The sequence below is a fragment of the Cariama cristata genome, unplaced genomic scaffold (assembly GCF_000690535.1).
Source record: "Cariama cristata isolate BGI_N322 unplaced genomic scaffold, ASM69053v1 scaffold12325, whole genome shotgun sequence".
In the NCBI taxonomy this organism is placed as follows: Eukaryota; Metazoa; Chordata; class Aves; order Cariamiformes; family Cariamidae; genus Cariama; species Cariama cristata.
In genome coordinates, this window is record NW_009615800.1 from 1 (window position 1) to 57356 (window position 57356).

Below are 57356 nucleotides of genomic sequence, written 5' to 3' on the forward strand. Positions count from 1 at the left end.
TATATAATACATAATACTTTATATACTATATACACTATATAGTATATTATGTATACTTAATACTTTAATACTATTTAATACTTAAATACTATATAATAGTTAAATACTATAGCGTGTTTTTGTAGGATCAGTGTAATCACCTTAAAATGCTCTTGAAACTCTAGGAGGGACCCTTAGGTACACAGCAGCTAAATTAAATAATAACTTGCAGGTTTGTGAGAATATGCAAAAATCTGTTTAATTTAGTGGGATTGTGCTGATATATGGCAGAGAAAGTTCAAAAATTCATGATTTGCATAGATTTGTTTATCTGCTCTATTTTCCTAATCGGTCTTAATATTTGCACTTTAATTTGTTTGGTTAGTATGCCATAAAGTCTTCAGACTTACAAAAATTTTCTGTCTTAAACTTTAGACTATTGTTCCACACTCCCCCAATATGCAATATAAACAAAATAGAAGTGATGGTGATGTTGATGCCCCGCTGTATACTGTGTATAATATAATTTCCCATGCTCGGTACAGTTTCATCTGCTACATTTGTTTCATGCTTGTACAGGAGGTCAGCTAAAGAAAACAGACACTAAAACTTTTCAATATCTGATACTTTCTTCTATAGATATTCAATATCTAATACTTTTCTAGTATTTTAAAGCAAATTTTTTGCCATGTAGGCTTAAAATAGGACATAATTCTCATTACAAAAGTAGAAGTGGGCTTTAAGTGTTTATTCTTTGACATATAAATTGTTCTGAAAAACACTTGAAGTTAGAGGCACTGTGATTGTATGTCACTAGCACTTGTGAAAGTGAAAAATTATTAGTTTCTTCCCCTTCTTGCTGTTCCTTTATTATTTCTTGTATACTTTCCTACATTTAAACGTCAATTTTTAACATCTCTCAGAAAAGCTGTCAGACATATGAGTATAGTGTTGTGCTTAGCTTTTTATTTTAAGCTTATGAAACTACAAACTTAGAATTTTCTGTCCAGTGTTTTGTATGGTACTTCAGCAACATCTTCCTATACTGCATGATCACTTACACTTTGTCTAGTTAACTCTGCATTGAGCCAGTAGCTTCTTTGACTAAAACACACTTTCTCTGCTTCTTTGTCTGCCTTTCCATAGCCTGCGGCTTGCGTTAGAAGTATATTCCAGTAGTTGATGTTGCATGTAAAAATAAATAAATAGCTGTCCCTTATCTGCAACTGGAAGGTGTTTGGCTTTGTATTTTCATGTGCATTATTCTGATAAAGGCCTTAAAGACCATATACAAGTAAAACTGGTGGGGGAGGAGGGATTTATTCCCAGGAACAGGTATGTATGCCTGGGCCATGAGTAAATTCTTCTAAATTCAGACCATCTAATACATTTGCTCAAGTGTTCAGACCATTTTTGTAACTACTGCTGTATTTCTCCAATATTTCAACATGCTTATAAATGCTGCAGTTTACATGTAAAGTGTTTTGGTATTCCTCTCAAGTGTTGTGGATAAAGGTAACATCTTGATATCAGCTTGCTTTAGTTTAATTCTTTTTCTCTTGTATGACTGTGTTGGAGTTCACATGAGTGAGTTGTTCCCTGGAATTAAGAAAATAATTAAGAAAATTTTTTTCTGCTGCTTTCCCAAGTTGTCACTTTTTCTGTGGTTATTGCCTCAGTCCCTTTTTCCTGGATAGTGCAGCCTGTTCTGTATTGATTTGATTAATTCAGCTAGCACCAAGCTGAGTTCTTGTCCCTCATCAATACCCACACCTATAGGACAGTGCTTGGGTAACTCAGATTCTAAATGGACTTGGCTTTGAAACAATAGAAATGCAAGGAATAAACTCTTTAACAGTCTTGTTCTTTCTTTCAGTTGTGTGTGACAAAGTACAGCCCTGTAAGTTACAACTTCCCCAAGGTCTGCTTAGAAAATGTGCAGCTGTAAGAAAATACAACTAAGTGGAAACAGAAAAGATTAGGGTGGTTTGTTTGTTTTTAAATCCTGGTAATCTGTGGAAGCAAATAAAAATTGCATTTGGTTATCCTTGTAAGAAGCCAGTGTGTTTCTCCCCAGCAAGTTTTTTTTTTTTTGTGATGTTTACTTCTGTGTCAGTTCTGAGACTGCCATGTAGTGCTTTGGGTTGATTGCTGCAGAACCCAAATGGAACTGACTTCTTGGTAGCAGTCCTCAGAAATTTAGGATTACTTTAGGGTCTATTTAAAGCGTTTACAGTTGTTTATTGTAAGTTAACTGACATGTTATTGCACTAGTTATCTCTTTGCTGGTATAATAAAGTGATTCTAGACTAGTGGATTTGCCCTATAATTCCTGTTTTTATCAAAAATTACTACTAATGAGCTGGAGGTCTTGACTTGTAGACACTAATATTTTGGAGTCTTAAGTTATCTGAATACGCGGATTTCAGAAATAACTGTTCTTGAAACAAGTTAAACAATGAATCTGTAGACTAGAAAGATCTTCAAGAATATGCCTGGTTTTTATATTGGACAAAATGAGTGCTGATGTCTGCCTCTTCATTGTGAAGATGGTGAAATTGAGACTTTGTTCTTAGTAGACTTAAACTTCTGGGCTCCAATTCATGGTACCCATAAATTTTTTTCTTGATGTCTTTAGCTTTCCTTATCAGTTCTTTCCTTGTACTCTGTAATTTCTGACATATATTTGCTTGCTTTCTCTCAGTTCATGGTGGTCTTTAAGTGCTTTCCTCTGTTAACTCCTGAGGCAAGAGACCATTATTCCAGATTATTCCCTTCCACAGATGTAGTTCGGTTTTTTGATTGTCCGAAATGCTACTTCAGAAGTTACTCTATTCAAACCTGACTGCATTTTTCTGCCCAGCCATTTTCATTCATTCCTCTCCACTTTAGGAAGTCTTCTCTTGAAAGAGTTAGCTAATTTATTCCAATTTGTAACTGTTACTATAACAACTCCTTTTATTTAAGAAAATGCTTTTTCTGCAGAACAATGGTTCTTCAGCTGCATAGCTATCTCATTTAATTCACTTGTTTGCGGTAGTAATCATGACAATCTTATTCTGTGCTCACCCTCTTGTATTCACAAGTGCTTTTCCTCTAATTCCAGACAGCCAGACGTGCCGCAGACACAGCCAAAACCTGCTGTTCCTGCTCCTCCAGAAGCAGCTCCTGTTGCCAAATCGTGGGCCAACACCAAACCAGGTGGACAGGATGGTAAGTGATGTTCAAGGTGGAGGGGTTCTTGACTGGCCTAGCAGACTGTGAATGCTGCTGTGAGAGACCCCCAGATTCAGCAACTGTTTGAGTCTTGATCAGACCAGTTGGAACTGAACTACAAATGCTGTGGAAGCAGCTTTCTTGGCTGGAAGGTGAGCTGGTCTCCTGTCACTCAAGTGGGCTCCAGCCTGATGTAGCAGCAGGTCTGACTGTCTTTTAAAGGACTGGTATAGTCACCTCTTTTGGATTGAGAGGGAGATGATGGTGGTCTTGAACATGGCTGTGGACAGGAGGGAAAATCTTGGTTAGTAGTTATAATGCATACAGTTTTGGCATGGAAAGGAGAACCATAAACAGCAGTCGTTCTAATCATAATTTTGGATCATTTTGTGCAAATTGTTTGTAGTCTTGCTTCTATGTAAATGTCTGGTACAGCAATAGTTTTCCCTTTATTTTATAGATTCTTTGGTTATTTTGGTTTCAAAGTGATAGTGTTCAAGTAGGGGTTTTTCTGGGAAAATCGTTAAAGGTTTGTTGGGCTTTTTTTAGAGTAATTGTATGAAAGAGTGGAGAACTATTTCCATCAATGTGAATGTTAGCTTGAGTGTTTTCATTACAGGATGTAAGGTCAGAGCTGAATCTTCAGCAGATTTTTTAAATTGCTTGTAGAGTGAGGAGTTACTTAGAATTCCTGTGTGTCCATTATGAAAAATAACCCATGACATGTTTTAGTGCTTAAATGTGAGACTTGCAAGCTTTCTTTGGCTATAATATAGAGTTTTGGCTTCCAAGTTAGAGATCTTAGAAAAGTAAAACCTGAATTGCATGGAGGTAACTTCTAAGCCGTTATATGGAGTTTAACATCACATGTCCAAAGATTTTGCCTTTTTCTGCAGTAAGTATTAGAAGCAACAGTTCTAAATTCTCCACTTCTTGTTGTCCTTTGTAATGTTTGGTGTTTCCTTTGTAGTCAAATATAGGTTCCTATATTTATATAATATCCTGTATTATTCTCCTCCTTTAAGCTTTTACAGGATTTTTGTAGAATAAAAAAAAGAATTAACACTGCAAAGTGATCTGCATACCAGCCTTTCTACATAAGCTGGTAAGATCGTCTCTATGACACAGGAAATAGTGATTTGGCTCAGTGGCTTCAGAATGCATTTAGCTAATTATTTTGTAGTTACCATGGCAGCTTGTGTGCCAAGCCCAGATGGAGCCCTCATTTCATTCAATTAATGCAGTAGTGAGTTTGCTGTTTCAAGAAGAAATACAGAATGTGAATTGGCATCAGCTGCTTGCTGTCTTCCTCAGTTAGAAACTTGGGATACACCTGTTGTGCTCATCCTTTCCTGATCTGCAGTTGGCTGGTGGAACTTGTTGTTTTTCCTTGTACACGTTCCAGCAGTCGTTCAGCTGTCTGCCTCATGCACTTGTAATTATGACTTCAGTTGAGTGAGGCAAGACTAAATCCTTTTCTGATGCTGTTGGTGGCCATGTAGAAAGGAAAGACTTCTAAAATGTAATGGCAGCATGTATTTTTCAGCTCATGCATTGGCTAAAAGTTGGGGTTAATTGCTGCCATAACATCTCTGTATTCTTTAAGTTCCTTCTGAACTGTTGGCTGACAATCTGGCTGTTTCAGGTTGATAGCTTAAGCGCAGTCAAGCGGATCACTGAAGACGCTATTACTTTGCAACTAAGTATTGTTGCTGGTACTGTGTAGACTTGAGCGGAAGACATTTTTGAAGATTTGTAGAACTCATGAATGTTGCATGCCACAGGACCTCTGGAGAGGCTCCCTTGCCTGGCAGGCCATCTGGTTAGTGTGACTGCGGTTTTCAGTCCCATTAAGCAAGTCGTTGGACATAGCTGCTTGCAAAGGTCAAAAGAGTCCAATGCCCATTAACAAAAACCAAGGTAATGTGATCTGTAGTACATGAAGTTAGAATGAAGATTGAAAGATTGAGGCAATTTGTAGGCACAGGGATAAACAGTGGTAAAGAGTGAGGCGTTTATCCTGTGCTTGACTCTGAATCTTAAAAAAATCGGGATCCCTGCATTTTGTTGTTACAGAGGATTCTTTCATGAATCAGAGACAACAGAAGCTTTTCTAGCTGTTAGCTAAAAAAAAGAGCCTATCATAGAGTTTGGAGGGTTTTGGACAGCATATGTTCAGATCCTTTTTTGTGAGTTTACCTTATAGCCTTATAGCCTAATACGATGTCCCTTATAGTAGCTAGTAGTAAAGACAGATATAGGAAAACAGTGTTATTCAGGCTATTGGAATAGAAATCTTCCCTTGGTAAGATTATCAGTGATTTGGTACTAGAATGCTATTGACCTAATAGGTCAATATCCATGATGTGTATGGAGGGGGAGAAATTGATTCAAAGTAGATGCTAACAAAACCTTCTGAAGAGGAAGACAGTCTATATATTTGAGTTCCCTACCATGTGCACAGAAGTCTTAAATTCCAATCCTGAGTTATGATGTCAAGGGTTTTAGAAATCGAAGAATACTACAGTTCTGATACTTTTATCATAATGTAAAAGCTGTGGCCTTTTAAAGTCCTGAAGAATTATTTGTTATTAGAACAGTAATTAACCTAAGGGCTTTTTGCAATAACATAGATGCCCATTTTTGAATTGACTATAGTTGTAGAATAAAATGAGGGAAGTTTTTGGATGGAGGAGGGAAAAAAAAAATATTAACAGAGCTGAGGAACTTCAGGTACTCCCCAAGTTAAGTTTTGTTCCATTGTCTGTTATTGCTCTCTGGTGCTTCTGGATTTTTCTCAGCCCCAATAGGAGTGATAGTAGGCCTAGTAAATTTAACAACTTTGGTAGTAAATGTGAATCTTTTACAAGGATTGCTCTTCACTTGTGTGAATTATGTTACCAGTAAATTAATGTGACTTTAACGTTCACTTTTTAAGGATGATCAGGCTTTTATCACTTTCTGAACTGTTTTGACTACAGAAAGTTGTGACTTTGTGAATATCTTACTGTGTAGGTCCACCTATTCAAGTAAATAGTTATTTCCAGCAAGAGTTTCCCAGTCTGCCGGCAGCTGGGGATCAAGAAAAGTCAGGCAAAGAGAAAGATGCACCTGAAGAGCTCCATGGATCAGGACCCAACTTGCGACCACAAAGTAAGTATATACTACAAATATTTGTGAAATTGCATGGGTTTGTGTGGACTTTTTTACTAAAAGATTACTCGTGGGCTGTACAAAATAAATTGATGAATTGTTTTAATCAACACACTCCTACACTGAAGAAACATATTTTGGGGGGCTTTCTTCTGCTTTAGTGTGTTCCTGGTGTGTGGAAAATACGGTATTTAATCCTCTCCTGGCAGTTCACTTTCCATTTTCCCAACCTAGTCAGTACTCCACTTGTGCTCTGAGGAACACTTGTTGCTTGCACAATACTGTCATTTTCTTACTTCCGGCTGCTAGATGTCACAAGAGCTAAAATATGTATTTAAAGAACTGTCCTAATATTAAATAAGTATATAAATCATCATTGGTATTGTCCCCAAATGGTTAGTACTCATAAGACAGTAGTCTGAAAAAATCCTGAATTGGAAGTTTACTAATCTACAGGATACCAAAAGAGTGGAGTGTGATTTGAAAGGCATTGTCATCTTTAGCTCATGGCTGAGGTGCTCTGACTAGCTAGATCTGTTTCAGCTGTGAGGGATTAGAGCTAGTGAAAACAACCATAACAGTGCTGTTTTTACATGTCTCAGTGAAGAAATGTGTACTTCTTCCCCAAATCCTTTTAATGAGGAAACATTTGGGATTGTTCTTGTTTCCAGTGAGAAGCAGGATTCCTTTTTTCCTCAAAAGTTTGTTTTCTGTGAGGTTGGATGGACTAGGGTTCCTTTCCTGCACTGTAGGTGGCACTGTCTTGTGTCAGTGATAGTCAAGATGTTCACTGCTTTTAGAGGGCTTGGGGTTTTGGGAAATCCTTAACTCCTTTCTGTGCTACAGGCCTCAGTTTTCCTTCATTTGTTTCTCAGGTCCCTGCAGACTTGAGGCCATGTGATTTTTCAGATCCTCAGTTGATTTTTGATGTAAAGAATAAGTTGTCAAGAAATTCGAGAGGTGTCCAACACTAAATTAGAAAAATAGCTACGCATGTCTGTTGCAGCCACCTGCAGGCAGTTACAGTTTTGGTCAGCAGTGTGCATGCTATATTAAGCCCTTTTTTCAGGTCTGACAGCAGAAAGCTAAATGAGCTTGGCAAGTACTGCCCCTTTAGCAGCTGTGCTCCCCAGCAAAGATAAGTGGAAGAACTGTAATGGATACTTGGGAGCATAGTTTAACACTGCTTAAAGGGCTTGTGCCCCTAAAGGAACATATTTACAGTGTGTCTCTGAATTTTTGTTGGTACCCATGGATCTGAGCACTGCTGCTAAGTTTACTTTTTTTTTTGTCCTAACCAGTGCTCTGTAGGCAGAAACTCCTAAAAGAATAGACTACCTGGCACAAGTGATAGGTCATTAAAATCCCTTACTTTTCCTGGACTTTTTGCTAGACGTTCACACACATAAGTACAGCCCTCATCACTTCTGTTCCATCCTTATCAGACAGATACAAGCCAGACTCTGGATACCTGTCTTCACTTAGAAAGATAATGCACAGGTATAGGTCATTTTGAGCTGCTTGAGAGTTTCATGGTAGGCTTTTGCTGCTTAAGAAACTTGATCTTTCCCTCGTCAGCATCTTCACACTGAGTCAACGGTGGCCCACTTACCACAGCTAAATCTGTTTTTCTCTCCTGTGCTATTATCAGTATCCTTCCTAAATTACATTGTGTTTTGGAAGGTAGAGCAGGAGAACTAGAGCAGTCTATAAATTTAACTCTAACCCTTCAGGAACACAGTTGGATGTAGGGCTGAAGAGGATTAGAAAACAACCTCTGTTTTTTCAAGTGACCATTGCTTGTTTCAGTACCAAATATGAATGTGCGTCTGCACAGACCGCTGTGTCAGTGAAAACTGGGTAGGAAGCATGTGTTTTTCATCATGCCTGTCTGTAAATCTGTAATATAAAGTCTGTTCCTGTTTTTTCTCCTACTGATTCTGTTCACGCAGATGCTACTAGTTGGAGAGAAGGTGGTAATAAGAGCAACTCGCCCGGTTCTCCAACTGATCAAGAAGCTAAGGCTCTTGGACAAGAAGATGGTAATGGTACACCAGCAGAACAAAATGATGGCCAGAAGGCAACAGAGAAGAGGGATGTGCGGTTACCACAGGTCCCTCAGCCCAAGCTGAATGGCCAGCAGCAACCACCTATCTCATCTCAGTACAGAGCAATGATGCCACCTTATGTAAGTGATGGTTACATGAAAAGTGTTTAAACAGGAGGGATTGATTGCTGGCTAGTGTGATTTCCTTATGCCCTTTTCTCTTCTATCCATGGGACAAACACTTAGCAGTTCTGCTAGAATGGTGGGATTGCAACCAACTCCTCCAAGGCTGTGGCTACCTGTTGCCACTCCTGCTACACTGAGTTTGAACTTGTCAGGAGTTGGTTAACACTTGTAATCACTTCACTGTGGTGACTTGACACCGCACCCTTGTGATACTAAGCAAACTGTCTTGAATGAAGTGTCTTGCCTTACTTCCATTGTGATTCCTTTGATGATCTCAGTATGCTTAATGCAATAACATCTTTTAACGAATGGCTCCTGTCTTTAAACCTTTTCTTAGATGTTTAATCAGTATCCTAGAATGGCATATCCTCCTTCCATGCAAGGTCCAACAAGGTTTCCCAATTCTGAGCCTAACAGGTAAGAAATCTTACAAGTGTTACTGTTGTGTGGGTATGAGCTCTGTTTGTGACTGAATTAAAAAGAAAAAAGGGGGAGAAATTTGCACCAAGTATCTTGAATATGATTATACATTGCATAAGAGCTGCCACTGGTTGGCCTCACAAGTTTGACTTGTGTGGAGCGGTACCATGGAGTGATTTGTGTTTGACAACTCGCCTGCAAAACTTCAGGGAATTCTGCACATTACAGAGTTTTTGGTTGGGAAGAGCAAGAGTCACTTGGGGACACCTTTGAAACTTCAAACAGTATTTTACCTGTAAAAGGACTCTTCCATTGTTGTAATGAAAGTAGTTAATTCCTGATTCTCAACTCTACTGCTGTCCAATTGAAGTAGAACTATAATGCATTATAAATTTAGTTTTCTTCCTTTCTGTGTATTTCTCCGTAGTTGAGGATGGCTGTGGACATGCATGGGGAAATAGGGGATGCTGCAGGTGGTAGGGTACAAACTTTAACAAGTGGTCTGTGGTTGGGATCAGGAAGAGGACAGAAAAGCTGAGAGGGACTGGGAGAACTTGTACAGAAGGTGCAGAATCTGTGACAGTGGCAAAGCATGAGAAGTGTAAAGAAATATCTCTGAGGTGGATAAGTTGGTGTTAAGAAGGATGCCAGATCTATGCAGTGTGTTGTTTGAAAGCTACAAGGCATGTGGTTTTGTACTGTCACCTGATGTTTGGCTTGTTTGTAAAGTGTGCAAGCAAGGCAATAGCATCTAATCTTTCTCTTCCATAAAGAACCATCCAGTGGTGTAGCAGTAATTATTTGAACTACAATAGTCACACATGTGGTTGATAGTTCACACATATACTGTATTTGAAAAAACAGGGCTGTGTACTTCAGATAATTGTCATACAAGTTGACCTTTTATGTAGTTGTTTTGTGGCTAAATAGTGACAATGACCTTTGTTCCTCTCTCTTTTTTTAGAGGGCCAAGGGGAAGAGGACCACCTTCATGGTGTTCAGAACCTATTGAGCGCCCATCCATTCTAAGTGCTAGTGAACTTAAAGAACTTGATAAATTTGATAATCTAGATGCTGAGGCCGATGAAGGCTGGGCAGGTAAGAACATCAGATTAAAAGTTTCTGTTATTTGTACATTGAATCTTTCTGAAAGATTAATTGAATATTTGCTTATGCATCAGGTGCTCAGAGTGAAGTGGATTACACTGAGCAGCTGAACTTCAGTGATGATGATGAGCAAGGAAGTAGTCAAAAAGAGAAGGAAAGTGGGTGAGTTGGTGTTGCCATTTGGGTGTGAATGCTGCTTAACTAGCTTTTTGGGAAGGTTGAATGAAATGAGTGCAAGTACTCATTCCAATAATATTATTCCAGTAATTTAATACTGTATTAAACGGTATAACTGCCTGCAGACTCCAGTTAGCTGGGTGTGTAGTAGAAATTATCCTTGCTGTGAGGAACTTTATCGCTTGCCAAGAAACACTGAGGATAGAATATATATCACAAAATACCTGTGGAGTACACCTTCCATTTTTCTTATTTCTTTGCGCATAGTGATGAACAAACACCATCAAAAGATTCCCAGAGTCCTGATGGCCAGAAGGAAGCAGAAGAACAGACGAGTGCTAAGTCAACCACCCAGGTTTCCACAGCAGCAACCAAAGGGTCTTACGGCAAAAGCTCTCAGCTTGATCAGGTTTGTACGTTCTTATCCAGCTCTTCTGGCAACAGCCTTGTCAGGAGAGGGCCGACTTGGGTGTCTTTTCAAACCGTCAGGTCAGTTAAGAATGTGAACATGAGTGAAAGCATTAGCTACTGAAAGCATTGTCTGAGCTGTGGTAACTGATAGCGTACTGCTTAGTCAACTTAGCTGCTTCTGGTTGCAAAATAAAAATAGCATGTCTTTATCTAGTGTGTTCTAATTCGCAGTTGTGAGGGAGTGAGAACTCGTGTCGGTTACTGTGACTCCACTGACAGGCTTTAACTAGATACTCTTGTCTGTCCATCCCTGCAATGGTGAATGATGCTGTTCTGGTGTCCATCATGTTTTATAGTGGCACAGAATAAATGGTGCTTGGTTGGCCCACATGTTTTTCTTGGGTGTGGGGTGTTTTTCAGTATCATGACCCACTTTCTTCAGTGCAACTTAGCAGTAATGTGTCAGCTCACTTCTGACATCTCAGGCAGATAGATTTTATACAGAATGTGCAGAATTCATCAGCTCAGCCATTTTGGGGTTTTAGTGTAGCCTCTAGATTGGCAACCACCTCAGCTTATGCCTGCTTCAGCCCTGTTTGAATTTTGATCTTGAATTGCCTTTACTTGCACTTTCTGTATATGTAAGATCACGTTGTGTTTCAGGGTTTGATGCTACATTGAATCTGAGGAAAAACAATGCAGTAACATAAACTCTGAAATTTGAATGTGTGAATTTTTAAATTGTTTAGATTTCAGTACATAAAGTGGAAATGTTCTTGCCGTTGTTTTGCATGGAAATTTGTGTTGTATGCAGATAGTTCACCAGGCGTAGTATCTTAATGCAGTTGAAAACTCCAAATCTAAAATCTGTCAGACTTGACTGTTGTTATGAGCTTACTTAACCCTGGTACTGTGTTTGATCCAATAGGATCGGGGTCCAGCACAGCCTTCTATACATGAAAGAGGTGGTCCTGCTCTTCATCCGAAATCTATTCTGCCACCGGTAAGAAAGATAAGAATTGTTCTTATTTCGTTGAGTTAAAATTCTTTAACACTCTGGTGGAGGGATTTAGACTAAGAAAAGTAAAAATATGCTTCATGTAGGGTTAAGCCTTTTCTCTCTAACAAGTAAAATGATTGTAGTGCCTGGGGCCAGTAAGAATGGGACCCCAGCACCGCTGTGCTGCCAATTGTGTAAAGCAGCCCCATCTCGTAAGCAGCATATGAAATGCATGAGTACTTCGAGAGCTTTCAGTTACCCAGCCTCATTTGGCAAGTAGAAAGGACAGGGGCATGGGAACAGTGCTGGAGAGCTGGCTGCTGAGGCAGATGGGGAGATGAAGTCCCAAATGAAATGTGTACGTAGTAGCTTCTTAGCAATTTTCAAGAGCCTTTATTAAAATCTCTGTTGTCCTGAGCTACCTTGAATTTCTTGGACTCCTTGGGGGACTTTTGTCTGAGATCTTCCCCGAGTCTCTGTGATTTAGAGCAGCCTGTAACTAAATCTAAAAGATGTGACAGCAAAGATGACAAACTTTACCTTGATGATGGGGAGGAGGAGTGACATGAGCCAAACTGAATCTTTATCTCTCCTTTCTGAGCTCAGGTTGCTGAGTCTGAACTGGAACAGGAAGATGCGGGCTTGCTTTTTCTTCCAAATGTTGCTTTTTAAAGATGCCATGCAAATACATGTGTTGACAAATAGTTAAAATGTAGTATTTCAGCTGGCTGTTTATATAATACATGTTCAACTTGACTTAACTGATTTTAATATTGCAGCACCCTCCTCCCCCTGATCGCCAGGTAGGACCTGGAAGGCAGGGACCCTTTCCCCCTAAACCAGTACCAGATGAAGATGAAATTTGGAAACAGAGGAGAAGACAGCAGTCAGAGATATCCGCTGCAGTTGAGCGAGCCCGTAAGCGACGAGAAGAGGAAGAAAGAAGAATGGAAGAACAGCGAAAAGCAGCTTGTGCTGAAAAGCTAAAACGGTTAAATGAGAAATTTGGCATTGTGACAAAACCCTCCCGGGAAGACCCTCTGAAAGAGAGAGAACGGGAGAGGGAAAGGGAGAGAGAGAGGGAGCGAGAAAGAGAAAGGGAGCGGGAGAGGGAGAGAGAAAGGGAGAAGGAGAAGGAAAAGGAAAAAGAAAGGGAAAGGGAGAAGGAAAAAGAAAAGGAAGAAAAAGAAAAACTGGAGACAGGAAAAGAACAAGAAGGAGAGAAAGAGAAAGAAAAGGAGATGGAGAAAGAAGATAAGGAAGATGAGAAAGAGAAAGAAGAGGAGAAACCAGCCCATGAGGTTCCTGAGCCTGTAGAACCTGTGGCAACACGTGTAGTAGTAGAAAAACAAGAAAGTGAAACCAGGAATAACAAGGAAGAAAAAGGTATGTTTGCATGCAAGTAGAAGTTGTCTGTCTTAAAGCAGAGCCACAGAGCATCGTTGTAATCTACGAGTCTAATTTGCATACCTAATTAACCTAGTGCATCTAGACCATTTATTTTCCTGGCACATTACAGCTGCTAACTGTCCTTTGTGCTAGACCTGTTTGTCCATCTCATCAAAACATTAAAGGAAAAATTGGGTTCTGTGATTTAGGCTGGACTTTGAAGAATACAGAAATAAAAGGAGGCTTTCTTTTCTTGCTAGAGGATCAGCAATTCATGTTGCTAAAAAGCAATGTAAATTATTTCCATTCTGTTCTTTCAGCAAGTCTAGAGAAATAGACACGAAGGGCACATATTTAAACTTGGTGCATTTGTTTTGTGGTGGAACTTGAATGCCACAAGAGAACTGTTAGACTATGCTTAATAAGGTTGTGTTATATTTTAAATGGATAAAAGTGATTGTAAAACCAAACCTTGGTTCATAAAAAAGTTGATTCCAATGTAATATAGTAGCATAGATACAGCACTTCTTAAATCACGTAATAGCTACAACCTAAATGCCAGTGGTTGATTACCCAGTGTATTTGAGTTTAAAAGGGACACTGAGATGTATTAACAACAATTGTTCTGTTTTGAGGGGTCGTTCTTAACTTTTTTTGCCTTTATTGGTTTTTGGAAACTAAAGAGAAGGCAGACTTTTCTTTTTAGAACAACGTCCTTTATCTGATGTTATGGTGAAATTGTCATAGTTTTAGGATTCACTCTTGTCTCCTACATGCGGGTTTGTTGGTTTTTTTTTCAGAAGATCAGACAATCTTTACCCGACAAGATAGTGGTCGGAATGAGAAAGAGATTTCACAGGTCACTCATGAGAGTGAGCCAGAATCGGGAGCTCAGCCTCGTCCTGCTGTTTCCTCGGGCTATTCTAAACAGTTCCAGAAATCGTTACCACCAAGATTTCAGAGGCAGCAGGTAAGTAACCAGTCCATTAAAAGAAGGAAGCTCATTAAAAGAATGGCATCTTCTGCCTCATTCTGCGTGAGAATGTGACCGTAGGAGTTTTAAAAAGCCTAAGTTGTTAGTTTCTAGCTTCTATAATGTCTGTGGTATTGGCAGGAATTGCTTTGGATGAACCACTTCTTGTCCCTTGCAAAGTATGTAAGTGAGCAGAAAGCAAGAGAGGCTTTTAAAACTGGCCGGTTTTTGCATTAGTTGCTGGAAGTAGAGCATTGCCCTGTGGTTGCCTGTGGAACCTGGGCCTGATTATCATTGTTTCTGCATCTTTTCCTGTAAAGGCTGTCACACTCCCAAGTGTAATTTAGACTTGGGTCCTATGGTCTGAAGAGCACTTTGCATTAATGACATGCGCGAAGTATAGGTTGTTCTGTGTCTCAGCTGAACACCAGCAAAACTGTAGCTGTTCTAAATTGTCCAGTCTGGTTTTCTCCCTTTTCTCCTAGTTCATCCTGATGCATGTTTGCGATTAACTTTCAGAATACTTAGTGTCCTGGAGATAACTGTACTACTTGTTTCCAAGGGTTATTTGGATTCTGCTCAAGTCTTCATCTTAACAAGAAGTCTTGTAATACTGTTTCCTGTTATGCAGGAGCAAATGAAACAGCAGCAGTGGCAGCAACAACAGCAAGGTGTCCTTCCACAGTCTGCTCCCTCACAGCCTTCTAGTGGCCCTGTCCCACCTCCCCAGCACAGACCTCTTTACCAGCCCATGCAGCCACATCCTCAGCATTTAGCTTCAATGGGCTTCGATCCACGGTGGCTTATGATGCAGTCCTACATGGACCCACGAATAATGTCAGGAAGACCTGCAATGGATATGCCTCCTATTCATCCGGGTAAAATCTGGCAGCATGTTTTGACTGTTGAACTTTCTTGGTTTTGAAATAGAAGTCCTTCCCTAACCACGCTATGTATAGTAACAGCAAATGGGTGGGTTTTTTAAAAAGAAAACTAAATTATTGCATTGTTTGACACAAAATAGATTTTTAGTAATACGGGAAAAATGATAGTCTTGTGTCAGCATATATCTTCGACTATAAAGTAAAACCACAGCTTTCATATTGCAGGCATGTTAGTGACAGCTAAGGATGTATTCAGACCGTCAGCATAAGCCTTACTTTGAGAAAAACCAGTGTATTTACCATTTGTGTTTCATTACATGTTAGCGCTCGATGCTGCATTACTTACGAAAAAAACCCATGAAATTTTGTTATTTTCAAATTATGTATTAGCATCTCTAGAGTCTTACTAAATTTGTGTTTTCAGTTTCTTGGCACTAAAAAAATCCTTTTTTATTTGTGGAATGGCCATCTGACTTGGAGTTTGGAGAGCTATTGTCCATAAATAATACAACTCTGGCATGTAATGTAACTGAGATACTTATCCAGCTAATTAGCAAGGGAATGGGTATACTGAATGAGTGCAAGGAATGAACAGAGGAAATGGCAGGCTAAGCAAAGACAGTGAAAACTGTAGAATTTCTTTCAAATGTTACAGAAAAAAAGGGACTCTACTTAATAGAATACAAAAAACCCACCTGTGTGTACACTCATCTTGCTTTTTGCCATTCAAGTCTTACGGCAGAAATTTCATCCACAGGTTTACAGGTCTACAGACCTGGTTCTTCCCATTGTAGTGGAAGCAGACAGCTTTTCCTTTTGTTGGTACATAGGGTACTAGTGGTGAATGTGATTTAGTCATTCTGAGGTCAACTGGCAGTGAATAGACATTTGGTTTCAACAATGGAAGGGACAGAGGAAAGGAGATCGGAGGAGAGAGAATAGTGTTCTTCAGTACCTCCTGATATGGTTTGTCTTGAGGTAGGTTTCTTTGCTAATGTTAAACTTATTTCGATTGTTGAACTTAAATCTGTCACAGGAATTATGCCTCCCAAACCGCTGATGAGAAGAGACCAGATAGAGGGATCAGCAACTAGTTCAGACTCATTTGAACATATAGCTCGCTCAGCAAGAGAGCATGCTGTTCCTTTGTCAGAGCCCCGCATGATGTGGGGGTCAGACCCGTACCCCCATGCAGAACCTCAGCAATCTAGTTCTCCTCCAAAAGTGTTAGAAGAGCCTGATGATTTGAGGTAAGACTGAGTTATGTACTCCTGCGTGTCACTTCCCCAAACCATACGTACTTACGCCCTTGGCTTAGGTTGCAAAACACAGTTTACAGTGACCGAGTTATAGCTGCTCTTCACACAGAACTTTAAAAGGAGTTGTGACTGGAGGATGCAGCGTACTTGGCACTGTGCCTGCTCTGTAGTAGGGTGTAGAAAGACAATTTAGCCCTTGTTTAGGATCCTTAACCTGATTTGATGAATGGTGATTGCCGTAATATCTTGAATTTTCAGTTTTGTAGAACACTCCTACAGTGTTGTCCTGTTCTCCATCTGCTCTGCATCCTCCCCATATCAGAGAACTTCTGTCTAATGTATATTAGTTTCAAAAATGGTGTGTTAAGTACAAGTGGTATAAAGCAAGACAGTCACTTTTGACCTTTGCTGCATGATGAATGGTCAGGAAGGCTTCCTCTACATCTTAAAAGTACCCCAAAATTCTTTTTTTTCTGTGCTGCTGTCTGGGTAATACTTGTGATAGTAGCCTGCTAACTTGGGGGCTCCGTTTAAAATTGCATGTATAGCCATTAACAATAATGGATTCCTATAGCTAATTGTACATTTGACACTGAACTCTTAATCAGGATAGAATAAAATTGACCTCTACAACTAGCAGCCACTATGAAAATTAATACCTGTTTTTTCCCTGGAGGTGACACTAGTCCTTCATAGAACTAGAAAGTGACTTAAGTAAAATATTTATGAGTAAGATTTTTTTTTTTCTCCCACCCTAACATTCTTAATTGCTTGCTGCTTAGGTCTGAGGCACACTTGGAGCAAGAGCGAGTTGCTGTCCCTGCCACTGCTTATCCTGTAGAACACAACCAGCTGGACTCTCATCCAAAACCAGACTTTTTCAGAGAATCAGGAGAGGTGGAGGTACAAAAGTTCCCAAGCAGGCCTTTGGAAGATGTACAGCCTCTCCAAACTGACACGTCTAATGCGGCAGTTAATTTTGAAGGAGTGAATGAGAAAGTTACACATAGCTCTCCAGAAGAATTGATGCCTGTGGGAGAAAGTCACTCTTCACTAAAGAGAAGCATTTCCCATGGTTCAAGTCACTCTCTAAAATCAGAAGACCAGAGGAACGAGGCAGCAACAAATATCCCTAAATTAAATAACAGACCTATTGAGACAAAGGAGACAATTGAGAGACTTGAGATTAAGCCAAAAAAAGAGATTTTGATTAATAATAGAACATCAGAAGGACCAAAACCTGAAAAAACTTTCAAACCTAAGTCTGAAACAAGATGGGGTCCTAGGCCAGGTTATGGCAGGAGAGACGAAGGCGGCGATAGACCAGTGAGAAGATCGGGTCCTATTAAAAAACCTGTGCTTAGAGATATGAAGGAAGAACGTGAACAGAGAGAAGAGCGTGAGCAGAGGAAGGAGAAAGAAGAAAAGACAACTAGTGAAAAACCTAGCAAGTCTGAAAAAAGTGACAAGAAGGAAGCACCTCAAGTGCCACCACCTCAGGCTGAGCCAGAGACATCGACCTCCGGCAGCACTCCTCTGGCTAAGAAGGTAACCCAGGATGCTGCTCTGACACCAGCAAGCCAGGAAGGCAGCCAAACCGAGACCGCAGCTAAAGCTCTGGTTCAGCCACCCACACCTCCAGTCCAGCAGCAGCTACCAGCTGCCCAGCCTGCTACTCCACAGCTTCCCCCTGCAGTACAGCAGCAGCCGCCTGCTCAACCAGCAGCACAGCAGCAGCCACACGTTCAGCAGCCAGCTACTACAGTGAAGGAAGAAAAGCAGGCTGAGAAGGTAGTTAGCAAGGAGGTTGTAGAAAAACCACGCTTAGAAACCAGACCAGTAAAAAGAGAGCCTGGCTTGCCACCTAGGACATACTGGAAAGAGGCTAGGGATAGAGACTGGTTCCCAGATCAGGGATACCGAGGCAGAGGTCGTGGGGAGTATTATTCTAGAGGTCGTAGCTACAGGGGTTCTTACGGAGGACGTGGTCGGGGCAGTAGAGGCCATAATAGAGAGTACCCACACTACAGAGATCCTAAGCCTAGATCAGACCATGTGCCTTTGGGGCCTGTTAGGCAAAGAGAAGAGAGCGAAACTCGTAGTGAGAGTTCTGACTTTGAAGTAATCCCAAAACGGCGGCGGCAGCATGGTTCAGAGACAGATTCTGACAGCGAAGTCCATGAAAGCGCAAGTGACACACTCCTTTCAGACAAAGACAGTCTAATTAAAGGCAAGCACCCAAAAAGAGAAGAGAGAGCTGATGGCAAGAAACCTTCAAAGCCCCTGTCATTCAAACCTGAAAACAGTATCAGAGTAGACAACAGATCCCTAGAAAAAACATATATAAGAGATGATGAGAACAAACCCAAACCAGGATTTCTGCCTAAAGGAGAGCCTTCTAGACGGGGCAGAGGGGGAATGTATAGACGCGGTGGCCGGGATCCTGGTGGGCGTCCTCCACGCCCATCCACAATAAGGAGACCAGCCTACAGAGACAATCAGTGGAATCCTAGGCAAACAGAGATCATTAAACCAGAAGATGGGGAGCCTCCAAGAAGAAATGAACATTATGGTCCTATACCAGTTGATAAAAGACCTCCAAAATTTGAGAGAAAGTTTGATCCAAATAGAGAGAGGCCACGAAGACAAAGGCCTGCTCGACCTCCAAGGCAAGATAAGCCACCACGCTTTAGGCGCCTAAAAGAAAGAGAGGCTGCATCAAAGATAAATGAGGCGGTAACCAGCTCATCAACAAGTGCCACAGTTAGTAATGCAGTTAATGAGCCCTCCAGCACTGCTCTGGATGTGTCGGGAAGTAAGACACCAGACTTGTCCAACCAGAATTCTTCAGACCAGGCAAATGAAGAGTGGGAAACAGCCTCAGAAAGCAGCGACTTCAATGAGAGGCGCGAGAGGGATGAGAAGAAAACAGCAGATGTAGCAGCACAAGCGGCTGCAAAGGCAGGGGAAAACGCTGGAGCTCCAAAAAGGGAAATAGCCAAAAGAAGTTTTTCTAGTCAGCGGCCTGGCATAGACCGTCAAAACCGACGTGGCAACAACGGGCCAGCTAAACCGGGGAGGAACTTCTCAGGGCCTAGGAGTGAGAGACGGAGTGGTCCTCCACCCAGAAGTGGAAAAAGAGGGTGAGTACCAGCTTCTGTTAGGAAGCACACATGGTCATGGTCTTCTGTTATCCTCTTGTTCAAAATCATAAGTAGTTATTTTAGATTTATAGAATGGTAGAAAAGAGAGTAGGACAAGCACATGTACCTATGGCTGTGTACTTTCTGTTTTCTCTGTTTGTATACAGACACTTGGAACATGGAGCTAAGCAGAGTATTCTTGTATGCAGAGTGCTAAAAATGCCTAATTAAAAAAATTTGCAGTGCTATTTCTGAGTCAAGCATTCTTTCTCAAGATTTGGATGCAAGCTGAAATGTTAATGTGAGCAATTTTGCAGTTAATACATAAATTGCTGCATTGCATTTTAGATCAATCACCTAACAAAGACAGGCATGTTGAGAAATGCTTGCCTTTGCAACTAAACTTTGTTTCTCTGTGTGATAAATTTGATTGAAACTTGACAATTAGTTAATGTTGCTATTTGTCCACTGGTTTGTAGCCATAGTGCACAGTAGTCTGGTAAGTGGGAGGCAGGACAAGACATTTCTTCATTGAATGCCTACCTTGTACTCTGGGACTCTTGTGCTTGTAGGTTACTGTATTCTAAGTTCAGGTTTAAAAACTTGTGATCAATGCTTTAACCTCTGAGTTAACACTATTAAGAGTTCCTTTGGCTAGTCACTTACAGGTGATGTTGAAGCAAAAATTGGGTATTCCAGGTCCTACAGCAAAGTCAGAATGCTGCAAACTTGACTTTTATGGCTTCAGGTAGCTTTTGACAAGTGAGCCTGTAGAGCAGGCTTGTTTATATTTGCCCACATTGCATAGTGTAAGCTTCTGTTGGGTTTGGATTGGATTTTGGTTTTGTTTTGTGTTTTTCCATGGAAGGCTTTACTGCAGTTGAAGTCTACTGAACTGCATAGTTGAGTTTTGGTACCTCTTAACTATTGAGACCAAGCCAGAGGTGACCTTCAAATTATGCTCTTTTTTTTTTTTCCTCTGATTCTTTTTGACAGCAGGGCATTTGATATGACTCTAAACCAGCTTTTGCTGTTAAGCTGCTTCTTGTTGAGGAGCTGAAAGTAAAAGTCTGGAGCTTACTAAGAAGTTGCACAGTAGACACTTATAGCCCTGTAATGGGATTTGCATTAGATTGCTAGCTCCTTCCTGGGTGTTCTCTGTGGCTGGTCATTAATTTTCTTAATTTTTTTCTAATACAGGCCATTTGAAGAGCAGCCAGCAGCTGTGCCTGGTGTTGATTCCACCAACAGCAACTCTTTACATCAGGACGAAGGAGGTGTTACTGCTGCAGGACAAAAGAGCACCAAGGATGCAAGTGGAAAAAAGAGAGAAGAACCGAAGGCTGGTCCAAAGAAGCCTAAGGAAAAAGTGGATGCCTTGTCTCAATTTGATCTTAATAATTATGCAAGTAAGTATTGATAATATGCTAACAAGAATTTGTAATCCTGCTAGCTATATTGCATGTAGAGTTAGATGTTTGAAAACTTAACAAAAGAGAAGGTTTTTTTTAAAACTCCAGAATAGTTGTGTGTTTGAGGATTGCTACCTTTGTCATATCTAATAAACAACATATGTGCCTCTAAAACGTGGCAAATCTCATTGTGTGTTTTTATGTATAGAGAAGAGCAATTTTGTTCTATCATCTAGTCTTAACTCTGTCATTTATACCATTTTCCACCGCACTCTAATAATTTGCTTAACCTTTATAAGCATAGGCAATGGATATCACTGATAAACTTACAGCTAATATCTGGGAAGGCTGTTCATTATTGATTATTATGTTTTAGTTCTTATTTCCTGGAGGGTCTGGTACAGAAACCTCTGATTTTTCAATTCTTAAAGATTAACTCCTTGTCTTCAAGCCCAACAGCAAAGCACTTGGGAAGCGGAAGCTTACCTTTAATCAGGGCCACCATCTGTCTGTGGGGAAATAGCCTCCACTCCAAAGCAGATTTTGGCTTGGTGTGCTGCATCTGAAGCTGTTAAAACAGCAGCATCTATACCTTTCCTTTTTCTATAGGTGTTGTGATCATTGATGATCACCCTGAAGTGACAGTAGTTGAAGACTCCCAATCTAACTTGAATGATGATGGTTTCACAGAAGTGGTGTCAAAGAAGCAACAAAAACGTTTGCAAGATGAAGAGCGCAGAAAGAAGGAGGAACAAACAGTGCAGGTACAAGACCAGTATTTATAGTGGGAAAGAGCTCCTTGCAGTACTGGGAATGTTGTGAAGTGGGCAGAATCTTCCTTCCAGAGAAGCTGTATTTTCACCTTATAAATATAAGCAGATAGTTGTATTAATATTAAGTTGTTTAGAATTAGTAAATTAAATTAATTTTCACTTGGTGATCTTGGGTTTCTGTACTTCCTGATTGGGTGCTGTCAGACAGGTGGAACTTGCAGACTGAAAACGCCATTTTTCATACTGTGGTAAAGATTTATACTATTGCTTGTATATCAGTTGATTCCAAGAGAAAAATGGATGAGAAATCATTGTTCTGTGGTTAAATACCCCTAAAAAATAAACTTCTTTAAGACAGGGTTAATCAGTTTGCTTTTTGCTGCCACACAGTGTACAATTGGTGTCCATACAGACTATCAGCTGTAAGAATAAAATTGCCTTCTGCTTACAGGTTTGGACCAAAAAAGGATCAAGCGAAAAAGGCCGAGGTCAGAATTCCAAGCTCCCACCCAGATTTGCCAAAAAGCAGCAGCAGCAGGCAGCAGCTGCAGCTGCACAGCAGGCACAAGCTCAGGCACAGTCTCCATGTACAGCGCAGACTCCGGGTCAGCCACAGGCTTCTGTTCAGCAGCAAAACCAGGCTGCAGGAGGGATCGCCAGCACAGAATACACAGTGTCAGGCAAAGTTCTGCAAAACACCCAGGCTCACAATGGTCTGGGAACTGAATTATGGGAAAACAAGGTGCCTCCCACAGCAGTTCTGAATGACATCTCCAAAAAATGTAAGTGATGCCTTTTGGATTCGGGGCAGGGGGCAAGCACTGTAGTTAGAGAATGCTGATGGCCAGCTCTCTGTCTTGATGTCCCATTTCTACCTGCAGATGTGTTTTGTACAGTGAATAGAGGGCAGCATTCCTAAGTGCAACGTTGTAACCTATGAATACCTCTGAAAAGAGATTTTTGCAGTTTGATATTACTCAGTATTTTACGTTGTTGTCCTGTTCTTCATTCACTGTGAATAAGCAGCTCTCGCTCCCTTAAGGAATCTGTGTTTTGTCAGGCTTGGTCCTGCTTCCAAACATGATGGTTGCTTCACTTGAATGCAGCTAAATAGGTAGCATATTGATAACTGCTGAATAGGTTAACACTTTCTTAACGAAAGCTTATTTAATCAAGACATCTATAATTTAATTCTCAGTCAATTGATAACTTTAGTTGAATGCATTTAGCATCATGGGGGGGTGTTAACTCTCTTTTCTTAATTTTCAGTGGGACCCATTAGCCCACCTCAGCCACCTTCGGTCAGTGCTTGGAACAAACCTTTGACATCTTTTGGTTCAGCTCCATCTCCAGAGGTAAGAATAAAGGGAAGAGTAGCTCTGTGTGAAGCTTACCCAAGTTATATCTCACTGGGATTAGGTACAGATTATCCATTTATTCAGGCATGCACATACTTACGCTAGTATGTGTAGAATTCCATGAAGTCAGGAGATAGTACAGAAACACAGGATACAAGCTAGTGCTTTTATGATTGCAGCATGTAAAAACTGTTCTCTTAATAAAAACTCAACCACTCACAGATTCTGCTGATAGCTGTTATTCAGCGCATTTTTTAAAGTAAAAATATTGCCTCATTTGCATGTGAACACTTGTGTTCAGTTCAGTAATGTAGACAGAAACTGGATATCTCCAAGGAACTAAATGTTTTTTGTGTCCCTTCTTAGATCAGAGATAAAAAAAGTAGTGGATGCTTTCTAACTATATTAGCTCTACTTATCCCATGGAATTTGCATAGCCCTAAATTTTACATTTAAAATCCTGTGGTTTTGTTTTCTTGGGCTTTTTTGGTCTTGACTTTATTGTTTTAAACTGTAGGAATGTGACATAAGTCTCTTAGGAGACCATTTTAACTGCGTGAGGAGATCTGGAAATATTTTTTTAATTTCTTATTGTTCCTCTTGAATTGAACATTAATTTTTGAACTTTCAAGAGAATGTTGTGAACCTGAATCTGGACATTTTGATATTGCGCTTGTCCCTCTCCCCCTTCTCTACCAGTTCACCATTTTGATCTTGTTTACATACTTCTTCACCGCTTTTTTTTTTCTTACTCTTGACCTTGTATAAACAGTAGGAACTTGAGGAGGAGGAAGTGTACATTCATATATTGTTTACTCTTGCAAATCTGTTGCAGTCACAAATAATACTTTTGCTGGCAGAAGATAAAAGTAGCCTTTTAGTGGTTTTCATCTGAGCATATTTTGTGCTCTTTTCTGAACCACTGACATTGTACTGATCTAGAAATCTTTTGAAATGTCTTTAAATGTTTACCTTTTAACCAGGGGACAAAGCCTGGGCAAGAAGGTGGAGTTGATCTTGGTATAGAAACTATTCAGTTTGGAGCCCCAGCTTCCAGTGGCAGTGACAATGAAGTTGGCCCTGTACTTTCTGAGAAGTCCACTGACAAGCTACCAGAACCGAAAGAGCAAAGGCAGAAACAGCCTCGGGCTGGACCCATCAAAGCACAAAAGGTAAAAGTACAAGCTTTTAAACTTAAAGAAGTTCAGCCAAAAAGAGGTTACAGATAATGGAATTCAGTTAGGACTAGACCTATAAAAATTACATTCCCCTTTTATATTTCCTAAAACAATCAACAAGTTGGTTCTTGGAGAGAAGATGGGGAATTCAGTTCAACAAGCAAGCGTAAGTAAAGAGCATCCTAGCCCAGCAGAGTTTGTCTGTTGGTTCTGTGTTTGGAGCAAGGGTTGTGGCTAGAGTGGGGATGGGAGTATGGCTTTGCGATGGCTTTGTTGGGAGACTGTGGATGTCTCTTTGGTTTTCTGTTGAGCTTACTTCACTCAGGCTTTGAGAGCTGTTTTGAAGCAGACATTCTGTTTCTGCCCTGGCGATATCTCCAGTTTTGATAGTTCTTACTGCCACCATGCCTGCCTTGCCCCCCTCTAAATGGTGCATGTTGCCCTGCTTAGTTTTGTAGCCAGATTACCAAGAGGAGTAATACATCGAGTTGCAGGAAAAGAGTGTTTTGAGGAAAGAGCAGAATGTTAGAGCTGTTAATTTGAAGTCTCAAATTCAAATACACAGATGTCTGGATAATTAGTTTTTTTGCAACTAATCTAGGAAGATTGAATATGTAATCAAACTTAATTTTAAAAAAAAAAAAAATCGCTTGCCCTCCAGAGATTTAGGGGCTCCATTTGATCATTATCTTCTTTCCATTGTTACCATTCACAAGGAGTAATACCTTCTCCTCCTGTCATTTAGATTACACATAGTGATCTTTCACATTAATGAAACATACTTTCCTGTTATTTCCACCTCAAATGCATACTTACCTGTGCATCACTGACCCTCACCACCAGCTTCTTACTCCCAGAAAGAGATGGTTATAGCGGATAAACTTGGCTGGTGACTTACAGAACCAGCTATTTCAGTCCCCCTTGATGTCTGAGATTTGGCAGCGATCCTGATGTAATTAAAACCCTCTTGTCTTTATAGAAGATTGGGTGTTTCTTTGTGATGGTTTTGTTTGGATATTTTTCTCCAAAAAAAGCTGAAATCTGAAAGTGCAGTCGCGCATAGAATTAATTTAACTTCTGCTACATGAGGCATTCAGTGGATATGCTGCAGTTCCTGTTTTTTATTGTAAAATATAAAACTTATACAGCAGAGAAATACGCAGTGAATTGTGGTAACCCAGCACATTCAAAACTCTTATCTCAGATATACTAGCAGCATGCCTACAACTGCTCCCCATGAAATCGCTTAAAGATACAGAACTCCAAAGTTAAATAAATAAAGAGAGAGAGTCTAGACTGTGTACAATGTTCTTTTTTCTGTGTGGTTATAGCTATCAAGACTCCTGTAGATTTTGTTGAAAGACAAATGTGTGACTAAATGGTAAATTAATTGGAGATTAACATTTTTGTGCACTCTTCTGAATGAGAGGGCTGTAATCCTTTAACTGTCTTGATGACAAAAAAAATTCCAACAAACAAACAATTCCTAGACACGCACCACCCCCATGGTGATATTGTTTGCTGTGAAACCGAAATACAAACTTCAGGATTGGAGGTTAGTATTGTTGAACTAATATGGGCAATGTAAGAGGACCATGCTTGAAACAAAGCAATTTACCTTTCCAAGTGTGACCTTAAAGTGTCTGGAGGAATTTCTGCCTGTGTAAAATGTTACAGCAAAAAATATTTGGGGTGACGTGAGTCTGATATTCCTGAATGTAGCATTGCAGAGTTCGGGCATCTGCTTCTACTCTTGTTTTCTTCCTTCCCTCTGAAAGCTGGTCTCTGCTGGCCTCCTGAGGGTACCAAATACCTTTGGGAAACTCGCCCCTCCCCAAAGCCCAAAGGCATTGTGTTGTAAAGAGTCTTCATCTACTCCTGAAACAGCTGGTTTGTGTTTATAGAGACAATACCAGCTGCTTCTGTCTTTCCGCTATCAAAGCTTAAGGAATACAATTTTAAGGACTGCCTTTAAGGAGTTTTTGTGCTGCTGTGTAGAGAAATGGGCTGGGTAATCTCAGCCAGAAAGCATACAGCTATTTAAACAGCAGAGCATTCAGGTTCCCTGAGGCCCTTCATTTTACTTTAATTCAGCTGCACAAAAAGGAACTGCTGAATTGCAGCAGTTATTCCAGCCATGCAATATAAGGCAGCACTTGCACGTAGGTGTTTTATTTTTTTCTGGTTATCCCCTTAGTGCTCAATGCCTAAGGAAAAATGCTGCCTACATTGAGATATCTTCAAATGAATGTAGAGTCTTCTGTTCTAGTTTCCTGGGGCCCTGTAAAATCCTGATCCTCTGAAAATTGAAATAACATGTATGTATATGAAGCCTTGTCGCTTCTATACTTTTTGTGCTTTTCTTGTAAGGAACATCAAGCTGGCTTTCTTCTGTAGGTTGTAACTAGGTCTTACTTTAGTTGAACTCTGCCACTTCGCATAAAACATGTATTGCTTGAAAACAGTGGTTTAGATTCCTAATGTTCAAAATGAGTACATTTCATGTACGTATCGTTAACTTAGTCTCAAATGATTTATCTGTTAGAAAATGCTTACCCTGCAGGAAGGCTTTGTTAGATTTAAACAAAATTATTTTAAGCATGTTAGAGTATTCTTGTGGGATAGGACACAGGGGGGAAGACATAACTGACAAGTTAACACTAACTTAGCTTCCAGACTTGAGTCCAGTAGAAAACAAAGAGTATAAACCTGGTCCTATTGGGAAAGAGCGTTCTTTAAAGAACAGGAAGGTGAAGGATACCCAACAGGGAGAGCCTGAAGGACAGGAGAAACCATCTCCCACCTCTGTCAGAAGTCCAGAACCTGTCACTACAAAGGAAACCAAAGCAGCAAGTGAACTGAGCACGGAAATAGGAACGATGATATCTGTGTCTGCTCCAGAGTTTGGAACAAACACAAAGGTAAGAAAAATATTGATAAATTACTGAGCTGTATATGTGAAATATTATTACAATGGTGTAATTGACACTTAGCTGTCTGCTGGTGGTAGTTACCTGGACAGCAGAGCCCACTGAATAGCAGATATGAAACATATTGGTACTGCTTGAATTAAACAGTTCTCCAGAAGCGATACAGAGACCTGCTGTTTGTCATACCCCTGTACAGAGGTCAACTTGGAAGGTTTTAAACTTTTTTGCTGCCTTACGAATGTGAAAACTGTCCTGAGCCTTGTTGTGGAGAGTGACGCTGAAGCCTGGTATAGGCAGATTCTGTAAACTCAGGTGTGTGACATATGCAAGATGAGTGCTTGACTTTCAGCAGAGAACTGAAGTAGTGTGCGCAATTGTTGGCTGAGTGCATGAATGACCTGAAGCTGTGAATTAAGTGCTGTTCTGTGAAAAAAGAAATCTCTAAACTAGGAATATGCTAAAACATTTGGATAAGGCTCATTCAGTTAACCTAAAGGGTCTGTATGTCAGCTCCTGTTGGCATAGATATTTTCAAGGTATCCCTTGCAGAACTCCTTCAGGATGTTGAGGACTCATTGTAGTTGTCTGCATGGAACTCCTCTGACTTCTCTATAACTGCTTAACAATGAGATGGTGACTTGCTGATGGGATCCGTTGTACTACCGCTCAGTTCTTAGCTGTGGTGCATTGATAGCACTGGCTGAAAAACATCCGCAGGGGTGCTCTCTCTTTTGCGTAAGGACCTGCGGGGACTTCCCTCACTACCACAGCGTTGTGTCTTGAGCAGGAACAGTGGTTGTCATCTCTCAAATGTAAAGAAACCCTGCAGTTTGAGTGGCTACTAGTTAATAGTCGCACCTGCTTTGGTAAAGGAAAAATGCTTCTTGTATGTTTGTAAAGCAGTTTTGTGAGTTTAGACTCAAGTTTGTTGCATGCTATCTCAATTTTCCTTTTTCTTGTGTCAAGCAGAAATTTTCTGATGCCATTTAGGAAAACTGATCTTCTGCAAAAGTTGCATTTATAGTTGAAGAATGTGAAGTGCAGATCACTCGCAATTTATCTTTGTCACCCGCAGTTGGGGATGGGGGGAGACAAGACAATTTTGGCAGTTTTTTGCCAAGGTGTCATGCAAGCAGAAGATGCTATCTCAATGAAGTGTTATTACAGAGCGAGTGTTAAGGAGGATATTTGTGTCTGACATGGTAGCTGCAAACTTGATTTTTGAGTGGAATGGTAAATACGTAACAAAATTCAGTGCTGGGATTTCTCATCCTTCCTGGCAGTTTCCATCTTGTAAGTAGATGTGAGTGGTTTACGTTGATATCAGAAACAGATAAAGTGCCCTTCTTTTACGCAGAATCAGAAGTGTAGAGCTGTAAACACCAGCTTGCTTAAGTATTTGGTAAGAAGGCTGTTCATATGTGTGTCGTGCTTTCTTGCTGTCTTTCAAGCTCCTGTCACCAGAGCTCAAGATAAGAAAAGGAGATGCTTCTTCTGAGCCACATACAGAATAGGAAATGTATCTTTATTGATTACTCCAGGCTAACTCGATATAGAGTAGCTCCACTAAAATCTGCATCATTTCCTCTCTACAGCTGTGGTTTTAAAGTATGAGATCTTCAAAAGAGAAGTCTGGGGTTTGTGCCTTTCTGCTTTAGTTGAACACAGATTGCTACGGTTCTTTGAACTGCCACAGTATTGAAGCGCCAAGCTTCTGTCTTCTGGAAGGAAGACAAGAGTGAAAGGCAACTTTCCAGTTTGTGCTGGATATTAAAATTCCCAATGATTTCCTTATTAAGTGGTTGCTAATAGCATTTAATAATAGGCCTAAATATTTCTGTCTCAACAGTTCCAGGTTTGCTTTTAAATTCCTTTGTCATTAGTAGTTCCTGGGGCATCGGTAAGTTTTTTTTCTAGGAAAGGGGTCATCATATTTTGTACTTAATTCTATGGAAGTTGGACTGATGACCTGCAGATTTACTGGATAATGTAAGCTTCATCTAGATTTTACAGGAATAAACCAGTCTTTCTGCTTTTTAAAGTGGCTTTTAAAATGGGTTCAAATACTGCTCCAGCCTTGGAGTTGCTGTGTTGATTTGTATTGCAACTGCTTTCTCTTGTCTTTATACTCTTTCTATTGCTCATTAATGAGGGAAGAAGTGATGACATCTTTAATCTGTTTTTTCAACGTCAAGTTTTGAAGTTTTAGCATACCTAAATGATTTCTCTTTTGACACTCTTTAACATCATTCTCAAAGACTACTGCTCAACTTCCAGGAAGGCACGTTTTCTTTAGTGTATTGTAAAAGTCAAGCCAGCTGTCCTCCTTCAGAAGCAGCAGCTTTGTAAGAGTACCCCATCCATCCCAAAACAAACATGTTAATAAGAGCATATGCATTTAATTATACAAGACTGTTTTACCTTAGAAACTGTATAAATATAAATCAACTCATACTGGTGATATCTTTAAGTTTAGGACATAATCATGATGCTCCGAAGCAAGTGCAGCTGTTTCTCTTGGGTTTTGCAGTGTTTTTGGAGTAAAGGCAATCGGATGTCTAAGTCGCTGAATTGGGTAAAACACCTTATCCCTTGCCTTTCCACACCCTACCATGTCTAAAGTTATGAAGCTTTCAAATCGGAGGAACAATCAATACCTCATTGTGGACGTGGCAATGCAGTGTTTGCACAGCTAGTTGATAACAGCTATGTCTTACAGAGATGATGTCTAGAAGGACATAGGCTGTACTTGAGAATAAATTTTGAGTATCTGACAAGCTCTCTGGTTTGGGTGACTTGTGTAAGTCAGGAACAAATCAAATAGCTAATTAATCCCGTGCTGTACCCAGATCTTTTATAGCAAGGTCAGCTCTGAGGTCTGCCTTGTCCATTTGCTCATAAAGTCACTTCAGGTTTTGTGATCTTTTCTTTTTGGGCAAAGTAGATAGTTATAAAAAGTTTGCCTGTTCTTTTTCTTCAGGTACAAATAACTTGCAGGTAACTCTAAAAAAGCATGTACAGCTTTTTGCTCTTGCTATTACTACTGTTACTAGTTTATAATAAAGTAATCAGTCGGCTTTGCTAAAACAGTTGTACAGGAGGATCGTTTTAATTGAATTACAAAAGCTTATGGTGATTAGCCATATCTAACAGAGATTCCTAGACTTAATGTACCAGTAAATGAAGGATGGTGCTCAACCTACAGCTTATGAAGTGGTGTTCTTATGGCTAAAGCATTGTTTATCTGCATGTTCAGCATGTAACTCATCCTTGTAGGATGGTTCAACATTGCACATACACTTCTAAGGGTGCCAGAGTTGATATGGCGTTTGTTTTTAAATCTAGTGAAAGAGCATTTTTGTGTTGTAAGTTTCCAAAGTGAGAAAGCTAGCAATAGTCTTGATCTAATTTCTTCTGTAAGGAATTTTAGTGCTGAGACCCTGTAAAACTTGCATCCAAACCTTGAAGGAATTTTAATAATGTTATATTAAAAACTTTCTTATTCAGTAAAGCATCTTAAAAAAACAAGAAGCCAGTTAATTACTTCATTAGAAGGACCTTGTGATTAAAGCAGCCCCGTGTGCTTGACTTGTTCTACTCAAATTAAGGTTGCCTACTGGAATCAAATACAAATGTGCAACTTGCAGTTTGGTAGTTCAGATTGTGGGGAAACATCATATATCTCATATTTCACCAGTTTAACAAGTAAAGGAAATAACTAAATGGAGAAAGTGGTTCTGTTTCCTTTGTAAAAACAAGAATAAGTCGATGTGCACATTGTGTCCTCTCTCACCCCATTAAGGTTTAGCTTGTTGTCCCAGTCTTTTACCAAAATGAACTCATGCTTTTAAGAAAGATTCTTTCTTGTTTGCCAGTTAGTATCTTAATGCTGTAATTGCTCTTTTAGGAGACATTGCCATAGACTTGAGGAGTAAATTGAGTGTGCACTTTTCTAATAGCTTGTTGTCATACTGGTTAGATGCAATTAAACAAGCATTATGTGGTTTGTGCCTTCAAAATCATGTGTTGGCAAGTTCAGGCAGCCATCAACAGTTCTGCTGCTAACTTGTCCTTCAGTTCCTTCTTGGTGTTTGGTTCCATCAAAAAGCCTTTTCTGGGCTTCAGACATGTAAAACTTTGGAGTTTGCAGTGCTTGCTAGAGAGTGGATCTTGGCTAATTCAGGGTCACACCATTTATCTAACATCTGATAACACCTGTTTGACTGTCCAGAATATGTTCAGTAGATATCCAGTGACAAGAACTAAAAAACAGCACTCAACATGGCTTCACAGAAGTACCAATGTCTTTTTTGTTCATTATAGGTCATCCTCGAGAGAGCTGGCAGTGTTATCCATGAGACACTTTCATCAGGCAGTTTATACCTACAACTGCAATAGTCTCTGGCCATAGCTAGGTCCGTGAAAGTAGACCTTGTGCGTTGAGCACATCAAGGTCCACTTAACTGTGACAAATGAGTTTCAAGGAAGGCCTATAGGTAGACTGGAAACTTCAGTCCTTTTCTTTCTTGAAATCACTGCCCAGTGCAGAAATCGGGAGGTAGAATTCACCATCCAGAGAAACCCAGTCTTAAGACTTTCACAGACAAGACTTAAAAGAGAGAAGATTGTTTTGCAAATTGCAACCATCCCTGTGTGGTTTTTAATCTGGAGGGCCTTACTTGTCATAGGTTTACCCAAGAAATTTCTGTATTTAAAGCTACAGAAAGCTTTTAGCTAATATATTTTACTTTTTTAATAGGCTAAAAGTGCCTACAGCTGGCTAAAGCATCTTGGGTGACAAATGGTATTTGATTACACCATCACAGTTCAATATGTCTAGTGCCCAGGCAGTACATCGCGCTCTATATTCTTGCTTTATGGACTGTATTTTGACTTGTCTCCAGATGTACGTTGCGAGGTCATGAGGCAAACTGTAATCTTCTAAGAATTCTTCTGACCTCAGTAGCAATTGGGCAATAAGGATTGCTGGACATGTCTTCTAAGAGAAAACTAGTGTGAAATTCTAATCATCTGTTGCTTGGAGAACTCCTCCTGTAGAAGGGCAGAGATCTGTCCAAACAATTTAAATCTAATTTAGGTAAGGGAGATACTTTAATGGAATTATTTTTCTTCACAGGAGTCTGTAACAGACTACACTACACCTTCTTCTCATCCTAACACAGTGGCTACTAGCAGTACAAAAATGGAGGAGACTTTGGTGACGAACGTAAGTCTATTGCAGTGGTCGTCTTGACTTTGAAGACAAGAAAATATTTTCACACTTCTGTAAAGCACAAAATAGTGCCTTCAGGTCACTAGAGTTTCTTTCATGTTAACTAGCTGTGTATTATCCACTAATCTTACTCTGAAGGACGTTTGGTTTGATTAGTATCTGTTCTGGAATTCTTCAGGTATTTTGAACACTCACAATGAGCTAAAGAGCACAGAAAGTGGAGACGATGTTTCTAGGAACAGTGCTAAAAAAGCAAAGATAGGCATAATGAGGGAGTGTGCTCTCAGCAGCAGTTGGGACTTGAACCTGCTACCAGTAGCAAAGCTCTGTAGTTGAGTTTGAAGAAAGGCTTTTACAAAAAGCAATTTTGAACTGTAGCCTGAAGTGACAGCAACTGTGTGTGAAGGGAGCAGCTCAATGGTTTCTGAAAGCAGACGGCAAGCTTTTAGTTGTTCAGTTGCTACAGAGATGAGATGTTTGCAGTCCTCAAAGCCAATGATCCTGACTGTGTGAGCATGGTGTTGCGACTGAGAGGACCCAACTGGGTTGTGACTGGTAGCGAAATCAAGTTTGTCTTGAGTGTGCTGGGATGTCAGGGAAGTTGGATCTCGCGATTTTTGTTGCACAAGTAGCAGAAGTATAATTAGCTCAGAGTTGAGTTGCTTGTTGATTGGGGGAAGAAAGAATCATACAGTAGGATCTCAGTTTTTTGTGAAGATGTCTTGTGAATTCCATCTAAGAAATGCTTTTCTGCTTACTGCAGCATGCTTTCATGCAGTCTTGAAGCAATACTGGTTGAACCTCCTCTTCTGCTGGATTTTCTGGCGGTGTTGTGGTTTGTGCCTTTGGTGGTTAGTGTGGAAGACTGAATTCTTTTGTGTTAATGATGTTTGTGTATGCTCCCCTGTGGCGTGTTGGAGTTGGATTTCGAACATAGGAAATAGGGACTCCTAGCCACAAAGGGTCTGTGCTATCACCTGCTTCAAAGCTTCAGTATCTGTGCCTTTTGGATTAGCCTTATCTCATCCAGTGGAAGTCCTTTAGCTGTGCTGTAAATGGAGAAAGCAATGGTTAGAAGTGATAGACTGGCTGCGGCAGTATTTTTGCTACGTTTCATTTAAAGCTTCTAGGAAATCCATCAGTGTTTTCTTAGGCAAAGATAGCAATAGCATTATATCAAGTCTATTTCCTTAAACTTCACATCTTTCATCTTTTTCGAAAGAGAAGATAACTGAATTCAGTTACTGGTTGGCAAATCTGTTTTGGTTTGTTTCGTGGGCCTGTGACTTTGGAGGTTTACAGCTTCCTCTTCGCAGAAACTGCTTCTCAGCACTCAAGATCATGAAGCCCCATGTACTGTATTGGTACAGAAGGGGACAAACTTGGCTTGGGAAGAATTTTTGCATATCAGTAAACTGAAATGGCACTTCAAATCCCAAAGCAGAAAACTGGTATTTGTTTATGCAGAACATATGGACACTTTAGAACCTTAGTCTTCAGCCTCTTAAAGAGAGATGAGAAGCATCTCAGCACCTGCTGAATGGCCTTTCCCTCCCTACCAAATTTTCACCTTGTTTTGTCAAAAATCTCCCTGCCAAATGCTCAAGCCTTGAAGAAATTGTACTTCACTTAATAAAGCTTGAGCTTTGCTTTTTCTGGGGCTTTTGTAGTAGACGTAGTTAGAATGTGATGTATGTTGCCTGCCTTTCAGGTGCCCCTGCCCCACACCCTTCCCCTCCCTAGGAGGGAGACTCTACAACAGAGCTCCAGCCTAACTCCAGTTTCTCCCGCTACCGTCGACCTCACCCTCAAGGTATGTACCACATCCCTCTAAGGGTCGTTTTCTTGCATGCAGGGGAAAAAGTTAATGGAGAACTTGCTGGTGAACTTTTTTTTTTTAGAGCCTTCCTTTGTTTCCTCTGCTGAACTGCTTTTGCATATAAACGGATGGCTGAAACACAAGACTCTATCAAAGGATGCATTTAAATTATAAATCTCTAACCCCGTTTTGCATTAACACTTGGCATCTCAACCAGTCTTGGCTCCCATTACCCTGAAAAAACAATCCTAGCATTTTAGCATCGTACCATAGCGTTTGTGACCAACCATCAGAATCTGACTGAGGTTTTTTGAGAGTTTAGCTTAAAGTAAGTTGCCTGGTTTGGTATTAAAGGCTGTAAGGAGTTGCCTGGTAAGCTGAGCTTGATGTCTTCTTAGCTGTAAGATTTTAGTACAACGATAATGTGGTTTTGAGTTGGACGGCTAAAGTTCTAAATAATGAAATGTAGGTGGTGTGTTGGTGTCTATGAAGGGCAGTTTGATCAGCTAGTCAGAACGTCTTTTGTTGTGTTAAAAATGTTCTGTTGTTTCCTGCTCTCCAGTGCAGAGCAAGTGTGTAGAATGTTTTGAATGGCGTTTTCCCATTTTGTTGGAGTTTGGACTGTGTGCATTGTATAACTCACTAACATAGAGTTGAGCTCTAGCTTTGCTACTGTATCTTTAGAAGTTTTTGGTCTTTTTTTTTTTTCTTTTTGGTGTCCTAGATCTGCTTTGTGATTGTGGCTACAGGTGACTGAACCAGTAGAAATATTGTTGCTGCTTCTAGTGTTAAGGAAGAGTGATGTTTGAACTCAGTTTCTCTAAATTTTTAGAAGAAGAAATGAAACTAGGGATTGGATGCAGAACTAACACTTTGGAGAAACTTGCTTGTCAATCCCAGTGAGACTTGCATCTCGCTGGCATGGTTTGACAGCTGCTTGCTTGTGTTCTCTACAGATGATAGTTATTAATGATCTCTTGTTGAATCTTTGCTTTTCTTTTGTTAACGCTTTATTTCTTGAAAAAAATATAACATCACTTTAAAACAACAGACCAGCAGAAATGGGGAGAGGGCTGGAGGGACAAGTAATTTAACAAAAATTTGGTTTTCTGTTGCATTCTTGTGTAATAAGTTCCCATAATCTGACTTTCTGGCGCCTGAAAGCATTTTTCTAAAATAGCGATCTCTGACTGTTTAGCAGCAGGATATCTGATTCACATGTAATACAGGTAGGAATGTTACTATAGCATGATGCGGCAAAGAATGTGACACTACTCAGTTACAAAGCAAACTGTGGTGTTTGTGTCATTCATCCTGCAGTTTCTTTTTCTGCTATTCTGGTGTCAGTGATTTGGTCGCTTTCTCAGTTGATGATAGATCTTGGATGTCTGCTAACAAAATATGTCAAAGATCCATGTTTTGAGGCTACTTTGAAGAACACTCTGACCAAAATCTGAATAGAAAGGCATTTGGAAGCAGCTTTGTCTCTTAATTTCTCTATTTCAGCCACTGGAGCTCTACCTCCTCTTTTGCAAGTGCTGAAGGCAGCGAGCTTGTTTTGAAGCATGTGCTGAGACTATCATGTTCACAGCAGGCTTTCTGGTCCAGACAGAGCAGAGCTGTGCTTTGTCATCCTCTTCAATATAATCCTTGCTTCTTTTAAAAGATACTTTTGGAGCAGCAGAGAGGAAAGTATTTCCTTCCTTCTCTTAAAAGAACAAAATCTTCAGGCTCTGCCTCCATAAAGGAATAATCCTTGCACTTCCCCTTTGCTCCGTCCCTTATCACAGAAAGCTGTCTGTGAGGAGACTCGGCAGGGGAACTCAGCCACAATTGCTCCCACTACCTGGCATCATTCTGCCAGGGTGTAGGTATAAGGTGCTCATATGGGAAGGCTTGTTGAGATCTCTTGTTTCCTTGGAGTAACTTTGCTAAAGACACCTTTACGAAGGCAGACTTCCTCTTAAGGACTTAGCTGATAGGGCTATTGGCAGATAAGGAGCTGATCAAAAGAAAGTCCAAAGCAATCTTAAACCGTGCTGCGTGGCCCTCGTCCCTGTTCCAAGGTTCCATCTAAAATTCCTGTGTAGGCATCTGGTCCAGAATCTGACATGTTTTGACTTTCTCTTTCTGATCATTTAAACTTTAGTATTCTTAACGATATGCATGTTGGTGTTTGTCTCCAGTTAAGTTTTTGGGTGATACGTACTGGACCATTACTACAATGTGAAGGCCCCAATGGGTCAAGGGTGAAGAGGAGCCTCAAGCAACCATAATTTCCAACTTGTGCTCTCCTTGTCCCATAACTGAACAGTGAAATTGCAGCACTTTCCCCAGCCTCTCTTAATTTAGAGCCTCTTACTCCTTCGTATTTGGTCTGTAGATGGTGCTGTATAGGCGCTCCTAGAGTACCAGTCTCTTTTGCATCTTTTTTCTGGCTTAAGAAGTTGGAGATTATTAAGGAGCTTTCTAAAAGCAAAGCTGTTAGAAAATTCAGGACTCTGTTACATGCCTTTTATTGCAAATTGGAAAATGGAAGACAAAATGCAATATGTAGACTCTGACTTTTGCTATCAGTAGTTTCTCCAGGACATCATGAAGAGTGATTGAGCATAGTAGAAGCTTCTACACCTTCTCTGTTCAGACATTCACAGGTTCTTCACTTTCTCTTAATGCCAGTGCAGTATAGGACCATTACCCTGTCTTGCCAGAGCCTGTGGTGTTCAGAAAGGAGCTTGTAGTCTTACCTGTACTCCACCTTAACCAAAATCCTTTCCAGCAGATTAATAATACATTTTGAAGTTTGCCCTGTCTGCAAGAATCGGAATCAATTTAGAGGAAAACATTGTGGAGGGGAAGCTGAGAATGATTGCTGGGGAAGATGATCTCAAAACTGAAAATAGGTGACTTGCCTCCAAATGATTTAATGTATAACAAAGTTTCCCTCCTCCCCCTTTATTCTCTTGAGGAATACAGAACTCCACTTTCCACATGAGTGTGTATTGATCACCTGTTACCCACTTCTTTCAATATTGCTTTGCTTTTTTATCACTTCTGAAGGATCTAGACAGATAGCCTAAATCATGTTTGGTCTGTCCAGAGTATGCCTAGCTCATGTAAAAAAGGGCAGGTTGAAAGTATGACTTTCTGAGGGTACAGGTCCCAGTTAGGGGACTCTGATTCAGGCAGTGAGGTCAGATTTGTTGGTGAGTATGTATTTGCCCCTTTACATATACCATTAAAGAGAGCACCTGGCCTTGAGAAGCTCAAGCCGGCCAGATGAGTGATTTCAGCCTGTGGCATCCAGCTCTGCTAGCAAAATCTTTGTTTCAACTGGGGACAGCTGAAGGTTGTAGAGAAGTCCATGGAGTGTGTTTGAGCCTTTAAATTAGTGAGTGCAGGCTGAACATTAATATTTCCTCAAAAGTGTCTTGGTTCAGATCTGGCATTGCGTGGTCTGATGTAGCAATAATTAGATTGTTATTGGCTGCACTAAAACAATGGTTCTTTCCACTTTTAGTGGAAGATAATTGTGTATAAAATATTTAAATTGAAGTTTCATTTTCCTGCTGTGCAAGACTTAAACTCATAATTATTACAAAAATAGAGGAGCATGAAGGATTTTTAGCATTAATGTGAAGCAGTGCGCGCAGGCTGTGTCAGCTCATGATTGCTTCTTGAACAGCAGTTGCTTTGGAAATCTAAACTCGACTACTCTCATGTTTACTGAAATGTGCATTAGATATTTTTGGTGGTCACTCAAAGTGAATGATTTACTAAGAAAGCAAGGGGCTAGTTCATTTAAATGGCCCAAATAACTTGTAAGTAAAGGACTTCATGAAAATATTTCGAGGGCTTTTACCTTTCTTTTGCTCACTGTGTCTTTTGCTCTTCATGTCAAACAAAACCAAGCCAAGTTAGTGTGAGGGAATTCTCTTTTGAGCGTTGAATGTTAAGATGATGAACTGTGCACGTGTGCGGTTGGAACAGATAAGAAGCTCCAACTTAAGGCTGTATGCTTTTTGCATGAACAGAGTTGCACGATTACCATGACTTTTAAGGAAGAGGCTCGCATGAAGCCTGAACTAGCTTTTGAACTAGAAAGAACTGTTAAAAGAGGAAGACTGTTTGACTAGTTGAAACTTCCTAATAGATGAGGAAATTTGTTTTCTTTTAAATAGATGGAGTCTGCACGCAAAGCATGGGAGAATTCCCCGAACATGGGGGAGAAGAGTTCACCAGTGACCTCGGCAGCATCTCCTATTGCTGGTGGCAGCGGCAGTAGCAGCAGCAGCAGCAACGCTGGGCCAAGCAGTGGTACTTACAGCTCTTTCTCTAGTGCATCAATGCCTCCTATTCCTGTGGCCTCAGTTACACCGACAACTTCACTGTCAGGTACCAGATATCAAGATTGTAGTATCCTGTTGTATTATTCCTTGGTTATGTTTTTCAAGAGACTAGATTCCCTTTGGAATTACGTTTAGTGCAAAGCTAACAGAAGTTTTATGCTAGTATGAAATGTCAGAGCTGAACAGCTGTTTCCCAAATACCTTTTAACTAACAAGGAGATATGTCACCCGTTTCACTTCAGTCAGCTGAAAAGAATATGAAGAAGACATCTCTCTGCCTATGCTATCTATATGCACTTGAAAAAGGAAATAAGCTTTTCCTGTTGGCTGCCTTATTGGTTTTATTTTGTTCAGCTGAGTGAAGGCAAACAAGTAGATTTTGGAGCAGATGGTAGTTCTGATATCTGGCTAATTGCAGTCTTATTTTCCTTTGTGCTCTTGCTTTTGAGTCTAAGCTTTCACATACCAAAACCCCTTCGCACTAGGCAGTGTCCAGCAGCTCTTCACAAACAGTTCTGGTTTCCATCTTGGTTCTTTGCAGCAAATAAAAGATGCTGTATCTGGTTAAAACTTCATACCTTTGAATACTAGAATGTATGCCCAAATCTCAGCTGAAGTGCTTGAAAAAGACCTTTCTTTGGAGCCTAGCTCTCAACCATGAGTGGCACAACCACTGTAAGTTGCAATATTTTGTTGCATAACTAACCAAGATGTCTACTTCAGGTTTTTTTATATGCTCCTATACTTGAGAAAGGAGATGTGTTATGGTTGCAGCGCTTCCTATAGTGAACTTAACAGAATTGTCCTCCCTGTCCATCTTACATTGATGGAAACAGCTACATTAGGTTTCAGTGTTCTTTTCCGGTTGTGGCTGGACTTGCATAGCTGTCCCAAAACATTGATGGCTGAAAGATGCAGCTTTGTAATATCTTTAGCTGGTTTATGATGTATCACTTGCTTCTGTCCTCCTAGGAGCTGGAACATACACAACCTCTTCACTGAGTACGAAGACTGCAAGTACCTCAGACCCTCCTAATATATGTAAAGTGAAACCACAGCAATTGCAGACAAGCAGCCTAGCTTCTGCCAGTCACTTTTCCCAGCTGAGCTGCATGCCATCCCTCATTGCCCAGCAACAGCAAAGTCCCCAGGTCTATGTGTCTCAGTCTGCAGCAGGTAATAGTGTTTGTTGGCTGAGAAGCTATGTGTCTGCTTTTTTGGAGTTCTGAAGCAGGAGTGTTGAATTCAGTTCTGGTTTTATGTGCAGTAAAGACAGAACTATGGAGAGCGTTCTGTAAGCGAATACTTACTAATTGTCTTACTCTAAATATGCAAGTTTCTATCTGTAAGTACACAGATGATGCTGTGTTCCTAGTTTGTTGAGGAAAGTAAGTTTGAATCTCTTGATATACCATTTTTCTGTTGCAGAATTGTAAATCACTATTTAAGACCAAGAATAACTTAATCTTGACTTCTTTCTTAAAGTGCTACAATAATTTAGAATTATGGCACTTCTCTGTAAAGAAAACCCTATATGTTGGTAACCTAAATTACGTAACAGCATGGCATGTTCTTCCCCGTCCTTCACCCAAACACTCATTTTGCCAGAATCTGTTGCTCGGCCCCCAAGAATTGCAGGGGACTGAAGATGCGTATGCAAGACTGATAGATAGTGGGGATGAACTGGAAAAGATACCAAAGCTTGTTAAGCACCCAGCTCTTCAGTTCTATTTCTTCTCCTAGTCTCTCTGGTAACTGTCACACTGGGAAGTACTGACAGTGGCTGCATCTCTAACTCTTGATGAAAACCTTTCTAGCTGGGAGATGTTTGGAATTGGGTACTAATTGTATTGCTCTTCCTGAGGTACTGCAGCTCAAATCCCAGCATTTTATATGGATACAAGTCATCTATTCAATACCCAACACGCGCGTTTGGCACCACCTTCTCTGGCCCAACAGCAAGGCTTTCAACCAGGGCTTTCTCAGGTATTTGGGGATTTCTTTTTTTCTTTTTGTCCTCCCTGTCCATATTCCCTGTACTAATGGGGGCAGGGGAGAGTAGGACTAAAGACTGCAAAAATGAGGTCGTGCGTGCTATTTCATTCTGGTGCATGCAGGCAGTGTTTGATCTCTGCTGTTCCTGAGAATGAAAGCATTTGTCATGAAAGTTGAGAGAATGAACTTTCATTCTCAAATATACTTTACGTAAAAGTACATATTCACAGGAGGTGTTTATGTGGCTGTGTTAGTGCAGGCTTATTTAACTTTTGTAGTACAAAATTGTATGTGATCTTGTGCAGATTTTGTATGCAAATCTAAATGATTCATTTGGTTTCTGCTGGTTATTTGCAAGGAAAAGTATAAAATTCAACTAGAAAGTAATTTTCTGAATGGGAACAATACTAGCTTTGCATGCAGCCTTGGGATTTGAAATTCTTTGTTTACTTCTTATAATATTACACAAATCCAGGCAGACGTTTAACTGTAGCTATTCTATGTGACTTTTGTCCTTGGGTATCTAATGGTTTCTTTTTTATGCAGCCTGCTTCAGTTCAGCAGATCCCTATCCCCATCTATGCACCTCTGCAAGGACAGCATCAAGCTCAGCTGAGTTTAGGAGCAGCACCAGCTGTTTCACAAGCCCAGGAGTTGTTCAACTCCTCCTTACAACCTTACAGGTAGTGTATACAAATTTCTTTGGTTTTTTGGGTGGCAGAATTTATAGAACTTGCTTCCCTGCAGACTTATGTTCTGTGCTCAATAGTTGTCCCATGTTTCATCAGTTTGTCTGGCTGACCTCTGTATGCAGATTGTCTGGCTAGTCTGCATGTGCAGATGTAATTGTGAAATTGTGGGTTCAAAAATTATGCATGATATTTGTATCTTTAGGAAACTAGTCTAAAAAGCTGAAAACATCAGTCTTTCATACTAAGAGAACAGAAAGAGAAGAGTCTGTCCCTTTAATTCAGTAGTTTGTGTTTGTTATTTTCTAATCAAACCAACATTGGAGTCTTGAAACACTTTGAAATCCTAGTTTGAATGCCATAGGTGGAAGAAAATTGTCAGATGTGTAGGGGAGAGCAGGGTATGTTTTAGAATAAATATTTTCTGTTTGCTATGAAAGATGATAGGAAGGCCAGTATCTCTCAAATGGCATTGATAGCCAGACAAATTTCCATTGTAAGCCTTTCCAAAGCTTCTTTGCAGTTCCTACCAAAACTGATTCACAGTGGTATAATTCTGACAAATTTTGTTAGTTTCACTTTGGGAAAGTTTCTTTGGAAATTTAATTACAGGAGTTTGCATGTGCTGTAGAAAAAGGTGCTTGTTGCAATGTAGAAGACTGAAGCCACAGAAGGTTTAATTGACTACATGTGTATCCTGACTTTGTGCTTGGCTGACTTTGGACCAAATATTGCTTGTCCTGCCACAGCTGACAAAAGTTGTTGCAAGCAGTTGGGTAGCTGCAGAAACACAATCAGTCTGACATGTGGTCCAGGTTAAATAAATGCTTCTGGCTGATCTGGTCATGCACAAACCCAGTATTGGTGGAGTTCTGGGTTGTGCTATATATGAGAGTATGAATACTTTTCCCCACATCTTTAAAGGTGCAGAGGAGGATAAGCTTTGAGAAGTACAGGTTACTGGTTTAAAAACAGACAACCAAAAAAAAAAAACCACCTTGTGAAAATGTTTTTGGCTACATTGAAGACAGTCTTCTGCATACATTCTGAAGAAGTTTCTCCAGTGCTCAGAGTGCAACTGTAAGAATGTTTTGCAATTAAAGAAAGGTACAGAACAAGCTAACCGAGGTGTTTTGTCAGGCAAGCACATGGCCACTGCGCTAACAGAGTAACAGGACCAGTGCTGTGCTGGTACCTGTTGACCAAATGATAAAGTGAAAAGTGTTTTTACATCAAAACAACTCTCCTCTGAGCTGAAGAGCTTTGAGAGGGGCATTTATTTAAAAACATTATTCAGTCTGAAGGTGGCTATTCAGCAGGCTCTTAGGGAAAATGTTTGGATAAATACTTCTGATGGACTGAAACAACCTGTCTGTGGTGCTTTGCTGTAGTGGTTTTGGTCTTTGTTTTTTAAACAAACTGCAGCTTCCCCATGCTGGTGACAAGGGAATTGAATATCTAGTTAAAATTAAAGGCTGTGGTGTCTGTGTTACTATTGTGAAGCCAAAACATTCTTTTGGAAGGTATGATTGTCAGCATCCAGTGATTTAACCTGTATGTATTAAAAGCTGGACTATGGAGATCTGTGAAGTCAAGAGAACAAAACAGTTTAGTTTATGACTAAGTGGAACTACTCACATATGGTGCTTCCCCACTGTCCTACCATATAGCACAGGAACTAAGAACAGGTAGCTTCTTTACGCTGCAGTTAAGTTATGCAAACACTGTATTAGCATGTACATCTAAATAGCTAAGTGTACTTTAAGATTTAGATAAAAAGCTTAGTCATTTTTTTTCCTGTGGCCTTTAGTAGCATCTGTTATTTTGTTGTGTGCAGAGTGAATAGAAAAAAAATCTACCTTTCTCAGGTGAAAATGTGTTCAATAGAGCTAAGCATTCTAATTCCATTTAAAGAATATAACCTGTGTTCTTAATTTTTGGTGGCTCATTGTTGGGCACCATCTGCATTCTTATGTATAGTGCTTCAATCTCTTGCAGATCCCAGCAAGCTTTTATGCAAAGTGGTTTGTCTCAGCCGTCACCAGTGGTTCTGTCTGGTACAGCCTTACACAACTTCCCAGCAGTACAACACCAAGAGCTTGCTAAGGCACAGTCAAGCCTGGCGTTTCAACAGACTTCTAATACACAACCTATTCCTATCTTATACGAACATCAGCTTAGTCAAGCTTCAGGACTGGGAGGCTCTCAGCTTATTGATACACACATTCTCCAGGTAGGAAATGCTCCAAAATGCAGAATTTCTGCAGTGGTTTGACATAGATAATGCAATAATAAATCAAGTATTGTTCAGCTTGGGATAAGCCCACCTCTTTGATAATTACATGATAGTCAAGGTGGCAGGAAAATGAAGATGTTTGGAAGAGAATGTTCTTTTAATTTCATAGGGGTACATTAGCATAATGTCTGAATGGAAGCTTGTTCCCCAAACTGCAGGGCTCTTTGCACTTCTGTCACTAATTGGAGCTTCAGGTTTAGTTTCTGTTATGGTAGGTGATAAAGGGCTATTCTACCAGTTGCAAAGGAGAGCTTTATCACAAGCTGAAACCTTCAGGTTTTCAGCTTCCCATGTTGTGGTTTCTACTGTACTGGTTAAAATACAGAATGATGTGCCATGCTGTCTCAGAACTGCTCTCCTAAGTATTCTTAATGTAAAGGTGTGTCTCTCTCTCTTCCTAGGCCAGAGCTACACTCACTCAGGCTTCAAATCTGTACTCTGGGCAAGTTCAACAGCCTGGCCAGAGCAATTTCTACAACACTGCACAGTCTCCCAGTGCTCTCCAGCAGGTAAACTATGGCATGGTAAATTTCCTAAATTGTATTCTTCTTAAAAGTGTGTTGTTGTTGATGTTTTTTGTGGGGTGGGGTGGAGATGGAGGCTGAGACAATCTTTAATTCTTCCAAAATGTGAGAACTGAAAATTGATAGCAAAGGAGAGCTACTGCAGCAGCACTGAAAAACTGAATTGCTGAGAAGTTGGGTGGCCTACAAGTTCATATTGATCATTTGTCTCTGTCGTCCTTCTCTGAAATAGGTCATTTTCCAGTGACAAGCAAAGATTTAGTTGGCACAGTGATGTTGCTAATTGATTGAGGCATATGCTGCCTTCATGGGGCCAGGTATCAGTTAGTGATGGTGAAGAGAGACAAACTCCAGGTGCTTAGTGCAGCCTAATTGCTAGCACCGCATCTCATTGAGATGAAACCTCAGAGCTGCTACGTATGTCAGCAATATGAAATATGTAGAAAACAAATGAGAAGTCAGCAGATAGATGATTGTACAGGCAAACAGGACAGCCAAGTCAGTAACCTACAGCAGGAGGTTTGTAAAATAACTCCAATGATTTTAAGGTTTTTTGAATTCTTTTGTGAAAGAACTGTTAATTTGCTGTGTGCAAGCATTCTGTCATATTAACAGGATGCTGTCTAGTGGTTTCCATCTTCCGATTTGTTTTTTTGTATTTAAGAGGCTTTTAAAAAAAAACAAACAAACAAACTGGTGATGGACTGGTACATTATAATAGCCTACTTCGTACACATGAAGAGTTACCAAGACAGAAATCTATAAGAGTCTTAAAAAATTGGATCTCACTTCTTGGAACTCTAGCATAAAGTTTTAAGGACCTTTTAGAAGGGTTAGTGCTTTTAATGTGTTCAAGCTTGGCTGTCTCTATACTTCTAATCTGTTATCCTTCAGAGCAGAACCCTAGTAAGTCTTTCATATCTGGACAATTATCGTATCATTCTTATAGTCACACTCAGAATATAATTTTGCAGTTGTGGATTGATGGTCAGACTAGGAAATGCAGTAAGTCCTCCCAGTCAGGTCACTGCTGTGGTATTTTCACGTTTATCACTGCTGTTCTGTGGTGATTTCAGCCCACAGCACTCCCTGTTAATGCAAGCAAGGGATAGGCTGCAGTTTGGTTCTTATTTTTAAGCTCGGACTGCTGGCTGTTGCGACTCCTGGAAAGTAAAATCTAGTTTTCATCCCAAACAGTGTCCTTACGATGACTGAAATTATTTGAAGTAAATAAATAACCCCATCCACCCCCCCCAGCTGGCTCTTTCATTCTACTTTTATTTTCTGATTTGAATTAAATTTACTTCTTCATGCAATGAAATCATGTTGAATGATGTTGGAGTGAGGAGCTAGCATGCAACTTTGTTTCTGAAAAGCATACTCAGATGCCATTAGAACTGATCATGAAGACAGGCTAAACCATACATTCACTTATTTGCTTGCAGCTTTCTGGGTAAACGTATGAACTCATTAATGAGTTCATAAAGTCATTTACCTTGAACATAGCTGAAATCATAGAGCTAGTAAAGAAAGTTAAATGATGGCCCTTGTGTATATGTTACTGGTGATTTTGTACTTTTTTCCAGGTGACGGTACCTTTGCCAGGATCACAAATTTCTTTGCCCAACTTTGGATCCACAGCACAGCCACTTATTGCCCTACCCCAGTCTTTACAACCACCACTACAGCACACACCACCACAAGCGCAGGCTCAAAATCTAAGCAGACCTGCACAAGTAACCCAGCCTTTCAGAGGATTAATCCCAGCAGGAACTCAGCACAGCATGATCACTGCAACTGGAAAGGTAACAATATTGGTAGATCTACAGTACAAAAATTAATACAAAGCACAGCTGTATGCTGTTTTATAGAACCAGCACGGCAACCCATTTTGACTCTTGCATCTGAAAAATCTGCCTTGACTTTAAAAGGTAGGGAGGGGAAGGTAGAGAAGCCAGTCAAGGTTAGTTCTTTAGTGACTGGGTCTGTGCATTTTGTAAAGGTTTAGCTGAGTTTTTATAGCTAACTTGATACTAGTCCATTTGCACTGAAGGAATACCTAGTTTGATAATGACTTTGTGGACTAGTAGGATATTTCCTGTAGAAGCCATATAGAAAATGGTACAGAACCATTGTTAGAGCAGCAGGCAAACAACATTACACTGTCAGGGCTGGTTTCTGATTCTGGTCGCGCATGTGTTTGTCACTTGTTTCTGGTCTCATACCGGAGCAAGTTGTATGGGATCGAGCCTTTCCAGGGCAACAAAGTGGAGTTTTAGGGGCTTTGGTGGACTCTGTAGCAGCTGTGACCTTAAGCCAGAATTACACTCTACTAATGTTGCTGGGGTGTGCTTTTCTGAACAGCACAGCAAAGTGCATATTGAGAATGTAGCATTGTATGCAAGGCAGGACTGTTGATATGTTTCAAAAAGAAAAAAAAAAGGCTGCTCTTGCAGCTGAAGAAAACTCTTCTTGAGTGACAGCTCCAGTAAGGACATAACACCGAAATAGTGCAAGAAATTTGAATACCTGGGAGGGAATTCTCTCCTTTATCTGGAGCTGCTGTGGTAATTGCTAATGAGGGGATGTGTGGAGCTGGCTTCCAATCACAAGGTCTCTTGTCTTAGATGGAATCACAGATTTACAGGCACCTGGGATTTTCGGATAGTGTGCAGCACAACGCAGTTGCAGCATACCTTCAGGTGAGCGGTGGGTGATAACACTGCATGTGAACACAGCTAAGCTTGCTTTCAGATACAGCAAGGTCTTTCCCCAGTACAGGGAGTAATCTAGCTCTGGAGCTGCACCCGAAATCCTTACAGCTTGTGGCCTAGATTTTATGGTGCTTCTGAGTATAAAATGACCCCGCTGTCCCAATGGTTTACAGCTGTGATAAGAAAAATCTCTCAGGCGTTAACTCCATGTCTTGGACAGTAATGGCAACCAGAATTCCAGATCACCTAGATAATGTTTTCATCCTGTCACCCACCAGAGTATATGGTGATTTTTGCGCCATGCAGTTTTCTAGCTTCATAGGGTCTGACCAGACCTTTTCACCTTGATAATTTTTATGAACCCATCTTCCAAGCAGCAGTGTGTTTCTTGCTACAAGTTGTCATTGGAAAATGATCACTCATTTCAACAAGAAACGAGGAAGAACTGCAGTAGCATGGTGGACTTAGGTGACTCTCCTGCCCTGTGTTAAGGGTTCTGTCATGTTCGTGCTAAAGAAAGTCAACGTAAAACAGCCACTTGCTTTTATCTGATGTACTGTTGCTGTTATGCTTCATGGACGTGTGTGGAAAGATGCTGTTCCAGAGACTAATTTATTCTGTTGAGTGTATCTGCAAAATAACATGCAAGATTCATTGCTCCAGTTAGACCTGGAAATTTTTTGGCATGAATGACAACTCCGTTTTTGCTGTGGTTTTGGTTTTTTTATAAAATGGACTATTTTACGGCATTCTTCAGCATTTTTCAGGATTATATTTAGCTATTTTCATGTGGTACCTGAGATGAGGAAAGACATTTCAACCCTGAAACATTTTTTTAGAGCCCAATATGTGAAATGAGTCACAAATCCCCTTTCATTATGCAGGAAGATCAAGTTAGAAAGCCAGTACCATTGCTGGAAGTGCCAAATAGCGCAGGAAAATTGTACACAGAGGTGCTTGTGGGGTTGTCCTAATTATAAGAAGCCGTTTTGAAATCTGGCTTTCACCTCCACTTAAGTGACCTACTTTCATTGAGAAAAATGTGAGGTAAGCTAACAGTTACTTAGTGAATGTCATTTTTCTTTGAATTAGAATTAACATGTCAATTGCTATGTTTTTCAGATACCAGAAATGGACCTGAAGGCGTTTGGAGGTGGCATTGATGTTAAACCTGGAACACCACCAGTTACTGGTAGAAGTACTACTCCAACCTCCAGTCCCTTCCGGTAAATCTCTCTTAAGCTCAAAATTCCTTGAAATCAAAGGTAGAAAATGTAGTCACGCATGAGCAGCCAATTCTGAAAGGTATGAGGTGAGGGGCTACTAATGTAAAATATGATGCTTAATCTTAGCTTAAAAGCAGCATTCCAGTAGGTCATCAGATCTGCTATAGTTGCCAAGAAGTACATTGCTCTGAACTAAAACGTTAAAAATATTTTTTTGATTAAACAAAACTAAACTAAACAAGTCATGTAAAATGATCTGGGATTGTACCAGGAAAGCACAGAAGTGGCAGGGACGATGTACTTTGGGATAAAACTGTAAGACTGTTCATCTTAATTGCGATGCCTGAAGTAAAAACATTTAAAGACTTACACTGCGGTTGTGGCAACCGTTCTGTTGGAGAACTAAGAATCGTTGCAAGATCTGTAAGCTTCTCAGAAGTGAAATTAGTAAGCTGTTTGGAAGTTTGCTTGGTTAATTGACAGAATTAACAAAATCTTGCAGATGCACTTCATGGTAAACCTATGGGGCTGCTTGTGGATGAAGTTATTAGTGAGCTGAAGGAACTTGAAAATGGAACTTTGCTACAAGATAGTTTTATTTTTGAAAGCTGCATTCCCATGCATAGCAGCTACTGTATTTGGTGGCTTTCACTGTAGCAGAGTGTAGAGATTCTACACGAGATGTCTCCTCTCCTAGCAGCCAAAGCAGGGCTTGTCATAAGCTTTTGCTCTAAAGTGTAGAGGTACTGGGAAGATCGACAAAAGCATAACAGATTTCAAAATGTTCAAAGTGAAAACTAAACAGATTTCTTTGGGCTTACAAAACGTTGATGTGTGATGAGTTTAGCTGGCTTCCTTGCCACTGGTGCCCTGATGCTCGTTGTAGGTTAAGTAAGCGTATCACCCACACGCTCTGCCTAAGAGCTCTCTGTAAAGCAAGCTCTATTTCCTAAAGAAGGCTATTCCCTCTTTTCTCTTTCTCTGGGGGCTGTTTGGTGCTCTTCCCCCAGATAACTTTCAGGCTTCATTTAATTCATGGTGATTTAACACCTCTTAAAAGTTTTAATGGAGGGTCATGTTCTTAGCCAAATAAAACAGGGGGAGAGTGTTTTCTGTGAATTCTTGAAATCTGTTCGAGTGTATTTTGAAACATTTGACAACAGGTCAGAGTGGAAGCAGCTGCACATGCTTAATGCCTGTTGTGGCAAGCTCTGAACTTAACGTGATAGAGCAAACAGTGTAAAGGGGTGGGACTGAACATAAGATAGCAGGGATGGGAAGGGGAACACACTTTTAACATCGGTGTATGTGTTACAAATATTTTTGGGAAAGGTCTCTTCCATACAGACTTACCCTGGAATATTTCCGTATGCTGAATATTTCTGATTATGGTTTCTCTTTGTATTCTTAAGTTCTGAGTTTGTTTGCATTTGAAATTAATGGTAGATACAGAAGAATATCTGATACCAGCTTCTCTAAGAGATTCTTTTTTCCCCCCCTCCAGTGCTGAATTTCGAGTTAAGTTGTAATAAAGGCAGAAGCATCCTCTGAATGAGAACAGTGTGATTCTAACTGGTGTTCTTTTCTTTAGGGCCAGTTCTACAAGTCCTAACAATCAGTCCAATAAAATGAACAGCATTGTCTACCAGAAGCAGTTTCAGTCAGCAACTGCCGCTGTGAGAATGACACAGCCGTTCCCTGCACAGTTTGCACCACAGGTAGGTGACTGGTGGCTTCCTATGAACAAATGTGTTTCTCTGTATGACCTGGTGACTCTGTAACTCAGTTGTGTTTCCTCAGGCTTTATCACGGGGAGATACAAATGAAATGGTGTGAGAAAACTAATTTCAAGATCAAAGCAAAAAAAAAAAACCCTCTCTGATCTGGCTAACTAGTAGTGCAGTTTTTGTGGTGTGTTTAATTTTGAGAGTTCTGTGCACACAGAGGAATTTAATACAAGTGGTGAATGATGCAGAACAGACAGTTGTTCTACTGGCTTCCCCATGCAGCTGTAATGCACCTCATCCTGCATTTGGTTGGGGAAGGGGAGAAGCTTCGTGTCTGAGAAGGGTCCCAGTGCATATTTTAAATGTTTAAAGATAAAGGAGATTTGCAGTCGTTTGTCTGAGATGCAGCTCTGAAGTATTGATGGAGCAGTTTGGGTTGGAAAGGATCTCTGGAGGTCGCACAGTCTATACAATGCAGAACTGATGGCAAAGGGTTTGAGTTGCTTCTGGCATTCCAGGGAGCACAGCCTACGAGGGTGGTGCATCCCTGTTACAGGTGACTGTAGCCAGGCTCCTAGGGAAATGTAGCCTCTGTAAAAACACAGGATATTTCTGTCTGTCTTTTAGCATTTGGAGTGTCTGACTGCAGGACTTGAGATGTGATTTTTGGGTTGCCACTAGCAGAGACTACCTTACCTTTCCAGGGCTGCCTTTCATTAGTGACTCTTCCACTGCCTTGCATGGGTCTTCCCCCTTATTACATGCTGGTTTGAAGTCGTTGGTACTACTTTCAGGCACAGCAGCACTACAGGTCTGGTTTTTTTCTGGGGTTCAAGCATGGCCTCTCTTAACATAAAAGCCTATTTTCTTGACTTCAGTTTGACAGCAGAGCAGCAACTTTTTCCCGTTCAAGATAATGCCAACGTGCAATCTAGTTGGCAGTTTTCTAATTGCAAAATGTCTCTTTTTGTTGTTTTTCCCCCACTTAGATCCTCTCTCAGCCTAACCTGCTCCCTCCATTGGTCAGAGCCCCATATACTAACACCTTCCCAGCGCCTGTTCAGAGGCTGCCAATAGTACTGCATAGTCAGATGCCGTCTCAGATGACCACAGGCCTTATGAGCCACCCTCATTTACCGCGTGTGGCCAGAGGTCTTTGTGGATCAGTATCTGGAGCCAGAGGCAATCAGGCCCAGGCTGCGATGAAGGCTGAACGAGACATGAAGGTTAGTATTTGAACAGCAGTGCTGTTAACACCAGTTCAGTCTTGACAGCTTGTAGGGCAGGAATGTGCCTGCAAATCACGTCTTGATTAAAATGCCTCTGGACCCAAAGCCAGTAGCCAGGCCTTTAACGGCTGAACACAGATATTCTCCAAGCCCTGGGTTTTTTATAAGAACTTTAGACTAAAAAAATTGTAGGGAGCTTCCTTTCTGAAGTGGTCTTGTGGTCAGCAGTTGTGTAGCTGCCACTGCTGTCAAAGGCAATCTGACAACTAGGTTTCAAGAGCCTGGATTTTTTTGAGTGAGTGATGAAGCCTATAAACCTGGCTGTTAGCTATCATTTCACATCTGCCTCCCCAGCTCTGAGCAGCAGTATGAGCCCTCCTGTACCAGCCAGCCTCGTTCCTTGGTGACTCTGGAGATTCATTTCCCGGTGGTTTGAAATGCCTGCGATTAATTCTGTGTGGTAGAATGCAGTAACATGGTACACTCCACAGAAGAGGTGGCTGTATTTCCGTAGTGGGTGATGAGAGTCGTCTAACTTGTTAAAGCACTTTGGGACCCTTCAGGTTGAGGCAAACTCTCCCTAGCAAGTCAGGACTGCAATATGGGGCATCTGTGTAGGGACGCAGTTGTACACTTAGCCTGTTTTTCGCAGAGTAAGTTGCTTATATGAATAGATGGCACTAAAGAGCTCCTTCATCTACTGTCATTTGCTGTAGCCCGTGCATTGAGCTATAAAAGCAAAAGAGTGGTTTTTTCCTGGTTATGTCTGGTTGTAGGAGAATTGATTACCCTTAAATTCTAGGTATTTGGTCCATTTAGTTTTCTACCACCAGTTTATCCTAGCTGTAGACTTAGCAGATGGTACTTAATATATTGTCTTGAGTCTATATTATTAATTGAATCTAGCCAGTCGTAGCAAATATTAATACGCAGTCCTGGTTTTCCAAATCTCCCTGCAAACACTGTTCAGAAGAATGTGAGTTATTCTGTCACGCTTGGTTGCTTGTGATCAAGTCACCCAGCCTTCTGGCCTTAACCTCAGGGGACGACTGAAATCTATGCAAAAGATTTCAGGTGTCCATCTGGCTCCAGTAAAATCAGACTGTTGCTGCAGTCCTGCACACCAGAGTTCACAGGTTTGTTTTCTATTCTGTTGCTGGTTGAGTTACTTGGAGCAACTACAGAGTATTAAAGCCAAGACCTTTTGTTCCAGGCTTTTGCTGTTTTGTCCCCCTGGCCCCATTTTCTGTAAAAAAGCATAAAATACTTAGAGAACTACTCGGAGGTTTGGTGTCTGTATAGTAGTTGAGAATCCTTGTGTTAGGATAGGCCTTTTTAGTCTTAAAGGCGTTTGACTGCATTGGGCTTAATAGTGCAGCTTCCAGAAGATTGAACTCTTAAGGCAATTCCTGCTTTGCCTGGGTCTGGGCAGGAAAGCCAAGTGCTTGGTCTGAAGTATCTGGTCCGCAGAGCGCTTCACTGACAAACTAAAGGTCCGGTGTAAAACTGTAACTGAAACGTGTAGTCACGAAGGCTGAATTTCACAGGTCCAGGTTACCGGTAGGATTCAGAGGAGGGATTTGAAGGAAGCCAGGCAGTAGCCTGGAATGAGTGCCCGCTTTGAGTGGGAAGCAGATAAGGCTTCAGCTTACATATAATGCAACCTTGAACCTGGTTCACTTGCATCCTTACTAGAGACTCTGAAGTCTGTGTCTAGAATAACAGGGGGGAAAAAATCCAGATGCTCAGACTAGAATCTGCTGCTGTGATAATGACCCCTGCGCTCAAGAAGTCCAGACCATGCGACAGGAGAAATGACAGCTGGCACGGCCCTCAGTGCTGACAGTGGTGTTAGGGCACGGGCAGCGTGCGGACACGCACGCCTTCTAGTCACATCTGACTTCTGCCGAGGAGCGGAGCTTCAGTTTGAGCCTACTGTAGGCAGTGTTTATACTTTTCAAGCTCTGCAGTAATAGTAGCATAAAAAGATGTTGGGTAATGCTTCAAACTGTTGTCCTTGATCCTCTTTTCTGAGGTGAAGATTAGGAAGAGCAAGGGAAGCCTAGGCATGATGTTAAGCTACTACTGAGGAGCCAAGTGCCTAGATGTGGTAACATCTGGGAAGCAACTGGGTGGACACTGCCTTTCTAGGAAAGCCTGGCCACTGCAATCAGTCCTTCCTCTTTCATTTAGGAAATACTTTTGTGAAGTCACTCTTATTCCAATGCCCTCTCTTCAGTAAACCTATTTTCTCCCTTTCTTAAGGCAAAGCAGAGAGCAGAGGTACTTCAGTCCACCCAGAGATTCTTTTCTGAGCAGCAGCAGCAGAGCAAACCCATAGGAGGCAAAGCGCAGAAAGTGGACGAGAACGGGAGCAAACCCACCGAGGCAATTGCTGACTCTTCAGGAGTCTGCCAGGACAAAAGCGAGGAAAAGCCTACCCCTGCACCTGCTGCAGCAACAAAACCTGTTAGAACTGGACCAATCAAACCTCAGGCAATCAAAACCGAAGAAACAAAATCTTAGAGGCTGTGTTTCTGTGGAGGTGGGGGAAGAGGGGAGGGTGGGTGAGATGCCAGCAGCATGAATTTGTAGCCCAAAGGATGAGACAACAGTCGTCCCTGCCCGCAGGGCTCTCAACAGCGTAAAGGGACATAGAAGCTATCAGCAGTTATGGATGCAAACTCTGCTGCGTATCCAACTGAGCTCCCAGGCTCTTTGGGCTTGTATCTTCTCTTAACAGCATGACGGCTGCTTTTGGTGTGTGCACGTCCTACACGTGTGCACGTGTTTTGGCTTACACACCTGTATGCTTCCCCAAGTAAAAAAAAATTGAAAAGTGTCAATGGTGGGGAAGAAGGTGGTCGGGGAGGCATGTTCCTAGCTGACAAGACGAATACTCTTATTTTCTTCAGGCTCTGATCTTCAGCTGCTATTTACCTTTTTATAAACCCATGAGTATGAGAACATGCAGATCTGAAGATGGTGCTGGGCCAAGTAATGCGTGTTGAGCTTTTAGTGACTTAAGAAGCTTCTATCTTGTAATAAACAGAGGGATTCATACAGCTGGCAAAATTGCCTTTGCCATGTGACATCTAACCTAACGTAATGCAGAGTAACGTGGATGATGTTGACTTTCCCTCTGAAGGCAGTGCTTTGCTGGCTGCTGCTTCTTGGATGACAATATACTGTATTTAGATCACCGTATGGAAATGCTACTTGGCCACCTGTGTTCTCTACGCCTGCTCCCCTCCCCTCAGTCGTTCACCTCTGGAGCTGAAAGGTTTATTGCATCAATAGTCAGATTTGTTCTGTTCACCTCTGTCCAGCTATCTTTATATGATGCGAGTGATCTTTAAACGGTTTCCAGTTTATGTCTGTATACAGCAACGAGCACTTAGAACTGTGCCACGAGAATAAAAGCAACCTTATTGGATTAAAGAGAGTTTTATCTAAAAGGTGCATTCTTTATATCAGAGCTGCGTCGCACCACCTCCTTGCCCACAGCGTGCTGGAAAGTAGAATTGAGTCAAATAAATGCCTTTTTAATTGTATCCTCTAGTATTATAGCTGTAGGACAGTACTGTACGATACTTCTGTGAATGTAAGATATCCTGTACCTGCTTATGATATGTAGTAGTGACTGTGCTATACTGGAGCTGTTTTTAATAATGTTATTCTAGAGGTTTTTTTCCAGACAATGATTGAAAAAGCTAATAAAAAGCACCAGGTACCACATCAGTAGCAGAATTTGCTGTTTTTTTCTGGGATTTTTTTTTTTTACATTTTTTGGAAGGAAGAGTTGAAAGTCTAATGTGTATAATTTTGTTCAAATGACTGCAGAAGCTGGAAAGGCTGTTGCTGCTATTGATGCCTAGTGAATTGCTATTGGTTATCTTTTTATATAAATATATATATAATTTGAATTTTTGGAAACTTTAGCTGTGATGTCAACTTTGGAAAAAAGTATCCCACTTGTAGTGTGAGTTGGCATTGTACAGAAATTAACAGCCATATTGGTCTAGAAATGTTAAACTTAATTTTTTTTTCCATTTGTACAGGGGTAACGCACTGTATTAAATATGTACGGTCTTATTTACATGGGTTTGATTACAGAAACTAATAAAGTATTCTCTAAATAAAGTATCCGGGTAATCTCATGATTAGCGCAGTGCTGCAGGATGCAAGGAGAGCACCTGAACATCGTGTGCCAAGCAAAGAGTGTGTATTACAGCTTGGGGAGAAGAGACTTCTGAAGAAAAATGGTTTGAAACAGCTTATTTTTGTTTCCCCTGTCACTTTTGATCTCATTCTCCAGTGAAGGTCTCGCAGGACGTGGCTTCCATCTAGGTCTGGAAGGAGCCTGCCCGTTGCGTTTGCAAGATGTTACATCTCCGGTGTGTTGATGAGCTGCCTGGTGCTGGAGACTTGGGTTTTGTTTCTAGAGAAGAGACACTCATCAGAGGACACCAGGATGAACCCTGCTGGTTACTCTCGTTTTAGCTGGTGGGTGACCACAGGCGCTGGCTGAACGGGCACACTCGCAGCAGGGGGCTGTTAAAAGCAAGAGGTTTCCTGCAGACGTGAGCCTTGACGTGAGCCTTGACGTGAGCCTTGACGTGAGCCTTGACGTGAGCCTTCCCAGGGACATGGGAGGCTTCCTTCTTGTGCTGCTCCCCAACTGCTCCCTTCCCAACTCGCCGCAAGCGACACACACTCGCTACCACACGTTCAAATCACACTATTACTGACCTGTGCCCTTAAGCGTGGGGCAGGACGAAGGGTTAAGCATCCTCCAGTCCTGCAGCTGCAGGGGTGAAGGCATCTCTGGGCTCCCTGCCCTGGGGCTGTGGGGTTATGAAGAGGCAGGATCCCGTCAGCTGGCTCCCAGAGGGAACTTGGTTCATAACAAAACACCAGAAACTGCCTCACGTTTGGTCTCTGAGAAGCAATTCCTGCTTGGGAGAAGGTGCGGGCTGGCCTTGCGCCTCCAACCGATGCAAAAAAAAAAAAAAGAAACCAGCCAGGGGTGTTGGGGTGCAAGCACCCCTGGGAGTTGTGCAGATTCAGCTTTGGCCAGGGGTGGGTCAGAGCAGGCAGACCTGCCGGCGCTTGGAGCAGGGGGAAGCGGTGGTTTGGGGGCACCAGAGGAGCTGGAGTCTTCTCCTGCCGAGGTTGGTTCTTTCAGGGGGTAGAACTGCAGCAATATGGAGTAAATGAAGGTGCTGTAATCCACAGATGGAGCCACGGGCAGAAGTAACCTCCGAGTAGGTAACACCACAGGTAAATCGCCTTTGTTTACAGGAACCGTACGAGCAGAGCTACAGTAAACTCTGAGGGAAAGGGGGGTGAAGGTGGGGCGCTGAGTGAATGTAGACAGTGGTTTGATCTATAAATGTGCTATAAAAGAGTATCTGAGTTATGCCGATGTCTCCCCGTTTTGAGGCTATCTTCAGCCTGGTTCATCTTGGAAGGACACCCTAAAAATGCGAAGTCATTCACTAGACTTTTTAAGGAAATGCTGCTGAAAGGATTAATCATAAGTGCTCCAGTAAAGCCACTAGAAAAGTCAGACAAATTTCCCAGAGTCAGCTGTGGGAATGTACCAAGCTTTTGGCTATTTCTTAGGCTGAGCAGAACAAGGATTGTCTTTCTGCAGAAACATAATTAAAAGCAAATGCTTGGGCATTTTGTGCATCCCAAATAACCCGATTTAGACATGTGCCTCTCCAAAACAGCCCCAAACCACCCCAGCTGCCTTGGAGGCCAGGTTGAACTTTCAGTCACTGATCCCAGTTCATTGAATATTTTTGACATTTAACCAGATAACTTGCTCCTGGCCATTTACACTCAAACAGATCTTGCTTTTTTTAATTTGAGTGGGATTTGGTGGGTAATCTCTTTTCTAGGACGCTGGTCATCACAAATAGTTGTGCTGAACCTTCCATAAATTAGGGAACTACTTTATTTAGGGGATTCACTTTTTTTTTTCCTTAATAGTATTCAGTCTGCAAAAAGACTGTAACTTTTCTCCAGGGCAAGAGCAGAAGGGGGTTAAATGTGGCTGGGGAGAGATCCAGCAACCCCCCTTGGCTTCGGCTGGCTTCTTGCTGGGATGCAGGAGGGGAGGGACGCTCGGGGCTTGTTTTTGCAAAGCCTGTTAAGTAAAGCTGTGTATTCAGCGCTGTTCAGCTCCAGCCCAGCTTTCTGGAAATCCTGTGTACATTGGCTTGTCTTCGTTTATTTTCTTAGTCAATTAAGTGATGGACTTCCCAGCCTGAAAGGGCCTGGCAGCGAGTGGGGAGGTGGGAATGGCTGGGGCTGGGGCTGTCTGCCCTTGGTGTCTCTGCTCACTGAGAAGCCTTTGGTGCTGCTGCTCCCCCGGGACCTCTGAACAAGCCCTCCCTTTCATCCTGGGGCTCAACTCGGGCCTCTGGGGAGCTGTGGGGTGAATGGGGGGGCTCCAGCCTCGCCTCCCATCCTGTTTTGGGACAGAAACGCTGTTCTCCCATCCTCAGCGGCAGGGTTTTCTGTGCGTTGGGTGGGCGGCTGCTTGCCAG

The 57356-nt window shown here is 41.1% G+C and overlaps 1 protein-coding gene across 1 annotated transcript; it reads left to right on the forward strand.

The window, feature by feature from the left end:
• Nucleotides 1–3085: 3085 nt before the first annotated feature.
• On the forward strand, nt 3086–53322 carry PRRC2C (proline-rich coiled-coil 2C; the record flags this gene model as incomplete). The annotated part of the gene is made up of 33 exons (XM_009699958.1): nt 3086–3192; nt 6211–6348; nt 8298–8536; nt 8919–8998; nt 9966–10099; nt 10183–10270; nt 10553–10694; nt 11625–11699; nt 12476–13082; nt 13889–14055; nt 14690–14936; nt 15979–16192; nt 16984–17749; nt 17828–19344; nt 20545–20753; nt 21366–21520; nt 21981–22311; nt 22799–22884; nt 23871–24059; nt 26735–26986; nt 32133–32222; nt 33940–34041; nt 38229–38442; nt 39369–39572; nt 40270–40382; nt 40938–41074; nt 43079–43313; nt 43778–43885; nt 45487–45705; nt 47737–47840; nt 49432–49558; nt 50557–50793; nt 53062–53322. Coding segments are annotated over 33 exons (7894 nt in total), but the record flags the coding sequence as incomplete, so codon positions are not given.
• Between the last annotated feature and the right edge of the window lie 4034 nt (nt 53323–57356).